Below are 69,787 nucleotides of genomic sequence, written 5' to 3'. Positions count from 1 at the left end.
AGCCCGGCCAAGACCCTTTTAAAGACAAGACAACGCCAGCACTAGGGATTAGTTGCTCAAGGGAGGTTTATTGACAGTAAAGAGCTGCTAACAGACAGCGGTGGGGCACTCGGGTGAGCCCTCACTTTTGCACACGACCTCTCTCCAGATGGATGGGGAGTTCGGCTGCCGGTGGCTCAGAAAGAGAAAGGGACAGAAGGCAGTAGGACAGGCATTCTTCATAGGCTTGCTCACTTCCCAGACGGAGTTCACACCTCATCTTCTCCGAGGTTTTCTTTTTTTTTCTCCTTTGCTTATGTTCTTTGTTAATTGCTTTGAGATTTCTCTTCCAGGGAGTGGAGCCTGGTGGTAAGGATTTTGCTGCGCTGGTCCACCTCCTCTAGAACTTTCTTAACCACAATGGCTTTGGCTGAATCTGAAAATGCCAAGTTAAAAGAGGACTTTAGACAGCCAGAAGGAAACGAATAAGAAGTTACATAAAGGAATATGATCCCCCCTCCCCCCGGCCCCCGGAATGTAGACCGGAGTAGGTAGAAAGCACAGGCACGACTCAGTTTTGGTGACTTTTGACCACTGGGTTAGGCCAAATCACGGTGACATTTGACTTTAAAATTAGCCGGGCGGTGGTGGCGCACGCCTTTAATCCCAGCACTCGGGAGGCAGAGGCAGGCGGATCTCTGTGAGTTCGAGACCAGCCTGGTCTACAAGAGCTAGTTCCAGGACAGGCTCCAAAACCACAGAGAAACCCTGTCTCGAAAAAACCAAAAAAAAAAAAAAAAAAAAAAAAAAGCACCCGGGTCTAAAGTGAGACACCTAGCATGCAATGATATCAGCTCTAAGTCCTACGGCAGCCCCAAAGCAATGATCTGGGCACTGGACATAAGGTAGGCTGACATAACAAAGGCATTTTAGCTTCGTTACCTTTGATTTGATTGCCGGCATTTCCAGATCCATAATCTTTAGACTTGTAACTGGCAGACTTACAAGCCCTGTGAAAACATCACAAGAGAGGGACATGGAGAGATCCCTTCTGTTTTAGGCCCGGTATGAGAACTTCTTTTGCTCTTTGGAGAACGCATTCGGTGAGTGACAGCGGAAACCACTGTCCTTTGACATTACCCATGGTAACAGAGACAGTCGCGTTTGTTCATGGCACAGTTTCAGCTCCGATCTAATTAAGTGCCTTTCGGGATGGCCACCCCCAGCATCAGGGGAGCTAGGCTCTATGACTGCAGGGGACTCAGTGTCAAAGGATGGAATTGTATTTACAGAGAACCTACACACGGTCTCCACTGTCTTGGATCTCAGGGTCATTTACCATACTGACTCTAGTGTAAATGGTGTTACAGGTAACGGTTGTTCTTTAAGGTTCAGGGCACAGGCAAGAGGGAGCCTGGGTGTGCCCAACACCAATGCAGTACTTTCTTTGTGCAGTTTTCCTGTGTGGATGTTGGAACCCACTGCCGTGGAAGAAGTGGACGTGGAGGGTGGGATGCGTATGGCTTTTCACACGTAAATACCTTCACCTACCCTTCATCTCCTCCTATGAGGAGGCAGTAGGTCTCGATCTCCTTCTCCAGGTGGGCCTTGACGTTCAGCAGCTGCTCGTATTCCAGCTTCTGGCCCTCGGTCTCCGTCCTGACCTGGTGCAGCTGCTCCTCCAGGGCACTGATCTGAGCCTGGATCTGAGCCAGTTGTGTGCAGTAGTTGCCCTCGGTCTCGGTGAGGGAGCACTCCAGCGAGTGTTTCTATCGGGAAGAATACAGAGTCATTGAAAAGGATGTACAAGACGAGCTCCTCAGCCAAGTGTGGGGGCGCACGCCTTTAATGCCAGCAGTCGGGAGGCAGAGGCAGTTAGTAGATCCCCCGGAGTTCCAGGCTAACCTAGCCTACAAAGTGAGTCCCAGGACAGGCAGAGCCACACATGAAATCCTATCTCAAAAAAACAAAACCAATCAAAACAAAACAAAAAAAATCAAAAAACAAAACGAAAGCCTATGTGAACATCTTTTCTGCAGCAAATGGGGTTTTTAAGCCAGTGGGTGGAAATTTAAAACAAACTTAGGGAGTAATAACACACTCCTTCCATATATACCGTGGCTAGGAGAGACTGAAGTTCAATTTCCAGGGTTTGGAGCGTGCGCTTCATTTCAGTCAGCTCGTTCCTGGCTGAGGTGGTGGCGCCCACATCCTCGGTGATCTGCTGCTGCAGCGAAGCGCTCTGAAACGGCAACCAAGAGGGACAGACAGATCTTAGCTTGGCAACAGCACTGAAACGCATAGGGACTATAGGGACGGGGTCAGGCGAGAGTTACCTTTTCCTGGAACCAGGCCTCGGCGTCCCTGCGGTTCTGCTCAGCCAGGGCCTCGTACTCGGCTCTCATGTTGTTCAGCAGGATGGTGAGATCCACACCCGGGGCCGCGTTCATCTCCACGTTCACGTTGCCTCCCGCTGCGCACTGCAGAGCCTGCATTTCCTGGAGGCAGAGAGGTGTTGAGCTGAAGTACAGTGGAACTTTCAGGGAGTCTAGAAGCTTACTTAGCTTGGGAGAGTTCTCATCCGGGTGTCCACCCTTGCCTCTGCAGTGACCACCCTTCCACATTGTATAGCTCCCATCCACTTGGCTTACCTCTCAAGGCTGGTGAAGATAACCATCACCGAGTAGCCTGCTTCATTCGGGAAGAAATCTTAAAGGCTCCAGAGCCCTTTATTGTTGTGAGTCTAACCCTGCCCCCGGGGCTTCAGGGCTTCAGTTTAGCTCTGGTACCCAGAATAAGTCTTGGTTCCTTCACAAATCCAAGTCCTTAAACCCCTTAAACGAACTGTCCTCTGGTTCTTATTTGGATTGTTTAAATATGCACCCTTTTGTCTGTCTTCTTCAAGCGGTAAGAGATCACCTTGAATGCTTTCTCAACTCAACTACTCCCTGAACACAGCCTGAGCAGAGTCAAATGGTTTAGTTTAGATAATTAATGATATAAACAGATAAATAAATGTGTACACTCACGCATGTGTGTGTGTGTGCAGGCAAGGAAGGATCCAGCTGTTAAGTTTACACAATGGTTACATGCTCTTTTGGATGTTGGAGTCACACATATCCCTGTGTGATTTCTGGTTCTGGCAAGTTGTAGCTATGTTAATTTGGGGAAATTGTGATTAATCTGAAAACTGAAAGTAATTAAAAAAAATCCTTCTCTGGGTGGTGTTGAGACCAGAGGAAGGATTGATAATAACACTGTGGCTTTGCAATATTGTTTGACATGTGAGTGCTGGTTCTCATGATTCCTGTCATCGTGACAGCAGGAATCTGGGCTGCTGTCAAAGACGACACAGTCTTCTGTCTGAACGGGGTGCTATTGGCTAAATCCATTCTAAGTACATGGACAGCAGGTGTCTCTGCCAAGCCCATACAAACTAAAACAGCACAGGCCCGCTGTCTGCTGCCAAGACCTTCCTCCTCTCTCCTGGGTCAGGGCAGCTTTCTTTCCTCCAGAAAGCCAATCCCCGGTTGGTCCTTAGACCAGCTCCTTCCTGCTGTGAATTCACTGGTACCATCTCTGTCTCTGCAGGTGACTTTAAAGACTGCAGAGCTGAGTGAAAACTCCCCCAGCTTTAAAAAAAAAAAGATTAAAAACAAAGGAAAAACTTGTGGATCTGTGGGCCCACCCTTAAGCAGAGTATTTTTAAAACGCCAATTGCTCCTGACTTATGAACAGTTTTTTGAGTAACTGCCGTGGATTATAACCACACGTGAACTCACTGTGCCAAACAAATGCTGTAATGCCAGCAGTTTGGTTTACAAGCTAGCCTTGCGACTAACCAAGTAGCATGCTAGCTCCCGATTTAAGCATTTGTCTTAACTGTGGATATCTTCTACCATTTAAAAAAATACCAAAATAATTTAAAGGCACCCCACCGCCTTTTATTAGAACAGAAAATATGGAATGTAAAAACAGTGGCTTCGTGATCAAGTGAGCACTTCAGGAAACTACGCGCTGGTTCATGTCTATCATGGTGTCTAGTAAGAATATATTTGAAGTGTTAAATGGGAGCTGTATACCACACACCTCCCCTCAATGCTTAGGGATCATTGCGGAAGAGGGGGTGGAAAGATCGGAAGACTCGGAGGTGGCGCACAGTGCCAAGGAAACCGTGATTTCTGGACATAATAGCGCAGCTGCATGTACAAATTCATGGCGGTTGTGCCAGCATCCCCCGGACTCGCACAGGCTCAAGCCAGACAAAATCCAAGGCAGGAATGGGGGAGTTGGGCACAAAATCCTCCATCTAGCAGAGCCACAATTGGCATTTGATAGCTGCTGGGAGTGGAGGAGTCAGTTTTGTCTAACTGTGACCCCTGGGAATGACCTCACTCCAGGGCAGGCCCCATTTCCAAGAGTAGTTAAGCCATGCAAACTAAACTCCATGTGGATAGGGGCGAAGAAAGTTCAAAGTTGGGTGGGTAGGGAGGTGAGGGGTGGAGAGGATGACTATGGGAGGGGTTGGGAGAGGAAGGGTGATCATGATCAATATCTATTGCTTGAAAGTCTCAAAGAAAGAACTTCGCAAATATTATTAAAAAGCCTCTTAATATTAAGACCATATTCCGTCTGTCAGAAGTTGATGTGCGCTACTGTTACACAGAAATTAAGATCCAGTTTTCTTAGAATAGCTTTCAAAGCACATTCATTTCGTCTAATTAGATATAATTGCCTAAGTAGACCACTTAACAGCTATAATGACAGTCAGCCACTGATCTTAGAAGCGGTCTGGAAAGCAGGGTTCTTCCGCCCAGCCATGGGAAAGTGGGCATAAGAATAAGAATGACTACATACAGGCCACTCAACACCTGGGAAGAAAAGCCGGCTTCCTGTGGGTTTGACAAAGAGCCTTCGGACCAATTGCCTGCCTGTGAGGGCCAGTGGGGGCGTTATCTGCTGCGGGCCGTGTGGAGAAGCAGAGCAGAGCCCGCCCGCCCACGCGCCCGCGCGCACTCACGCACGCACGCACGCACGCACGCCCTTACCTCTTTGTGGTTCTTCTTGAGGTAAGTGAGCTCCTCACTCAGGGTTTCGTACTGAATCTCCAGGTCGGTTCTGCACAGCGTTATTTCATCCAGAACTCTGCGCAGCCCGTTGACATCAGCCTCCACGCTCTGGTGGAGAGCCAGCTCATTTTCGTACCTTCAAAAGTGGCAGTGATGTTTTCCAGTTTGTCACCCGGTTGGGGACGGTCACCAATCATGGGCATACTCCAAACTCGGGACCTCTGAAGTGGCAAATTTGGCCACTATTGCGACATTTTTGAAGTTTATTGTACACATGCCTTTTTTTTTTTTCTTTTTAACGTGTGAGAGGTGTTTGACAAAAAAAGAAGTAGGTTATCGGGCACTAGTTTTATAAACAATCACTAAAACTAGCCAAGGTATAGAAAAGCGATAGCATTCACTTTTTTCTTTTCTAAAAGAATTTAAGATGTGTCTTGGTCACACCCACCCTGCCCTGAACTCCCTACGCACACTCCCCTTGGGTAACCCCCAGCATGGCCCCTTCCATTTCCAGGTTCTTTTTTTTTTTTTTGTACCCTAGCGTCCAATCAGCGCTGCCTGCTGGGATGCTGACTGATCTTATTGGCTTGGCTTTGTTCAGGTAACCATAGCTTCACTGAGGACAGGAATAAGTGTTTTAATGTCGGAATGAGAGTGGCTAGTCTTTGATGGCGTGATTAAAAAGAAGTTTGAATTAAGGCTGCACGAATTCCCTTCACTCTGGGACAACTTACTTGAGTCTGAAGTCATCAGCTGTCAGCCGGGCATTGTCAATCTGCAGAACAGCATTGGCGTTGCTGGTGGTCGAAGTGATGATCTGGAAACCAGGAGTGTGACGTTTTAAAAGGCCATTTATTGCAATAGTTAAAAAGGCAAAGGGTTATTATTATTATTATTATTATTATTATTATTATTATTATTGTGTTAGAAAATGCCAGTGATAAAAATTAAGTAGGTAGTGCACACCTCTAACCCCAGTACTGGGGAGGCAGAGGCAGGCGGAGCTCTGTAAGTTTAAGGCTAGCCTGGTCTACAGAGAGAATTCCAGAATAGCCAGGGCTACATAGAGAAACCTTGTCTTGAAAGACCAAAATAAAATAAACAAAAAAATATGAATCTATCATCAAAGGCATTTTAAACATGAGGTTAAACATTCGAATCTACTTCCTGACTATTTCCTGACTATTACTTGGTAAAGTAATATGTCACTAGAATAATCACAAGTAAAGATGTAACAGGTCTTTTTCAGTAAAGAGAAATTCAGATAGTAAACTACATAACGTGACTGCAAAAATATAATTTCTTACCTGGTTTTTAAGGTCATCAATGATCGGGAAGTATCTGCTATAGTCATGATCGAGACCCCGACAGGAGCCTGGTCCAAATTTTTCGTACCAGCTCTTGATCTTCTGCTCCAGGTCGGCGTTGGCCTCTTGCAGTGCTTGTACATTCTCCAGGTAGGAGGCCAGGCGGTCGTTGAGGTTCTGCATGGTCACCTTCTCATTGCCAGAGAGAAGGCCCCCCTCATTCACGGTGAAGCCAGCACAGGAGTTGGCCACCCCTGTGTTTCCTCCTGTAGAACTGCTCCCAAAGGCGCAGGAGAAGCCACTTCCAATGCCTCCTATGCCACAAGCGTTCCCAGCCCCAAAGCTGGTTCCCCTGAGTGATCCTGCGCTGGGACGGGCATAGGACCTCCTGGATCCACTGGAGAGACGAAGAGACATGATCCTCAGGCAAGTGGGTCACAGAGCTGTGTTCTTCAAAGTCAGAATGGAGTGCCTTCTGACCCTGATGGCTTGGTTTGCCTTTTTATAGACAATTTCTCAAGGGTGTTCTACGAAATTCTGCCTACATAGAGTAAAGCTTGGCTTGCCACCCTCAGCAAGTTAGCATAATTGGGTGATTTTTTCTAATTAGTAACTAACTTTGCCGGACTCGTCTCTGTAGAAGGACAGTTGCCCCTAGGTTGGTGCTTATCTGAGGAATGGATCCGGGTGGAGTAATGTCAGACTCATTATTACAATTTAAAATTACCAGTGAGTCATATAGTTCTCTTCTAGCCTGAGTAGATAACGCTTGGGGCTCCATCACAGAACAGGAATCTGGCATCTGGGGTTCTGGGTTATCTCACCAAGGCAGCTTTTGATGTGTCTGAGACTCCACTTCGTCGTTCCAATCCTTCCTACATTGCTTGAGCAGTGGCCACGATTCCTCTCCTTGCCCCTTCAACCATGAAGCAGTGGTTCGTTCATTTGTTCCAAAAGTCCTCTTGTCACGATGTCTGATGGGAAATTAGCAGCCATTCTGCTGACACGTGCAACATGCTTTGTTGACTCTTCTGAGTGAGCACGGTTGTCTCCTCCGCTCATCCACTTTGGTAATTAGGGACACACCTCTAATTGCTGTTATGTTTTGTGGGAGCTTGGAAGGACATCAGTTAATTTCCTGACCCCAGAAAATTTGAATCCAACTTAGAAGGAACAGTTTCATCTTTACGTGATTTATTTAGCTCAGGTAAAAGCCATGGGATGGTAACTATTCATTGGGTGTGGGTTTATATATATCAGTTGAAAACCCCAAATATGAAAAGCCCACATGTAAATGAAATTTGAAGGACATATACCTATGTGCATGTATAGGATACGATGTTTCGTTACGCGCACGCGGTGGAATGACTGAGTCTAGCTAATTAACATATCCCTCCTCTCACATATTTTGGTAGTGAGACACTTAGAATACACTCAGCAATTTTCAAGCAAAGCATGCGCTGGTATTAACGTCGTCACCTAATTGTGTAATGTCTCTCCTGAACTTATGTCTCCCAACTGGAATTTTATGCCCCTGACTAACATTTCCCCCCTGTCCTTCCATGCGATTATTGAGGCTGAATATCTCTTCAAAGACCCACTGACAGTTTCTTTAAAGGAATGTCTTTTAAATCAGGCTGTTTTCTTGTATTTAGTCCAGTTCTTTATATACTTCGAATACTAACAATCTTATTAGAGACTGGGTTCGCAACGTCTCCTCACAGTGTGCTGGTCAGTTCTTTACTCTGATTTATTAATTTATTTATTTTGTTCTGAGGAAGCTTTTTAGGATTTTATAGTTCCATGTTTCTAATGTTTCATTTGATGACTGTATTTAGGTTTTATTTTCTTTTCTTCCTCCCATTTCTCCCCACCCTCTTGTTTAGTATTTGCCATATTTCCAGAGGACTTAAATTTTGTTTCCAGTACCCACATCAGGCAACTCACAACCACCTACAACTCCAGCTTCAGGGGATCTGATGCCCTCTTTTGGCCTCCATGGGAATTCACACACACATATGTGGAACACACAATACAGATACACACACACACACACGTATATACATACACACACATACACGCACACACATATAATTAAAAATGAAATATATCTTTAAAAGTTTATCCAGACATGTTAGGAAGTTTTTCCTTATGTTTTTCTCTAGTAACCCTAATTTTCAGGCCATATTTTTAGCAGTTAAATCCATTTCATGTTGGTTTTTGTATATAGGTAAGGTGAGGCCCCAAAGTCTTCATTTTCTCTCCAGTTCCCCCACATTATCAACTGAAGACACTGCCCAGTGTGTAGTTTGGGGATTTTAAAAGAATAAATTGATTGTAAATGTGTGGGTTTATTTCTGGTCTCTCTTCTTCCACCATGTTGTGGTGGTACATGATATTTTAAATTACTGACATTGGTATGAGTTTTGAGATCAAGTGGATTGATGCCTTCAATGTTGTTCTCTCTTCTAACCGTTCAAGACACTCTGTGGTTCCACATGAACTTTAAGACTGTTTTTTTCTAACTCTGTGAAAAGGTGTACTTAGTTTTAATAGAGGTTTTATTGACTTTGTATATAAACATTTTAATCATTTCAATTCTTATCCATGAACATGAGATACATTTACACTTAATGTTCTTTTTGATTTCTTCTGTAATGTTTAAAAATGCATTTATTTATTATTTTGGGAATTTTATATAATGTATTTTGATATTTAACCCCACAACCTCACGTCACACCCTACCTTTCCAATTTTGTATTCTCTTAAAAAAATAACCACTTGGCTACAATTTACGCTGCTCATATACTCCCAGGAGCATGTCTATGAAGAGATTGCCTATCGTTTAACCTACCAGGAACCACACCCTCAAAAGAAGATGAACTCTCTCTCCCTGGAAGCCGCCAAGGGTCTGCAGCCCCTCCGGACTCCCGCCTCCCCCTCCCCGAACTCCCGCCCTCCCCCCAAGCTGCCAAGGGTCTGTAATGATCCTTTACTTCCTGTACTACACTTTTCCCTTAGGTATTTTTGTTCTGTGGTAGATGGATTGCTTTGTTCTGTGATGCTTTGTGATTCCCGAGATAGAAATGCCGCTGATTCTCACTTGTGGATATTGTTTTCTATGACTTTACTGAATTCATGTATTAGTTCCCACAGGTTTTGATAAGGTATTATAGGACTGCATGTGTGTGTACATGCCAGAGGCCAGCTTCTTCTATTGTTCCTACCTGTATCTTTAAAAATTTTGTTATTGTGTATACATGTGCTTTTGATGTATTTATATGTGCATATTCCACAGGATGTGTATGGAGTCAGGGGCAACTTTGGAGCGTTGCTTCTCTCCTCCTACCTTTATTTGGATTCTAAGGATTGAGCTCGGGTCCTCAGTCTGGCGTGGCAAGTGCTTTAACCACTGAGCTGTCTTGCCACCCACCTCTAATTTAGTTTTTGAGATAGGATCACTCACTGAACCTGGAGTTCCCCATTTTATCTAGACTGACTGTTCATCAGGTCCTTAGGATTCTCCCGTCTCTCTACCCCAGCCCTGGGATGGCAGACTAGTTGCCAAGTCTTCCTTGTACCTGGGAGCTGGGAGTCTAAACTTTGGTCCTCATGTTTGCACAGCAAGCAATTCACCCCCAGAGCCATCCCTAACCCTATGGAGGATTTAAAAGAGAATAGCAGTAATGGGCGTATGTAAGGGCTTAGTGATTAAGAACATGTACTTCTCAATTACCACATTCACAATGAGTGTTTCACAGGGTTCACAGCTAAGTAAGATGACTGATTATCATCGTTGCTATTATTGTTATTATTTATTATTATTATTTTGTCCCAGAAGCCTGCATAACATTTCCCAGTGCTGAGAGCTAGTCAGGAGGGAGGACACATTCTGAGCAATCATTACTGTGACTACTCCATACATAGAGCCAATGTGTGTGTTGTCTTTAGCCATAGGTCTGTTAGGAAAAATTTTAAGACAAGCCACACAAAAGAACTCCAATCACAGCAGATTAAACCATGTTAAATGCCCGTGTTTAATAGATGGCACACTCCTGGGTGGCCGGGAGGGCATGGCGAGGGAAAGATAGAGGGAGCACACACTCAAACCCAAAACCATGTATTTCTCATATACACATGGGTGTGGAGCCACCCACTGGAGAATGATCTACCTAATAGGGGTCACATCCCCCAAAGAAAACTGACTCTCCTACTCCTTCCTGGAAGCCATCAACTGTCAGTAGCGCCTCAGCTAGGGGTGGGGCTTATGAGTCCCTTACTGTTTTATTTGTGTTTGTTGATTGGCCCGATGTTGTGTTCATCTTGTGTGGGCAACCACAGCGGCCAAGAGCTCATGAGTGCTGTGACCCCATCATGTCCACAAGACGTGGTTTCAATCTGGTCCTCCATGGCTTTGGCTCTTAGAGTCTTTTCCCCTTTTTGGAGATGTTTCCTGACCTTCGAGGGAGGGAGTGTGCTATAGATATTCCATTTATGACTGAGGACTGTGTGGCCCGAGCGTTTATTCTCTGCCCTTTGATGAGTTGTGGGTTTCTTTGCTAATGGTTGTCTACCGCACAGGGTCAGGCATGGTTTTGTACTCAGAGGATGCCAGTAAGATTTAGAAGCCCTGTCCTGCTTGAGTGGGGGCAGTTCTAGGCTTGCTTAGTTATCACCATGGGGTTGGGGGAAAAGATACACATATTACAAAGTGGAAAAAGAGCTAGCTAGGTTCACATTTGAGAACGTTCCTGGATCAGAAGAGTGAACAGACCCTAATGATGAAAGGATGGATTAACTTCTGCACCCCTAGAAGGCCAAATAGGTCACTGCACAGTTAACTGGGATTTGGGATCCGAGGTTAGGGCTGATGTCCTTCCTGCTTTTGGCGTTTATTGAGGTAAATGTGACCATGAGGTGAAGGACAGCGTTTCCTTAGTTCACCCTTGGCCTAGTCGTGTGGGAAGCAGCGGTGGAAATTATAAAAAGGCAGATATATAAAAATAATTTGTTCCAGGAGGTGGTGGTGCATGCCTTTTATTCCAGCATTCAGGGAGGCAGAAGCAGGCGGATCTCTGTGAGTTCAAGGCCAGCCTTATCTACAGAGTGAGTTCCAGGACAGAGCTACACAGGGAAACCTTGTCTCTGTGAAAAACAAACAAATAACCAACAACAGACAAACCAACAAACAAAATTTGCAATAGAACTCTTCATGAGATGGCTAAAGATTCACAGAATAAAAACAAAAACTACCAAGATTGTCTCATTTCCTGGAAAGGCTTACAACAGTATTGGGGCAGGTTTGACAGATAGGAACATTATGGTGACATGGAAGGAAAGGCTTAGAGTATGACCTGCCTTTTCTCCTGAGAAAGGTCAGAAACTTCAGAAATCCCCGTTGAAGCCCAAATGGCCCGAGAGACAGCATGACTTTCCCCAAAGACACCTTGTCTAGCTGAACTGTACGTACTTAGAACCTCCAACCCCTTCTCACACCTCAATCTAAACAACAGCCCCATCGATCCATCTTCTACCCTTCCTTACAGAAGGAAATTCTTCTAACTTTTAACCGTGTTAGCTGTGCCCTTCGAGCAATGTTAAAGAAACAAGAGGGGCGTTTCTTGTTACCTGTGGAGAGATAACTTGAGAAGCAGCAAACTCCTACACATACCTGTGATAGAGACGCCTATGTGTTTGCCTGACGGTGATGGCACATGCCTTTAATCCCAGCACTTTGGAGGGGAGGCAGAGGCAGGCAGATCTCCGTGAGTTCGAGGCCAGCCTGGTCAATAAAGTTCCAGAGCTGTTAGCACAGAGAAACCCTGTCTTAAAAACCAAAAAAAAAAAAAAAAAAAAAAAAAAGCCCAAGCCCATGCTAGGGTACACCTCATTCTTCTCTGAACACCTCTCTTTGGACCCGAGTTTCAGATCCAAGTTAAAAATGTCTTTTAGTAAACCCCAACTCTGCTTCATATTGGCTTCATAATGGCTTTCCATAGATTTCTTTTCTCTGTCCAAGAAGGGTCCCGGCACCTCCGTCTGTATTACCTATGACAGTGTGAGAAGTGGGGAAAGGAAACCCGAGTCTAGTCCTCTGAGGAGTTTTAAGAACAGGCACAGATCATTTTCTTATGCTACTTGACCACTGGAATTTTGCAGAGACAGCCTTTTGTTTTAAGAACAATCTTTCAGTCACTACAGGGCTTTGGAAGGCACCCGCTGCTCCATGGTAATGTTGCTGATTTTAGAAGATTTTTCTTCTACCGAGTGCACTCTCAGGGAAAGGAGGCTGCCGAGTTGATCTAGCTCCTCAGCCACCGTTCTGACAAACGTCTCTTCTGTTGAGTCTACAATGAAATCAGGGAAAGGTCAGTGCTAATCTTAATAGGGGAAAGGCACTTAGTCATGGCAGGTCTGTTTTTAAAAACTGGTTTTTGTAAGTTTGAAGACAATTGAGATACAACGCTATGTTTAAAGTCAGCGTTTAACAAGATCCATATTGATTGGTTGAACTCTCTTCTCTTTCTTGCTCTCTCTCCTTTTCTGTCTGTCTCTCTGTCTCTGTCTCTATTTCTCTCCCTCTTTCTGCAATGGGTACTTGAAAGCACAAAGGAAGTATGCATTAAAACAGTCTATTAAAACATCAGGTCTGGAACAATCAGTGCCCTCCCCTCCCTCCCTCTCTTCTTCCATTCCTCCCTCCCTCCCTCTCCCCACTCTTCCCCTTTTAGAACTAGAGGTTGAATTCAGAGACTCAAAGCATATAGGTCAGGGCTCCATTTCTCACCTGTATGCCCAGCCCTCATTTCACACTTTATTTTGAGACAGCATTCCATTAAATTGCTCAAACCGGCTTCTACCTTACTCTGTGACCCAGACAAGGGTAGAATTTACAGACCTCCTACTGCAGCCTTCCAGCTACTTGGGACTGTAGGTCTGCTTGGCCAGGCCTGGCGATTGCCTTCTTTAAATACCAGCTTGTCTTAGCTTAGCAACTTAAAAGAAGCTCTTTTATTATGTAGTAAAACTGAAAAATAATGCATTCTAGGCACTAAAGATATTGGCGGGCTTATTCTTTATGATAGCGATTTTATAATTTCATTGTATCTATTCTACAGGGATATAAGATATGAACATTAAGGATTGTCAGGTGGGTATGGTGGTACAGATCTGTAATCCTTGAATGTGACAGGCAAAGGGAAAAATAAAAAAAGCAAAACAAAACAAACAAAAAACTATGCGTTCCAGGCCAGTTTGAGCTACAAAGCAAAACTTTAGGTAAAAATAAATAGACAAATAAGAGATAGATAGATAGATAGATAGATAGATGATAGATAGATAGATAGATAGATAGATAGATAGATAGATAGAGCGAGCCACAAAAACCTCACTGGGTAATTCACTAGATCTAAACTGAAAAGCAAATTTAGTTAACAAAGAAGAAGCTCATTTGATAACACTGAGAGGGTTCTGTAGATTCACCTAGGGCTGGGGGGATGGCTCTGTGAGAGATGCTCTTGCTGTATGAGTCCAATCCCTAGCAGGCAGGTACAAAAGCCAGGGTGGTGTGCAAGCTTGCCATCCCAGTGGGGGAGGCAGAGACAGGGGCACTCACTGGCCGGCCATCCTGACCAAACTGACAAGTTCCAGACGATCAAGAGACACTGTTTCAAAGGGCAAGGTGGAGAGTAGGCACACACACACACACACACACACACACACACACACACACACTCACACTCACACGCGTACCCAGACAGAATTAAACTGAAATCCTGTCCATACCATTGACTTCATTCGCAGGCTTGCCGTCCTTTGCTTTGTAGCATGTGGACTCACTTCTTCTGTGAAGAGAAGAGTAGATTATTGTCTTTTTCTTCCAATGATTGTGAATTGGAGATAACGTTTTTTTAAAATTAAAAGTAATTTATTGCTTGCTGCCAGCAAACAGAGTCTATTTGAAACTATGCGGCTACCAAGAAGCTGCGCTTGGCTCCCATTATATATGTGCATGTGTGTGTTATCCACATATATGCAGGTGCCTGTGGAGGCCAGAAGAGGGCATTAGATCCCCTGGATCTGGAGTTACAGGAGATTGTGAGCTATTTGACGTAGGTGCTGGGAATCAAACTCGCTTTTAACTGCTGAGTCATAGCTCCAGCCCTAGAAACAATAATTTTGGAGTTCTAGTTTCAGTAAGTTTTAAATTATTCTTTTTTAAAGGGACATTAATAAGCTGTTTGCAACTTCAGCATCGTGAAAAGAAATTAAATGGCTGCTTATGGCCAGACATCCTCTTTTCCATCCAAAAACAGGGGCAGCACTCAGCAGTTCAGTGCCTGCTTGTAGAAGGAGCTGGACCAGGGACTGTAGAAAACAGAGATCTAGTCAGGCGTGGTGGTGCATGCCTTTAACTCCAGCATTTGGGAGGCAGAGGCAGAAGGAGCTCTGTGAGTTTGAGGCCAGCCTGGTCTACAGAGCTAGAACCAGGAAAACCAGGGATCTGTTACACAGAGAAACCCTGTCTTGAAAAACCAAAAACCAAACTAAAACAAACAAAAAAAAAAAGAAAAAGAAAAAAAGAAAATAGACATCTAAAAACAGAGTAGTAGTATTTAATGTTAGAAAGACAACAATTTCATGTAAAAAGTTTTTTTTTTTCAAGACAGCATTTCTTTGTGTACCTCTACCTGTCCTGTGACACACTTTTTAGACCAGGCTGGCCTCAAACTCAGATATCTGCCTGCCTCTGCCTCCCAAGGGCTGAGATTAAAGATGTGCGCCACCACTGCCCGGCAAAAAAGTTATGTTTTTAACATTGCCTAAAAGGTACTGTAAGTTAAGTGAAGACTGAATGGCTTCCGAACACTGAAGAGGAAGCTGTCACTGCTATGCTACCAACGCCTGCTGGGTTGCCTTGCCCAGCCCTGATGTTTGGTGGACATCTCTGAGAGGCCTGCTCTTCTCTGAAGGGAAATGGAGGAGGAGGAAGAAGAGGAGGAGGAGTGGATCTTTGGGAGATGGAAGTTACCAGGGTACTGGGAGCAGTGGAAAGGGAGGGGAAACTGAGGTTGGGATATACTAAACACAAAAGCCAACATCAACAACAACAACAAAAACAAAGACTAGTCTGAAAAGGCCCCCTCACCCCCACCTCAGAGACTGCAAAGAAGGCAGCTTATCCAGGGTGAAATGGGCAGCCATGTAGTAGCAGCCGCTGATACCACGTAGGTTTTGAGAGTCAGCCTCTCTCAAGGCATTTTAGCTTCACGGTGAGGTGCTGCCGCCGAGAACAGCGGTTTCGCTGTATTTCCAGCTTTACCAGAGAGGTAACTGTGCTTCAAAGGGGTTTAACCATGTGTTCAGATTCACCCAGGATGTGATCCACATCCAGGATGCGATTCTGGGGCTTTTGGGGTCTTGGCTAACAAACTCTGATTTCTCTCTGTGCCATCTCAGGAGGTAATATGCTCACCACCATACCACCAATGCAGTGAAATCTTCTTAATCATTCTGAACTAGGACAGAATGTGTGTGTGTGTGTGTGTGTGGTCACTAGTGAAGTAACACAACAGACTGAGTTATGAAAAAATGTATTTAAACACAAGCATAAAAAAAGCCAATTTTTCCTTGGACCAGACTACTGGGATGACCAAGGATTTTATATTTAATTGTTCTCAATATACTTATGCATGCAAATGGCTTCCATACTTAGATTGTTGATTTCTAGGCTATGTGTGTGGCCCATACCTGTAATCCTAGTACTCAGGAGGCTGAGGCAGGAAGATCACAGAGTTCAGGGTCTGGACTACGTAATGAGACTCTGTCTCTAAAAGTCACCATCAACAACAACCACAACACTCAAGCCAAAGAACCCCGTAAGTTCTAATTTCAAATTTCTGTCTGCTTTTGTTTCATCGAATGCAATATTGCACACACACACACACACACGATTTTAAGAAGTTATGGGGTGCAATATGCTCTATATCATAAAATAAGCAGAACATAAAGGTGTAATATATGCTATACATTTGTATTAAGCACATAATATACTTAGACAATACGTGACTTGTACAATAATTGCATGAAAACGCTTACTTTGCACTTGGTTGTTCTGCACGTCAGCACTCACCGTTCCTCTCCATCTAGTAAGTTGCAGTACATGCCAATCTCCTTCTCTAAACACGTTTTGATGCCCAGCAGCTGCTCATGCTCCAGCTTCTGCCCCTCTGTCTCGGTTCGGATCTGCTGCAGCTGCTCCTCCCGCCCCCTAATCTGCTCCTGGATTTGCTGGAGTTGAGCGTAGTAATTCCCTTCGGTCTCAGCCAAGGAATTCTCGTAGGACTGTTTCTGAAAGAACAGCAGAGGGATGTACTGGAGAGGGCGACATGTCTGCATGTGTACGAGGTGCACGTGTTTTCAACCGAAAGTCAAAGCTGGCGGGATTCGTGGAGAAAAGAACGTTGTCATTTGGGATTGGTGTGTCAGAAGTAATGTTTGTGGATGCAATTCCTGTCACTTAATATAGTATAGTCATTTAATTATGGGATTCATATTACTTAATATAGCATATTCTAGTCATTTATATGCATTACATTTAATGTTTTGAACATTCGTCTTAGAGGGGCTGGAGAAATGGCTCCGCAGTTAAGAATACTTGTTGCTCTTGTGGAGGACCTGGGTTCCCAGCACCTTCATGGTGGCTCTCAACCATCTGTAACTCCAGCTCCAGGGGATCTGACATCGTCTTCTGAGCCCACAGGCACCAGGCACAATCACAATATGCATACATACATGCAGGCAAAGCTCTCATAGACACCAAACAAAATATTAAAAATATCCACTGTACATATGCATTTACTTACCTATGCACATACGATGTTAGGTTTTGGATGTGGTTTGAGTATGTCCCCTCAAGAATTTATGTATCCGAGACTTGGTCCCAGTATGGTGATATTAAGCTATGTGTGGACCTTTAAAAGGTGGGGCTAGCGGGGGAGGTGGTGGTGGTGGTGGTGGTAGTGGTGAATCACTAAGGGCTCTACTCTTGGAGTAAGTTGATTTGGTTCTAGTCAGACACTAGTTAGTTCTCAGGAGAGAGTTATTTTAAAAATAGTTCTAGCTTCGTGTCTTATGCTCAAACTTTTGTAATGATGCCACTCACCATGATGTGATGTAGCCAAGGAGGGCCTTGCCACAGTTGGGGTCATGCTACCTAGATTTGCAGCTTCCAAAATTGTAAGTAAACAAACCTACCCCTCCTTTTTTTTTTTTTTTTAAAACAAAATACCCTGCTTGGGGTGTTTTGCTGAGGCAGTAGAAAGCCGGGAGACGGACAGCCCCCGTTCCCTTCCTACGTACTATCGCTGAGATGGACTGGAGTTCTATTTCCAGAGTCTGCAGGTTGCGTTTCAGCTCCATCAGCTCGTTTCTGGCCGCCGTGGCTGCTCCTGCATCATCTGAAATCTGTCGCTGCAGCGTCGCGCTCTGAAGAGGAATGGACACAAGGGTTAGTAACCCGCTCTACTGTTTACCCAAAGGGCCCCTTCCTTATCCCGGCTGCGGATATACCTTCTCTTTAAAGCAGGCCTCCGCATCTTTGCGGTTCTGCTCAGCCAGATCTTCGTATTCAGCCCTCATGTTGTTCAACATGGCGGTTAGATCCACGCCGGGCGCCGCGTTCATCTCCACATTGATGGTCCCCCCTGATGCGTTTTGCAGGACTCCCATTTCCTGGAAAGAGGTAATCATTAATACCCAGGGGGAGGATTTTGATTGACAGCCACACCCTGGTATGGAACGGATAGTGGGCGTGGAGAAGGAAGCGGTGTGGGAGGCTGTTCTGCAGGCTTCCTTACCTCCTCGTGGTTCTTTTGGAGGCATGTCAGCTCCTCGCTCAGAGCTTCACACTGGATTTCCAAGTCGGTCGTAGAAAGCGTCAGCTCGTCCAACACTCTGCGTAGACCGTTGGTGTCGGCCTCAACACTCTGGTGTAGAGCGAGCTCATTTTCATACCTTGAAGGGTGTGAAGGTGTTTTAGGATTGTGATGACCAGTGGGTATAACGTGTAAAGACACTTGGTATGCTGAGGGGTAGGTATTCTGATTCTGTGTGTATTTCTGAGGCTTTGTGCCAAGTCAAACTATTAAGATAGTTTGAGATACCTATTAGTTTATAAGTACAATTATTTTTGTGTGAATGTGTTTGCACATGCGTGTGCATATGGAGGTCAGAGGTCAATATCGGTGTCTTCCTTAATAACTTGCCACCTTCTTTTGTGAGACAGGATCTCTCAGTAAATCTGGAGCTCACCAGTTTGTCCAGACTGATTGACCGTCAAGCCCCTCCTGTCTCCACTGTACGAACACTGGAGTTACACATGCATGTTGCTATTCCCTTCTTTTTATGTGGCTGCTGGGGGTGTGAACTTAGGTTTTTGTGACAAACCCTTTATCCACATCCCAGCCCCTAAAAATACATTATTTTAGAGGTGTTACTTCTTTACAGTTAATCTTGGTTCTCCAATAACATATCAGAATAAACTAGTGTCAGATTTAAAAAAAATAAGATAGATCTTTTTTTACAAGGATGTATTAAATTCTACTTCTTTGTTGATCTAGAATGGCATCATTAAAATAGTTCTTTTTGGGAGGTTAGAGGGATGGTTGTTGTAATAAGAGCGGCGGGGCTGCATCCCCGGCACCCGGCCTCCCGCACGGCTAGCTTTACCCGAAATAATTACATGGAAACTGTATTTTTTTAAACACTGTCTGGCCCATTAGTTTTAGCCTCTTAACCCATTTTTAATAATCTATGTAGCACCACGAGGTGTGCTTACCAGGAAAGATCTTGCGTCTGTCTGGAGTTGGAGAACCATGGCGACTCCCTGACTCAGCTTCTTTCTCCCAGCATTCTGTTCTGTTTTCTCTGCCTACCTAATTTTATGTCCTATTAAAGGGCCAAGGCAGTCTCTTTATTTAACCAATAAAATTAACACAAAACAGAAGACTCTCCCCCCATCAAGTGGCTCAGTGGTTGAGAGCACTGACTGCTTTTCCAGAGGATCCACATCTGGTTCCCAGCACCCACATGCCGGCTAACAACTGTCTGTAACTCTGATTTTAGTGGATCCGATGTTCCCTTCTGGCCTCCAAAGGTACCAGGTACACAAGTCATGCACAGACATACATGCAAAGCACCCATATACATAAAATAAAACACATAAAAAACAGGCTTTCAAAGCAAAAGATACACTCTCTAGTGCGACTGTAGTCCTTTAGCCACTATTAATAACAATCTCCACTTTCACCTACTTCATCTTGAAGTCATCAGCTGTGAGCCTGGCATTGTCATTTTGAAGAATAAGGTTGGCATTACAGGAGGTCATGGAAGCAATCTGAATGGGACAGATCAAAGGACATTCCAACATCAGTGTGAATCTGTCTCAGCTATCTTTATTGGCGTCTTTCTTGGGACACTCAAAGTGGTAGAGCTCGTACCTAGTGTATTAGACAACACCACCAACAAAAACCATGAATAAAATTCAGATAATAAGGAGATCCACAGATAATTTCATTGTTACTCATTGAAAAGTATGAATTAAACAGCAAAAACAAAAAAATTAATGCAGCATCCTTGTGGCTCTGCATACTAGGCGAACACTCTGCTACTGAACTGGGATACTGGCTGTATCCCCAGCTCTCGTTTTAGTTTTGATTTTGAGATAGGATCTCATTAAATTACCCAGGCTAGCTTCATACTTGTGATCCTTCTGCTTCGTCCTCTAGGGTGGCTGGGATTTCAGGACCTTATCTCCAGGCCTGGTTCAATTATATTGGCGTTGAAGCTATTTCTCTTTGACTATCTGATTCTACATTTTTGAAAAATTATTAAATACCATACTTAACTCCGGGAACAAAGAGTGGGCAAATTCCACACCCCATACAATTGGTAAGTACATTTGAAATGAATGAAAGAATTGAGCTTGATTATGATGAGAGCCACAGGCATGCTGGGAAAAACTCTACTATTATATCGACTATATTTCTAGCGTTTTCTTTTAAATTGAGATAGAGTCTCTAAGTTCCCAGGCCAGCCTCAGCCTTGTGATCCTCTGTCGCAGCCTCCTCAGTAGCTATGATTAGTGATGTGTGCCACCACACCCCACTGCTAAATACTTTTTAGGTTTCCTTTGCTTTTAGTTGTGTCTGCCCCATGCCTACAGCTACAGTACGGGACTCAGCCGTTCTTACCTGTCTTTTCAGATCCTCGATGACTGAGAAATACTTGCTGTAGTCATAGTCGAGTCGACGACCACTGCCAGGCCCAAATTTCTCATACCAGTCCTCGATCTTCTTCTCCAGGTCAGTGTTGGCCTCCTCCAGGGCGCTCACGTGGTTCAGGTAGGAGGCCAGGCGGTCGTTGAGGTTCTGCATGGTCACCTTCTCATTCCCAGAGAAAAGCCCAGACTCGTTGTTAAGGAAACCAGCGCTGTTCGCCCTTCCTGACACCTCGTTGCCATTGCCAAAGCTTCCTCCAGAAGAGATGCCCCCAAGGGTGCAGGAAAAACTGCTCTCTGCTCCAGGCCCAACGCACACATTCCCAGCCACAAAGCCTGCCCCTCCCCTGGACAGCCTGACAGACCCAGCTCGAGAACAGACCCTGGAACCCCCAGAAAATCGAAAAGACATGGCGACAGGACAACCCAGCGACCTTCTTCCCCAGAGAGGTGCAAAGTCAAAGTCTATCTTCCACGGGGTGACAAGCCCACTGGCTTTTATAGGATTCAATCTTAGCTATGCTGATCTGTAATAAAACATTAGTCGTATCCTAATTGCTATTTTTCATAATTGGGTGATTTTTAATAGTGTTCAGTAGGTGGCAAGGAGCCCCAAGGATATTTTTTTATATATGAAGAAGGTGCCAGGGACGGTGATCCTAATTCATAGGCTCGCAGTCTTAGTAAGACTAAATCATAGCCCGTGGATCACAGGGAGAAAGCCATCATTTATGCTACCAAGATGAGAGTTTACATCTTTTTGACCCCTGGAAAAGAGCAGAGACCCTGCTTCCCACCAAGAACAAAGAAAGATTTGCTCCCTGTGGGGTAGAAACCCACCAAAGTATCTCAGTTGACTTGACTGGGCATTCTCCTTCCTATGGAGACGGAAGCTCTCCATATTTAGCGATCTCTTGCCAATAAGAATTCTTGACTTGTTCTATTTTTGCACATGGACGTATATGCATATTCACGGGTGTCTGCGCCTGCCGATGCAAGTGTGTGTGCATGTGTGTGCTCACAGGCGGGGCGGCCATAGGACAACCTCAGCTGCTGTTCTACCATTTACCTGGCTTGCTTTTTGAGTTGGGGGCGTCTTATTGGTTTGTAACTTGTGGTGTAGGCTAGGCTTGCTGGCCAGGAAGCCCCAGGATCTGCATGTCAGGACGGTAAGCGGAAATCCAAGACCCTGTTTTTTTTTTGCACGGTTCATTGGGATCGAACTCATGTCGTCATACTTGCACGACAAACACTTTATTTACTGAGCTGTCTTTCCAGCCCCCTGTGCTTGTTTGTAATAAGCTGAAAATGAGTACCAAGCTCTATAGTAACTTTCGGAATGGGTCTCATGTAGCCAAGGCTTTCGAACTGCAGTTTTCCTCTCTCAGCCATCTGAGTGCTGGTATGCAGACACATGCCGCTGAACCTGGCGAGAGTTTATTTGGTCTAGGAGCAGAACATCAATTCACTGGCTACTGAGACTCCAGATTGTTTGCTTTTTATCCTTAAAAAATACATTTTGAGATAGATTCTCACTATATAGCCTGGGTCGGCCTGGAGCTCAACATATAGAACAAACTGTCCTTGAACTTGTCTTATCCACTGCTGCCCCTGGCTCCCCAAATGCTGAGATTTCAGGCATGCACCACCCCACCCCATCATAGTTCTCTAGTTTTCATCTATGTATTTGAAACATTGTGACTCCGAGACTAGAGTTTCACTTTGATCAGTGGGAAATGAAATACATGAGAGAGGGCGCTGTTTCCGTCACTCCCTAGGACATCCACAATGTGGTACCCAGGCGACTGGTTGTCCTGGGGAACAGATGCAGTCTTCTTTTCCACGGAGCCTGTCTCTTCCTGCTTCGCTTCTCTAGGAACAGATGAATAGAATCACATCCGACAGTGCCAGTCAAAGGCTTCAATGAGCAACTCCAATAATGGATGGCTAGAAGACAGTCTGAAGGGCACTGACACTTTGTAAATGTTAATTATTTGTATTATTATAATAAGGTGGACACACCAGACAGGGCCAGGTTGCTGCCACTTACCATGGGTACAAACCGATTGGTGGACTGCTAACAGGTTTCGTTCTGAAAACATGAATTCTTTCCCCAGTGAGAGTTTTCAGTGTTGTAGATACTGAATTTTGAGAAATAGCATATGTTTGTCACTACAGCACAAGAGCTGTTCAGTGGACTATGATGTCTGCATTTGGAAAGCATAAATATTTAAAAATAATCAACACAAAACTATAATTAAGACCATACCAGTGTTCTATAAGATTTCTAAATTATATCCAGAGAATTATTAGTGATTTTGCTATGGCTTGGCCAAATTTTTACATTTTTGCCAGTGTTTCCCACACATGAAAGAACCAAGCAGTGTGTTGGCACAATAATAGTTTGTAAGACTGGATTTTTTTAAAAAAGATAAGAGTGTTAATGAGACTGCAAAGTATTATTAAGCCAATCTATTTATCTCCAGGTAGCTTATAAATACTCATTAACTTATCTCTGGTAGAATACGTTAAGCATATATTATTAGAACCATTTTGGAGATGAGCTGGCTCTGGAAATAACATGTCCACACAGATCACAGACTTCTCCGTCAAAGCAGGCTGTACGATGCTTAACTTCCGGAAACACAGTTGGTGTTTACACATAGGATATTTCTTTACGTCTCTTCACAGATTTCCTGTAAACTAAAGTTTTTTTTTTAAGTTTATTTTTTGTGTGTATATATGAATGTTTTGTATGCATGTATGTCTGTGCACCACTTGCTTGCCTGGTTCTGGTGGAGGTCAGAAGAGGGTGTTGGGTCCCCTGGAAATGGAGATACAGATGATTGTGATCCACCCTGTGGGTGCTGGGAATTGAACCTAGGTCCTTTAGAGCCAGGGCTCTAAACTGCTGAACCATCTCCCTAGCCCTCTGAACTAAAACTTTAAGAGTATAAATATACTTTAGTGTTTTCTGGAAGTAGAAGATGACTTGAGCAAATTCCCCAGGTCGCTTCTATCAGTGTCTTTGCTTCTTCAGGTTATAGGCTCATGGTCAGAAAGCCGCGTGCAATGGTATCTTTCTTCATTTCTCAAGAACCTACTAGGTACTAAAGTGTCACGTTCTTTGTATGTTGGTTGGCATCCAAAGAAATTGAACTGAATTGAACTTTTAACTTTTATGATGTTTTAACATCTCACTTCAGCCTGAAGCTTTTCATTGTTGTCTTACTTGATGCCAAGCCTGAGGACCTGAGTTCGATTCCAGGACCCACATGATAGAAGGAGAGGACTTACAGAAGCAAACTGTCCTCTGACTTCACATGTGTGCATGGCATGCTGTGTCTACATGCTCATGTCTACACATACACAAAATAAATAGAAAACAATGTAAGAACTGGAAAGATGGGTATTTTACATCTCTCTTGGGTATTTTGGAAAAGCATTTTATTCAAAAAACTTCTTATGTATGTATGTATATATCTCTCTCCAGAGAGAGAGAGAGAGAGAGAGAGAGAGAGAGAGAGAGAGAGAGAGAGAGAGAGAGAGAGAGAGTCTCATGCAGTATGCATGTGAAGGTCACAGGATAACTTCCAGGTGTCAGTTTTCTCCTCCCACCATGTGTGTAGAGCCTGGGGATCCGATTCAAACCTTCCCACTGCCACCTCGCTTGCCGGGAAAACACTTTCTTGGATATGGTCAAGGTTTATTTTGTCACTAGAGTCCTTGTGTTTCTTCTGAGAATCAGATTGCGGTGTGTTCATGCCTCGCCGAATGGCTTCTTTGCAGAAGAGATCATGACTAGAGCTAGCACCCCTTTTCACGAGCGGGAGGGTGGGGCCACAGAGCTCCTGGTCCTCAGCAACGGGGCATTAGGTTGTGGCTAAGCACAGACGGTGAGTCAGTCTGTCTGAACTCCAGCGCCTCCAGTTATTAGTTGTGTGATTCTGAGAAAATGACTCCGCTGCTCTCTGACTCAGTTTCCTTACTCGTAAAACGATGATGACCATGGCATCCACCTTATAGCGTGGTTGTGGGGACCAAGTGGTTTCTAGACTATATCCTCCTATCCTTTCCCTGGTTCCAGTAGAAAGAGTTTATTCCCTTAGTTCGGATGGTTTGATGATCAGACATCCAAAACACCGAAGGAAATCTGAGCTAACTATTGAGTCATCCAAAATAGGCTAAAAAAGAATTTTTGAGAGTTTTTTTAAAATGATTTTTTGTTTTTGGTATGAATGCTCCATCTGCATGAATCCCTGCATGCCAGAAGAGGTCATCAGGGCATTAGATCCCATTACAGATGGTTGTGAGCCACCATGTGGTTGCTGGGAATTGAAATCAGTACCTCCGGAAGAGCAGTCAGTGTTCTTAACCACTGAGTCAGCTCTCCAGCCCTGAGAGTTGTTTTTAATTCATGACAAAATTCAGAGGAAGGTGCAAAGGTTTCCCACAGACTCCCTGCCATCATGTATCCCCTCCCCGCTTGCTTATCAGTTCCCACTGGTCCATGTGAGCAGCCCTCTCTGGAACAGTGCCTATGTTCCACAGTTCACTGACTGACACACCATACTCACGAGAGTCCATGGTTCACGTTAGAGTTCACTCTTGGTGAACCCTGTTGGCTGGACAATTGTATGTTGACCCATGCCTGCCTTCATGGTAGCATATAGACTACTTTCCTTGTTCTATGAATCCCTTGACTCCCCATTTATCCTCCTCTCTTAGTCCTTGGCGACCACTGATCAACATTACTGTTTCCACAGGATGTCAGAGAATTGGCCTCCTACATGATGTAGTCTTTCTAGATTGGCTTCTTTCACTTAGTAATACACATCAAAGTTTTCTCTCTGTCTCTTCATGGCATGCTAGCTCTGGCTAATGCCCCGTTGTATGGATCTGTCATTATTTATTCGGTTCTCTGGAGGAGGAGCAAGTGCTCTTAACCACAGAGCCATCTCTCTAGCCCCTCCTGTGCAGGTTTTTGTGTGGCGATGTTGTCACCTCCTTTGGATAGAGGAGTAAGGATCCATTGGTTTCCAGCAATTGCTGGATCGACTGGTCAGAGAGTGTTATGAAGTGTTTAGCTTTGTAAGAAAGAGCCCAATGAACTGTCTTCCACAGTGGCTAAGTATTTCTGACTGTAGAACAAGAGATCCTCTCCATTCCAGTTTTGATATAAGAGTAGAGGATGTAAAAATCAGTTTTTCAGAAAATGAAGTGAGTGTGTCTGTCTTAGGCTTACCTGGGTATGTTGTCTTAGTTGCATTTTTGAGGCTAGGTCTCATGTAGCCCAGGCTGCCTTCTGTCTGTAGCTAAGAATGACCTCAGGCTTCTGGTCCTCCTCCATGTACCTCCCAGAGTGCAGATACAGGGATGTGCCACCACACCCAGGGTTTATGTGGTCCTGGGATAGAAACGAACACTTTGCGCATGTTTGGTTAGCACTCTCCAGACTAAACTACACGTCAGCTTCTATTTTCAATTAATTAATGAACTTTAATTTTTCTTTATTCTTGAGCATTTCTTACAGGAAGATAATGAAATATGATCCTATATTCCCCTTCCAATTAATTGAATGAGAAAGGTTTCCTGCAGTCTGGGGCATTTGAACTCTTGATCTCCAGTTGATGGCAGTGGTTTGGGGAGGTTTAAAAGGTATGGCCTTGCTGGAGGAGGTATGTCTCTGGGGCCAGAATTAGAGAGCTTAGAACTGACCACATTCAGTTCACTGTCTCTGCTTTATGCTTGTGGTTCAAGATGTAAGCTGTCAGTAGTCTGTTCCAGCCACCATGCCTGCCTGCTAGCTTTACCCTGATGCCATGGACTCTGACCCTCTAAGCCAAAAGAAATTCTTTCTTCTCTAAGTTGCCTTAGTCATGGTATTATATCACAGTGACAGAAATGTAACTGATATGTCTCCAATATATGCCCCTTTCAACTTCATAGTTTTTTCTTTTATAACCCACTAAGTCCAGTTAGTGTTGCCCAGTGCATGGGTGTGGGGCCATCCATGGAAACCCACCAGTGGTCATATTTTCCATAAAGAATTCTTTTCTTCTCCCCAGCAGCTATCCACTACCAGTAGCTCCTTGATAAGGGTGGTCCCTGAAGAATTGTCTACTCCATCTCTACCGGGATGTAGTCTACTTGATCTTGTGAAGGTAGCCACATCTACCTCCATAACTCACAGCTGTGAGTTCACAAACACAGTAGCCATTTCAAGTCCAGATGGCAGCATTCCACAGCACTCCTCTGTAGGTGGAATTTTCTGGCCCACCAGCCAGTTCCCCAATAACCACACAGAGACTTATTCTTATAAATGCTTGGCCAATAGCTTAGACTTACTACTAACCAGCTCTTTCATATCAACCCACATTTTTATCTATGTTCTATCACATGGCTCAGTACCTTTCCTCAGTATGGCATATTCATCTTGCTTCTCCTAGTGACTTCACCCTTCTTCATCCCAGAGCTCTCTCCCTGTCCTGAACATCCCGCCTAACCTCTTCCTGCCTAGTTAGTGACCATTTAGCTCTTTATTAAACCAATGAGATCAACATGTATCCAGTGTACAAAGATCATTCCACGGCACCCTTCCCCATCCTCCAGATCTTATATTCTTTCCACCTACTTTTCCACCACATTCCCTGAGCTGTGGACTCTCACTCCCCTATCAGCCATCAGTAGCCATCAATTATTTCCTTAGTAGGAGTGAGACTTTACGAATTCCGTCGCCACTGATGCTGGAAATTAGATTGGCTTGGTATCGTGTGGGTCTTGTGCAGTCAAAACTGCCATGAGCATTACAGCCCGGTCATGTCCAGAAAACACTGGTTTTTAGCACTCTTCCACTTCCTCTGGCTCTTGCAATCTTTACCCTCCCCCTCATGCAATCTCTCTCTCTTCTCTTAAAAAATCTACATGTATCATCTTTCCTTAGGATGTTTTTGACTCTTCTATTTTCTATTTTCACTTCCATGAGTCTACTATATATACTGAAGATCATTTATTTGTATTTTATATGTATGAGTGTTTTGCCAGCTTATTTATATGTTTACTCTATGTGTACAGTGCCCAAGGAGACCCAGATGGGGGTGTTGGATCCCCTGAAACTGGAGTTACAGGGCATTATGAGTCTCCATCTGGGTGCTGGGAAGTGAACCTGGGTCATCTCTCCAGCTCCAAGAACTGGTTTTTATTTTTAATTTTTTAGTAGCTGTTGAGTGCCTAGCAATCAACTTATATACACCCAGTATGTGTGGAAGGTTGGGAGATTAAAATTTCGTAGACACACGAAAAGACTACAACCATTACATATTCAACCAGTTCCTAACTTGCAAAAAGCATGGAATAAACAGAGGAAATTAAAGGCAGAGCTTAGCTTCCATGGGAGGGTGTACTTCAAATGCAGTGAAGAACCAGAACCAGGCAGGATAGCTTGCAACAGGAAGACATTTATTGAAACACCACCAGAGAGAAAGCCAAAGAAATGTCACTAGTCTAAAAGGTTTGTCTTCATTCACTGGGAGAAAAGCAGAAACGTAAGAGGGCCCTATTTTGGAAAACCGCTTAGATTTGGTATTTTAAAGTAGGGCTCTTCATTTTAGGCAGTGGAGTTCAAGAAGGCATCCTTTCTTTGCTCATTCTTGTTAACTTTGGTAGATTTTTCTTCCAGGGTATGAATTCTGGAGGAGAGAACCTTGCCACGGGGATCTAATTCTTCAACAACAGTTTTAACGATGGCGGTTTTAGATGGCTCTGAAAGGACACAGACAAACCATGAAAAATTTAATTCACAGATGGGGAATAATTCAGCATTTGAAAAATATAGACTATTCTGGGTGGTGGTGGTCCCAGCACTCAGGAAGCCAAGGCAGGTGGAGCTCTGAGTTCGAGGCCAGCTTAGTGTACATAGAAAGTTCCAGAATAGCCAGTGCTACACACACACACACACACACACACACACACACACACACACACACACACACACAAAACCCTGCCTCAAAAAACCAAACCAAAACAAAAGAAACATATATAACAAAAAAGACAGAAAATAAGAGAAAGGTAGACTTCAGAGCTGGCTCAACCTGTGAAGTGCTTGCTTTGTAATGATGAGGACCTGAGCTCCATCCCCAGAACCCACATAAAACAAGTCACGTGTAATCCTAGGTCTGGGGAGGTGGAGACAGGAGGATCCTTGGGTGCCACTGACTGGCCAGCCTCATCTACTTGGCAAGCTTTAGGTCCATAAGAGACCCTGTCTCAAACAAAGAGGTGGGCCTTGGATGAGGAGCTCTGCTTGAGTTTGTCCTCTGGTCTCTACCTACAGGTGCACCTGCACACATGCACACAAGAGGAAGAGAGGGTCCAGGGATGGAGGAGGAAGAGGAGGAGGAGGAGGAGGAGGAGGAGGAGGGAAAGAAACAAAGAAAGGAGAGAAGAAACCACTGAAGGTTTTGTAGAGCTTTTAATTTACCCTTTATCTGATTTCCGGGTCCTCCTGGGCCTTTTGACTTAACACAAGAGCTGTAAAAAAAAAAAAAGATTTTTGCATTATTTACATCTCTGTGTTGTGCTAAAGCAACTGAGAAGCAGAGATTAACAAGAGAATCTGCTGAAATAATACCAGGGACTGTGTATCCATTCCCCCATGATCTGGACTGCAGAGACCTGCCGCAGCTTCAAGTGACTTTAAGGAACCTTAAAGAGAGGCCTTAGAGGCACAGTGCCTACCCCTCGTCTCCGTCAATGAGGCGGCAGTAGGTCTCGATCTCCTTCTCCAGGTGGGCCTTGACGTTCAGAAGCTGCTCGTATTCCAGCTTCTGGCCCTCGGTCTCGGTCCTGACCTGGTGCAGCTGCTCCTCCAGGGCGCTGATCTGAGCCTGGATCTGAGCCAGTTGTGTGCAGTAGTTGCCCTCGGTCTCGGTGAGGGAGCACTCCAGAGAGTGTTTCTGTGGTTTGGAAAGACGGTATTAGACGACATCACTGTCCCGACTCAGAAGAAGCCTCTTAGAAGAGAGTCATCCTTCCACAAGGCAATCACTCCTCCCCAGGGCCATGGAGACGGCTGTCGGGGAAGTGCTTGCCGTGTAAGCATGTGAACCTGGGAGCCGTCCCCAACACCTACACAAAAAGTCAGGTACGGCTGTGTGCTTGTAGTCCCAGGGCTGGGGAAATGGAGACAGGATGTCTATGACTTGATGATCAGCCAGCCTGGCTGAACCTGTGACCCCAGGCTGAGACAGGTGAGAGACCCTGTCTCCAAAAACATGGTGGAGAGCTCCGGAGGAAGGGCACCTGAGGTTGACCTCTGGCCTTCATACACATGAGCACACACTCACACCCAATGGGCACCATACACACGAACATACACTGCACATATACACCAACAGCCATTTTCATCTAGAAGATTCCATTTGTTCATTATTCATGGTGCACGCCATACTAGTCTGTCTGATAATCATATAGATGGTGGCAAATGGTCCTTGTCAATCCAAAAAGGTGAAACTGTTTCTCTCTAGGGTTCAGCCAAAAGATCCCTGCCCTATACACTGATGCACTTACGGGGTGTAGCAGCTTCCAGTTTTCTCAGTAACAAAGGACCCCCCTACATTTTGCTTCCTCATCATCAGTCCTGCCAATCATTGCTTTTCTAGAGTCAGTTATATAAACAGTGTATATAAGGGATGATCTAAAGAAAAGCACCAGCCTCTTAAACTGCTGACAAATGGAGATGGCAGTATCTCAGGATTCTCTCTCTCTCTCTCTCTCTCTCTCTCTCTCTCTCTCCTTTTCTTTCTTTCTGAGGCAGGATCTCTCTATATAGCCCTGGCAATCCTGGAACAAGTTATTTGGAACAGATTGGCCTTGAACTCACAGAGATCCAACTTTTTCTGCTTCCCCAATGCTGGGATCAAAGGTGTGCACCACCCTGCCTGGCTAGGTGACAGTATTTACTGACCATTTTGAAGCCAGGTATTTTCCTATGAGGCCCGTTTTTAACACATTTACATACAGCGCATGCGTTCTTTTGTGGGTCAGGGCTGGCCGTCTCCTGGCCATAGGAGGAAAGGTACAGACTCTGGTCTGGCAAGTGGGAGAGAAAGTCCCATTCTTTGTCTCCATTTGTGCTGCTCTGGGAGTCACCGCCCCTCTTTGAATCTGATTCTTCTTCTGGAGATACTGACGTGAGCTGTGAAGACGGCCTGCCTACGCCTCAGGGGGCATTGCAGGCTAAGCTGTGGGTGAGCGACTGGGCAAACCCTTAATGAAAAGGGTGATTATTACTGTCATTAGGCGCGTTTCGCTTTAGACTCAACCTTCACACCTCTACTTTGCTTCTTATTTATGCCACTTAAAAGGAATTTAAGTGCTTTTAATTAACTGACTGACAGGAAGGCCGGGTGGGGAAACCGGGGAAGATATTTCTGCTCTGCAGAGATTTTTTGGATACAGGTAAAATGAATTTCTTCCGGAGCACGTCAAAATAATTGTATTTGCAGCTTCCCAGGGCTTACTGACAGCTAGGCATGACTTTCAAGCATATGTCAACAAGTAATCAGAGGCTAAAATCCCAAGTGAGTAACACTACAAGGATGAAAATTCTTAGGAGGTTTTTTTTTTTTTTCAACTTCCAAAGCAAAGCTGCCTCGTCCTTCATACTTACCATGGCCAAGAGGGACTGCAGCTCTATCTCCAGGGTTTGGAGGGTCCGTTTCATCTCAGTAAGTTCGTTCCGGGCTGAGGTGGTGGCTCCAGCATCGTCTGAAATCTGTTGTTGCAGGGTGGCGCTCTGCGAAGGCAGGAGCTGGTGTCAGGGTGGGGACAGCGGCATCCACACCTGGTGCCGGGTGTGTGCCCACGAGCCTGCCTTTACCTTTTCCTGGAACCAGGCCTCGGCATCCCTGCGGTTCTGCTCAGCCAGAGCCTCATACTCGGCTCGCATGTTGTTCAGCAGGACGGTGAGATCCACACCCGGGGCCGCGTTCATCTCCACGTTCACGTTGCCTCCCGCTGCGCACTGCAGAGCCTGCATTTCCTGGAACGGTTTGTTCAGCCACATCAGGCTCTGACTGGTTGGGAGGGAGCCAAGTGGACAGGATCCACTTCTGTCTGAGGTTTGTTGCTTTTTCTCGTTTGAGACAGTCTTACTCTGGAGCCCAGGAGGCCCTTGGACTCTCAGCAATCCTCTTGCCTGAGATCTGGGATGGTAGCTGTGAGCTACCATCCTGGACTGGTTTGTTTCGTTTGAGAAGGAGTAATAGAAACATTCCAAAGGCATAGGGGGAAATTAAAACCGTCTTGATATGAAGCTATTTCGGGAAGGAGGCAGGCTATGAAGACAGGGAAGGTTGAGAGCCTACCTCCTCGTGGTTCTTCTTGAGGTACGCCAGCTCCTCCGTGAGTGTTTCCAGCTGGACCTCGAGGTCAGTTCTGCACAGGGTCAGCTCATCCAGGACCCTTCGCAGGCCGTTGATGTCGGCCTCCACACTCTGGTGAAGCGCCAGTTCACTTTCGTACCTTAGAGATGTGTTGGAAGGGTTCATTGTCTCCCACCAGATTTGAGACTCCCCGCTTTCTGGGTCATCCTAAAACTTAACCTAGCACAGCAAGCTTCAGCGAGACTACCTTCAGCGAGACGCACTTCTAGGAAGCTAGATAATGGGGGTAGTCAAAGTTCTCTTCCCTTCTGACCGTGACAATCATTTGTGTTAGCTCTGAATTCTCTAAGTTAATCGGGTGAGTTAACTAATGCTCTAAAATGAACAAAGGGACAAACGACAGAGGAGCGAAGACTCCCAACGACACGCCAGGAAGAGAGGGAAGTCCCGGGATCACTGCTGGCCTGTTTTCATTCGGCTCAACTCACTTCATTCTGAAGTCATCCGCCGTCAGTCTTGCGTTGTCGTTTTGCAGGACGATGTTGGCGTTGTTTGCGGTCGCGGAGATGATCTGATGAAGGGGGAGGTGGGTGAGAGTCAGGACATAATAAAACAGGCACATTTCCTTGCACTCCAGGAGCATCTGGAGATCACAGGAATGCTTCTCACACCTAGAGCTGATGATCAGGTGTTGTGAACACGGGAACTCGAGATATAGTCAGTTTTACTTTATATTTCAATTTCTACTTCACCTTTAAAAAATTTCCTCTTATGGGCCGGAGAGATGGCTCAGAGGTTAAGAGCATTGCCTGCTCTTCCAAAGGTCCTGAGTTCAATTCCTAGCAAACACATGGTGGCTCACAACCATCTGTAATGGGGTCTGGTGCCCTCTTCTGGCCTTCAGGCATGCAGACAGAATATTGTATACATAATAAATAAATAAATATTAAAAAAATTTCCTCTTATATTTATAAATATATAGTTGGAGACACCGGGCAGGTTTTTTTAAAAATATATATATATATTTTCATTTTACTAAAAAGATTCTTGCATGCCTGATTTCAGATGGGTGGGTCATGATCAAAGATTGTAATTATAATATAAATTGTTATTGTTGTTTTTTTTAAAATTCACTTGTTCTATGTGCATGGGTGTCCTGACTGTGTGTATATTTGTGCACCATGTGTATGCCTGGTGCCCTCAGAGACTGGGAGAAGGCTTCAGATCCTCTGGAACTAGAGTTAGGTTGTGAGCCACTATGTAGATGCTGGGAATTTAACCCCTGGTCTTCTGGAAGAGAAGCAGTCAGTGTTCTTAACTGCTGAGCCCTCTCCCCAGCCCAGAAATTATTTGGAATATTGACAATGAAGTTCTAGAAGCTGTGCTCCATGTCCTGCTGTGACCTCTTCTATTTTTCCTTGTCTATATGTCCCATGTCCCTGTACTTCTTACCTGGGATCTGAGGTCATCAATGATCGGGAAGTATCTACTGTAGTCATGATCGAGACCACGGCATGAACCAGGTCCAAATTTTTCATACCAGTCCTTGATCTTCTGCTCCAGGTCGGCGTTGGCCTCCTCTAGCGCTTGTACATTCTCCAGGTAGGAGGCCAGGCGGTCGTTGAGGTTCTGCATGGTCACCTTCTCATTGCCTGACAGGAGGCCATGCTCGTTCGTCGTAAAGGCCCCACAAGACGCACTGCCCATACCGAGCCCTCCGGCTGAGGAACTGCCTCCAAAGGCGCAGGAGAAACCACTTCCGATGCCTGGCACGCCGCACGCATTTCCAGCCCCCAAAGCTGCTCCGGTGCCGGAGAGCCTCACGGAGCCCAGCCGTCTGGATGCGGAGGAGAAGCGAACGGACATCGTGCTTACGCTGGAGTGTTGCTCCGAGGGTGAATGTCCTACTGGGTGAGGACTGCTTTATATATGCAACGTTAGGGTGTCTCTAGGGGAAACTCTGCCTCTCCTAGCAAAACGGTGTTTGCTAGCTCATTGAGAATTACCCGTAAGTGGGTGACATTTTGCCCTAATGAATGTCTTCACGCTGCCGTGGCCACTTCCGTAGGTGGATGGTTATCTTGATGTTTGTTGTCTTTGGGAGGGAGCAGGGTGGAGTATTATCAAAGTTATTATAGTGATGCCTTTGAATTTAAGGTGAGCAACCCTTCCTGCCTCCTAGGCTCCAGGAGTATACAATTCCTTAAAGAATTCCAAAGCAATGTGGCAAATACAATCCTCTTTCCCTTGCCCAGCAACACCTGCATGTTTCTGGCAAGCAATTCACCATCTGCATTGTTCTCTATCAGAGACGTTGAAAATAATTTCAAGACCAAGAGCCTTGGATTCTGGAGGAAGGAAGCTGAATAAAGGGCCTTTTTTTGAAACAGAAAGTTTTCCCTTGATCTTTTATCCTTGCTGAATTACCATTTAATCTGAACAGGTTTTTGCCCGAGTCATGTTTCTAGGCAGCTCATAAGGGGAAGTCTATTAGTCTCCATGGCCCCTAATTTATTTCCTTCCTTCCTTCTTTCTTTCTCTTCCTATTACATTTTTTATTGATTTTTATTGAGCTCTACATTTTTCTCTGCTCCCCTCCCCACCTCTCCCCTCCCCTTCAACCCTCTCCCAAGGTCCCCATGCTCCCAATTTACTCAGGAGATCTTGTGTTTTTCTACTACCCATGTAGATTAGATCCATGTATGTCTCTCTTAGGGACCTCATTGTTGTCTAGGTTCTCTGGGATTGGGATTTGTGTCCCCTAATCTCTTTAGCTGTAAATGAAGGACCCAGTTCCCTTTTTCTGTCTGTAGGTTTCTAGTATTTTTATGCATCTTCCTCTCCTTAGAATATTTCTGTACTTGCTTCCTCTACTTTTCACCTCCTATTCCTTCCTGAATTTTGGTTCTATTATTTTAGAGACTTCAGGTTTATCATGAATCACTGCACACCTCCAATTCAGCCTTCCCGTTCCCTTCCCCTGACTTCTCTTCCCTTCCCTTTGTTTCCCTTCCCTTCCCACTTCCTTTTCTTCCCTTCCCTTCCCTTCCCCTCCTCCTTCTTTCTCTCCCCTCCCCTTCCCTCTTCCTTCTTTCCTCTTCCCTTCTTCCTTCTGACAGGGTCTCACTATGTTGCCCAGGCTCACTTTGAACTTGTGATCCTTCTGCCTCAGCCTCTGGAGTACTGGGTCACAGTGCCTGCTCAACCATTGTTCCTTACGTTTATCTTCAGACTGAGTTTTAGGCAGTTGCTGTCTGAGGACCCCTCCACATCTGGATGCTCCCTTTCTCGTCTGTTTGTGCCTTGTCCTTCCCACATTTTGCCACTGTGTGACTCACAGTTTTGGGCTTGCCCTGTAAGATTTCTCCTGCTGTCATCTTGCTGGCTTGCCATCCTGCTTCACGATGCCCCCTGCCCCTCTCATTGCTTTTGTTCATGTTGCTCTTTTCTTCAATTTTTTCTTGTTTTTTTTAATTTAAAATTTTGCATTTTTAATTTTAATTTTTTTTTTAAATTTAAAATCTTGCCTTTGCCAGGAACAACTGGCATCATTTTCAGTTGTGAATATTTGAAACAAATAATCTAAGAACATAAGATTTCATAGCCTAGTAGGTAAGTTTGCAGAGAAGAAAGCCAGAAAATTTGAATCAAGAAGTAATGTGCAGGGGCTGGAGAGGTGGCTCAGCAGTTAAGAGCACTCACTACTCTTCCAGTTCAATTCCCAGCACCGGCACTAGCAACTCACAACAACCTGTAACTCCAGTTCCAGACGCTCTGGTGCCCTCTTCTGGCCTCCATGGTCACCTACACTAACATGCTCAAACACATACACATCATTAAAAATAAAAGACATCCGTAAAAAAGAAATAATGTTCATATGGAAAACTACTGCTTCACAGGTAGTTAAAATAAAATTAAAAAGAAATGTTATTAAATAACATTTTAATAACCTACTGCAGTACGTAAAATGATGATGTGATATCATTTCCTGCAGTTGTAAGTTTATGCTGTTATATGTACAGTGTCATTATTCCTATTATATATTATAAGTAGAAGATGTTTTTAAAAGATACATTTTAGGGTTTTTTTTTTGTAGTGTTTGAACCTGTCCAGCACTCTCTGTAGATCAGGCTGGCCTCGAACTCACAGAAATCTGCCTGCCTCTCCCTTCCAAGTGCTAGGATTAAAGGTGTGCGCCACCCCCGCCCAGCTAAATTTTAGTATTTTTGACTGAATGTTTCCCTACTTTTGAACAAGGGACCCACCACCTTCATGTTCCATTGAGTTCTGGAAATTGTGCAGCCAGCTATAATTGTTCTGTTTTCTGAGGAAGCTGAAGGATCCTATAACAAGACCTCGAGATGCATAGATCTGCAAACCCCTCATAAAGGAAGCCTGTCCTACAATGGTCCCGGCCACAGATATCATCTCTAAATATTGAGGCTTCCCCTTGAAAATAAACAGAATCTAAAAATCACCTTATACTACAGTCAATCCAGCCTGACGGGCAGGCTCGAAGTTACAAATAAGAAATGATAACTCAGGAGCAAGTATGATAAAAGGAAAACAAAGAGAACTTTCAAAACAAACCACTTACAGTTATTAACTTTCAGAAGAAACAAAATACTGCACATTCTGCACAGCAGAAAAAAATATCTTGAATTTTGTAGGAAAATGGATGGAGCTAGAAAACATAATTTTGAGGGAGGTAACCCAGACACAGAAAGACAATTAGCACATGTACTCACTCACAGGTGGTTTTTAAACATAAAAGCAAAGAAAACCAGCCTACAAACCTCAATCCCAGAGAATTTAGACAACAATGAAGACACTAAGAGAGACTTACATAGATCTAATCTACACGGGAAGTAGAAAGTAGAAAAAGACAAGATCTCCTGAGTAAACTGAGAGCATGGGGACTTTGGGGGAGGTCTGAAGGGGGATGAAAGAGACAGGGAGGGGAGCAGAGAAAAATGTAGTACTCAATTAAAATAAAAAAGAAGAATTTATCAAACTGAACAGCGAACACAGGAAAATCTTTTAATTAAAACGTGTGTGAGGGTTTGGGGTGAGGGGATGCCATTCCTCATTACTTCTCCAGCTTATTTTTTTGAGCCAAGTGTTTTACTGAACCCGGAGGTCGCTGTTTCAGGTCCTCTGACTGCCAGCAAGTCAGCATCTACCTGTCTCTGCCTTCCCAGTGCAGGGGTGACAGGCATGCACTGCTGTACTGGGCCACAGGCGCTGCTGAGGTGTGTGTGGGTGACTGGGAGGCGTGCACTGTGTGCTGGAGTGACGGGCACTCGCTGCATCCCCTGAGGGGTCTCTCTAGTCCTGGAAAGACTATTGGAGTTCAGAACAAACTTGCAGGCCTGCGGCTGTAGCTCAGTTGGAAGTGTGCTTGCCCAGCATGTGTGAGCCCAGAGCTAGTCCTAGGACCACATAACCTGGATGTGGCAGGACATGCCTGCAGTCCTAGCACTCAGAAGGTAGAGGTTGGAAGACCAGAAATTCAATGTCATCTTTGGTTTCATAGGGACCCTGAGGGTGGGCTACATATGATCTAGTCTCCCAAAACTAAACTGAAACAATAACAATAAACAAAGAAATGAACAATTTTCCTCAAAATAAAAATTTTTAAGAAGCCTTTTAAGAAAAAAAAATACACCTTTTAAGAACATGAGCTGGCCAGGCATTGGTGGTACCCACCTTTAATTCCAGCACTTGTGAGGCAGAGGCAGACAGATCTCTTTGAGTTCAAGGCCAGTTTGATTTACAGAGCGAGTTCCAGGACAGCCAAGGCTACACAGAGAAACCCTGTCTCCAAAAACCAAAAAGAAAAAAAAAACCCAAAAAACAAACAAACAAGAACATAGGCTCAAGTTGGAGGCCAACCTGTCTAAGTCAATCAATCGAATCAATAAAACACAGGCCTGATTTAATAAGAAGGGGTCAGTGGTTCTCAACCTGTGGGTTGCAATCCCTTGGGATCCAATTACCTTTCACGGGTGTCACCTAAGACCATCCTGCCAATCAGATGTTTATATTATAGTTCATAACAGTAGCAGAATTATAGTTATGAAGTAGCAACAAAATAATTTTATGGTTGGGGGTCACCTTAACATGAGGAACTGTATTAAAGGGTCACAGCATAAAGAAGGTTGAAAACCACTGAACGGGGTACTCTGAGAGTGAAGCTGTTAGTCGATATGGATCCTCTGAGTAGTCCCAGCTAGCCTGGAACTTTGAGGCATACCCAGGCCCCAGACTCACAGAGATCCACCTATCCCTGCCTCCTGAGAGCTAGGAGAAAAGGTGCATGCCACCACTCCCGGCCTGATAAGAAAGATTTTTATTGCTCATGAGTGAAGAGAGCACTCAGGAAACCAGGTTAATACTCCCATGGTCTGAAAAAGTCTAGTACAGTGAGTTAATTTAAAATCTAAATCAATAGGGCCAGGGAGTTGGTTGGATCTTTGGGCCTGAGTTTGGGCCCGGCACCCATGTGAAGATGCCAGGGGCGGCCACATGTCCTTGTAACTTCAGTGACAGGGAGACAAAGAAAGGTGGATCCCTATGCTGGCCAGACAGCCGGCCCATGAGAGACTGTGTCAAAAATATGTTGGGTAGTGTTCCTAAAGAACACACGTGTGTACCTGCACATGTATGAACATGCATGCACACGGACAAAACAAACTAAGTTAGTGATACTCTGTACTACCCAAGGGAAGTCGTTTCAGTGCAGGTCTTGCAATATATCCCTAAAGTTATGTTTCAACCAAACTAAACAAACAAATGAAGAAACAAGGGCGTATGACCAAGAGTCAACCTTAACTACAGCCTGTGGAACACAAAAGACCAACAGCCGTGAGATTACAAGGAAGTGATGCAACACACACACGTGGCTTTAATATATAGGAACGAAGATGCTGGAAGTGTTGTCAATGGACAAGGGACTATCAGAAAAGATGAGACCACTCCACAGGCATGAATTCACTCCTGGGGGTGCAAATCCTCATGCCTGGCTCTGTAGATCCAGTCAGGAGCCTGTGGCTGGGGAGGTCACAGGCCCTAGGGCAGAACCTACTACTGTTGTTTTGCTAAATGGCCAGCTGTCAAACCGCCTTCTAAATACTTCCATTTCCGCCCATAGATCAGTGTTGCTCTCAGCCTTCATCAGGGCTCACGCATGCAAGGTGTGACATGCAGAGAGTCACAGTTGGTCAAAGTGTGAATAGTCCCTGATGGCGGGTGGGAGCTCAGCTTCGAATACGACATCTCTATCATCGGCGCCTTTGAGGCTGAGGGGACATCCTGGGAGAGGGGGCGGAAAGTCCACGTAAGCCAGATGACAGGGAGAAGTGCTGGGAGACTGTCCTCCATACACGACAGGGTCACTGTACCCATAAAGTCACAGCGGTCCTGGTTACTCCCACTAGAGTAGAACAAGCCGGGGCCAATCAGCATTTCGCCGTGGATGCAGCTCATCCCTCCCTAAGGATGGCTTCTGAAGTGGGGTGGTGACACTTAATTCAGGAGTGCAGCCGTGCTCCAGGAAATAACCCTTCTCCCAGGCTCATGAATGCAACCTAGATTAAACTCAGTGGGAGACACACACACACACACACACACACACACACACACACACACACTCACACACACTCACACACACACACACACACACACTCACACACACACACACACACTCACACACACTCACACACACACACACACACTCACACACACACACACACACTCACACACACACACACACTCACACACACTCACACACACACTCACACACACTCACACACACACACACACTCACACACACTCACACACACACTCACACACACTCACACACACACACACACACTCACACACTCACACACACACACACTCACACACACACACACACACTCACACACACTCACACACACACACACACTCACACACACACACACTCACACACACACACACACTCACACACACTCACACACACACACTCACACACACACACACACACACTCACACACACTCACACACACACACACACTCACACACACTCACACACACACACACACACTCACACACACACACACACACTCACACACACTCACACACACACACACACACACACACACACACACACACACACACACACACACGAGACATCAAAGGTGGAGGGACACCTGCTGGGAAAGAGAAAGCTCTGAGTGCCAGTGGGCTGTCAGAAGATGATGGAGGGCAGAAATAATCAAAATTTATTAGATACATGTATGAAATTTCACTTTCCCCATGTTCAAGCCCCAAACTTCTAAACTAACAATTATAAGCCCTGGTTTTATTTTCCCCCAGCTCCATCTAGACAGAGTCTCACTGTATAGCCCCTGGTATTTGCTTTGAAGACCAGGCTGACTTCAAACTTACAGAGATCTACCCACTTCTGCCTCCCGAGTTCTGGGTTTAAAGATATATGCCACCATTCCTGGTCCATCCCATCTTTTGATATATGAACTTTGGCAGGTACAATCTGCTGCCCTTTGGCTCTTTTAGGATCAACTAACTTGTAAAATTTCAATGACTTTGTGTAACAAACGGATTCACAGAGTAAAACCAGATTTTTAAAAATTATCTTAAAAATGTGAGGGGGCTGAGGAGATGGGCTCGGTGGATAAAAATCCCTGCCATCCAAATGTGAAGACCCAAGTTCAAATCCTATGTAAAAGGCAGACTTACAGAGCAAGTGTCTGGAATCCCAGCATCTGTATTAGGACTCGGGATGTGAGGTAGGAGAATCCCGCCAGCTCTTGGGCCAGCATCTGGGTGTGCGAAGTAGCCCAAGAACAAAGAGATCCTTACTCAAACAAGGTGGAGCTGAAGGGCTGACCCTCAGGGTTGTCCTCTGACCTCTACACATGTGACCGCGGCATCTGCATTCTCTCCCTTACATATGTGTGCAGAGGAGAGGGTGCCTGAACTGGCCTTGTCCCATAGCCACACTGATGACTGTCTTGCATATCACCATAGAACCTTCGTCCGGCGATGGATGGAGATAGAGACAGAGACCCACATTCAGGCTAACCTGAAACTCATAGCAATCCCCCGGCCTCAAAACAGGGAGAACAGGCATGAACCATTACATCTGGCTTTCAGCACTTAGTTGTTACAAAGGAAACCACAGCTGTCCATGATGTATGGGAGCCCTTTGCAGTATGTATGCACTGAGCTCCCAAGGTCCAGATAAAGAGCAGAAGGAGGGAGAACATGAGCAAGGAAGTCAGGACCGCGAGGGGTGAGTCCACCCACGGAGACGGTGTAACTGATCTAATGGGAGCTCACCAAGGCCAGCTGGACTGGGACTGAACAAGCATGTGATCATACCAGAATCTCTGAATGTGGCTGACAATGGGGGCTGACTGAGAAGCCAATGATAATGGCACTGGGATTTGATCTTACTGCATGTATTGGCTTTTTGGGAGCCTAGTCTGTTTGGATGCACATCTTCCTAGACCTGGATGGAGGGGGGAGGGCCTTGGACTTCCCACACGGCAGAGCACCCTGACTTCTCTTAGGACTGGAGAGGGAGGGGGAGGAGAGGTGGGGGCAATGGGAGGGAAATGGGAGGAGGGGAGGAGGTAGAAATTTCTAATAAATAAATAAATAAATAAATAAAGAGAAAACGGAGTAAATGAGCAAAGGAAGCAAAGTGAGGTCAAAGCTCACAAAATGTCAATACTTATGCATAAGAAAATGTGGAAAGGGACAGAATTCCCGTATAAAACGAAACATTTTGTGCCTGCAAACAGATTAAGAATCACCTGCCACCTCAAAATCACCTAAAATGCATTTAAAGGGATAGAAGAAAAAAATTTAGAAACGCTTAGGAATGAGTTGCTAGAAATAAGACATAGCTGCAGGAAATGTGGAGGTTAGAGAAAACCAGTGTCCAGAGGAAAATTATGTTCTGCAGCCACACAATCTTGAAGTATCACTGAATATGATTTGGGAGCACACTAAAGATAATAAAATGCCCCATGGAAGCTACTCACAGGAAGCCGGTGGTAATTCACTTCCTGCAAAGGGCTCCCATACATCATGGACAGCTGTGGTTTCCTTTGTAACAACTAAGTGCTGAAAGCCAGATGTAATGGTTCATGCCTGTTCTCCCTGTTTTGAGGCAGGGGGATTGCTATGAGTTTCAGGTTAGCCTAGGTTATATAATGAGCTGCAGGCAGACCTGGGGTACAGAATGTGATCTTGTGTTAGCAATAACAAAAACAGTAACAAATCACAAAACAAAAACGTGTGTGTGTGAAGCTGGTCAGTGATGGCGCACGCCTTTAATTCCAGCACTCGGGAGGCAGAGGCACGCGGATCTCTGTGAGTTCAAGGCCAGCTTGGTCTACAAAAGCTAGCTCCAGGATAGGCTCCAAAGCTACAGAGAAACCCTGTCTCGAGAAACCAAACCAAACCAAACCAAACCAAACCAAACCAAACCAAACCAAACCAAAAAAACGTGTCTATGTGAGTGCGTGCACACACACACCAATCAACAAACTAACTGTCCAAGCAAAGTGCTTCAATTCCTTCTCCTTCAGATAGCTGCTGACTCATCTTTGAAGTATTCAAACCCACTACAGTAGAGAGAAGTGGGGGCTTTTCAGAGACTGGAGGAGAGCATGTATCTATCAGAACTTCAGAGCCCAGGTACCCTAACTTCCGCTGAGCACAGAAAATCTCAGAACTGAATGGCATAGTTATTTTCTAGGAAGAAGTCTGAGCACGGTATGTTTCCTTCCACTCTGTGAACTCAACAGAACTTAAAGGAAGTTCACCCCGGGGTTAATTTTATATCCAGTGCGCTGTGAATAGACACCCGGGGGATTCTGGGTTATTTCTTCAGCTAAAGGTGCAGCGTTTAGTTAGAGTTTTGCTCTCCTTTGAGTCTTTCTGTGCCGGCAGGTACTCTCACTGTAAAGTGCCTTCCTGTACCCCTGAGCCGTCCTGGGCATTCTTATACAAAGGGGATCCCCACGCAGACAGTGTTTGCAAAGATCATTGGTCTCTGAGCGCTCCCGCAAGGCAGGAGTTGTTCCGCAGGCTCCAGATACAAAGACTCTGTTAGAGGAGTCCTGCGCTTGGTCCAGTGCTCTCTGTGGCTAACCTGAAATTCTCAGTAATTGTGTCTCTAAATCTGTGCTCTGTAAAGTGAGTTCTGATTAACTGTGGGGCATGCAGGAGTGCAGGGGAGTGTGCAAGCTGTCTGTAATGGTTTATACTGCCTCCGTAGCACGGAGCATAAGCACTGCCTTCGTGCACTGCAACCTGGTTAACAGTGCAAGGGAGTCCATCCGTACCCAAAGTGGGGAAATGTTTGGTCTGCAGCTTCCAAGATGGGACAAGCTGGGTCTCTGGCAATCCCAGGGAGCCAGGTTTTCCATGCAAACCAGAACTTGCTTCAAAAGTCATGGCTGTTCCAAGAATTATGAATGACTGGAGGATCTGGTCTTTATAAACGTTTTTGAAGTCTATAGCTAGGTGTGGTGATACTTGACTTTAATCTCAACACTGGAGAAACAAAAGCAGGGACATCGCTGTGAGTTTGAGGTCAGTCTGAACTACATAGTGGGTTCCAGGATAACCAAGGCTGCATCTAAAACAAAACTAGACTAAAAAAATAAAAACAAAAATCCAAGCAAAACCAAACAACAACAACAACAATAAAGTGAAATAAAAATAATTGAGTGTTGCGGGAGGTCCTCCCACTCCTCCAGCCTATCGCCGCTGAGATACCAGCCCCTTGGGGCGTGGTCTCTCTCCCTTTAAAAAAGCGGCCACTTCCCTCTCCTCTCTCTCTTCACTTCCTGCTCCGCCGGTGACTTGACTTCCTTCCTGGTTACGCAGAGGGCTGAAAGTGATCTGTAAGTTTTTCCCCTTTAAATAAATATCACCCTATTAATCATAATCCCAAATTGGCATTGTTTGTGACTTACGCCTTCAATTGAGTTTGTTTTGTGTTTCCAATGTTTGGTAAGAGCTGTGTGTGTGTGTGTGTGTGTGTGTGTGTAGCTACAAAATAAGAGATTATATAATTTTGGTGTTTTGATTTAAAACTGGGGTTGCAGGGCATAAAACAAGTGGCAAATGTACGAAATAACCTAAACTTTATTTTTCTCTTTACTTAAAATGATATTAAATAGCAAAAGGCCATAAAACAAAAGCCAAAACACTAAAAAAAAAAACCCCTCCTCAGAACAAAATCATAAACTATCCAGGCTAAATCAAGAACATAGTTGAAGATCTGGGCATGGTGATGCGCGCCTTTAATCCCAGCACAGGCAGACACAGGCGGATCCCTGAGTCTGAGGCCAGCCTGGTCTACAGAGTGAGTTCCAGGACAGCAAGGACTACACAGGGAAACCCTGTCTCGAAAAACAAAACAGACAAAACAACAGCAACAGCGAAGAGCACAACGGAGGAAGAACGGAAAGAGCATCATTTTCCAGACCCTTTGATGCCATGGCGTTTGGATATGGGGACTTTGTATTTTCACTTTTGTTTCAGAGTCTCTCAAGTTATGTAGCTGCGTTTTTAGAAGTCAGCTCCTCAGACTTCTAGAGCTTGCTTCGTGTGAAGCATTTGGGCAGACATTTTGTAAGTGTTTCAGTATTTTTTTTTTCCACTTCTTTAAACTTCAGTGGAGCTACTGGATTGTTGGGTGGGATGGAGCTCCTCAGTGAAGTCAGGAAGATCCTGAGAAATAAAGGAACAGTTTTCCTAAGGCGGAACCATCAGAGTGACCTTGGAGATGACACAGTTTTAATTCTCAGCACAGGTCTCTGTGCAGAGAGGGATTAAAAGCTGGCATGCTGTGATTTTGTACAGTCCCGAAGTAAGAATGGTGTTTACATTTCGTGTGCATGGGTGTTCCATCTGCATGCATGTTTGAGTACCACATAGATGCCTGGTGCCTGAGGAGCCCAAAGAGGGAGTTAGATCCCTTGGAACTGGAGTTATAGATAATTGTGAGCCATGTGTGAGTGCTGGGAATTGAATCCCAGTCCTCTGGAAGAGCAGCCGATGCTCTGATTGCTGAGCCATCTCTTTAGTTTCTGGCTTATACGTTTTAAACAGTTGAAAACATGGAAAGAATAACTTTTCATGAAACGTTAAATTATTTGCAATTTGAAAATTTCAGTGCCTCTAAATAAAGTTTTATTCAAAGTAGCTGTGCCCTTCAATCTATGGTTGTTTCCCTAAACAGCGACTAAAAAGCTGAACGGTTACAATAGACCTACGGTTTGCAATGCCTAAATTATTTCTGTCTGTGCCTTCAAGAGAAAAACCTTCTATAATTTGTCCTAGAAAAGTCATGAACACATCCTTCGTTGAGGTAAATGTTTTCAAAGATTATTTTTCCAGTAAGACTGGGAATGGTACCCTATTTTGTGGGTAGTCTTGAGATAGGTTGACAAAAATATCAGACACGCGCCATCTCGTGGTGGAGTGTGTCAGTTGCAGGAGAATTTCTGTCCGTTCCCAGATAATTTACTTGTGCAGATGTGGTGGGATTTAAAAGTTATGCTTAGCGAATATTTAATATTTAAATGCCACGTGATCATATTGGTATTTATTGAAAATTAGAGTGAAATTCAGAGGAAACGTTTTCCAAAATGATCTTCAACTTAATATTAACCACCAGCAAATGGAAGTGTGTCCCCATCAACTATTTTCTTTATTTGGAACAGAAACACCCAATATCATGCGAAAGTCACCAAGAAAAGAGGCATTTTGTCGAAGGTCACTTTATCTGTGATAGTAGAAAGCGTTTCCATTCTCCCTGAGATTTAGACTGGCGTAGCTGCGCTGGCTCCGCCCCGTTATTCTGCCCCCTAGCGTGGGAGCTAGAAGGGAACCCTCTGTTCAGCCTTGCCGTTGCTCATCTTAGACATCTTCTCCTCGATGGAGTGGATCCTCGAGGACAGCACCTTCCCACGCTGATCTATTTCTTCAACCACCGCCTTTACCAGTGTGGTTTTGGACAAATCTAGAGAAGAAAACACAGGTGAATGCATGAGTCCTTCCTAAAAGATTATGGGAGGGGAGCCCACTGTTAGGCTTTTCGCATGCATCACATGCCTTGGGGAGGGAGTATTACACGTTTATAGTAAGGTTTTTTGGGTGTCTGGGGAACATTTCCAGTAGTTAAAACCACTTAACTGTAGACTTGGCTACCACGTGTGAGTGTTGTTGATGGGAACGGAGTTTCCGCTACAGAAATGAAACGAGGTTTTTGTTACCTTTGGATGAAGTCCCCGAGCTTCCAGATTCAAAGCCCTTTGAGCCAGAGCAGGAACTGGAAGCAAGAAAAGTTTATTATTTTAATATTGGTATTTATGATCACTTTGGAAACTTTTCATTGAAATACTGTCTTAGCAGATCTCAGTTTTTACTATTGAAGAAAATATTATGATTTTGTGTGCAGGAGCGGGAAGTGATTACAAGTTATTTATTTCCATTTGATATTTTTCTTTTGGGTGGTGGTGGTGATGGTGTGTGTGTATGTATCAATATGTGTGTATGTATGTGAGTGTGAATGTTTCTGTGTGTGAATATGTGTATATATGTGAGTGTGTATGTGTCTGTGCGTGAATATGTCTGTGTGTGAATATGTGTATGTGTGTTTATGTGTGAGTGTTTATGTGTATGAGTGTGTATGTGTGTGTGTAGGTGTGAATGTGTTTGTGAGTGTGTGTGTGTGGGTTGGCATCAGGAATCTTCCTTTACTGCTCTCAGCCTCAGTTTTAAAGAGAGCCTTATTTATTTTTATTTGATGGGTATGAGTGTTTTACCTGAATGCATGCGTATGCACCGCATGCACGAAGTACCCTTAGAGACTAGGAAAGGGCTTCAGTTTCCCAAGAACTGGCGTTGCAGCCTGCTGTGAATCCTGCGGGTGCTGAGAACGGAACCCTGTCTTCTGTAAGAGCAGCAAGTGCTCTTAACCTCTCAGAAATCTCTCTAGCCCCTCCACACCACATTTCTTGAGGCAGGTTCTCTCACTGAACCTACAGCTCACATATCAGCTAGATTGGCTGGCCGGTGAGCACCCAGCATCCAGTCTGCAGCAGATCCGTCCAGTGAGCCCCCGCACCTGCATTCTCATTCTGACCCCAGGTATGGAGTGACAGGCTCGGACCACTATACTCGGTGTTTACACAGACGCTGGGAACCAAAGTCGGGTTCTCATACAACAAGCACTTTACCCCCTGAGCCAGTCTCCCTGTCCCTCCCCTCTGACTTTTTTTTTAAAGTCCAAGAAATAATTAAAGAATTAAGAAAGAAATATGCATTAGCTTGAGAAAGATACATATAAAATATGCACTGTTGTGGCAGCCACACATCCATATAGAATATGTCTACATGTGTCTACATACATACATATGTGTCCTGAAGCCATGATCAGGGGCTTTGGGAAGGGTCAGGGGTCAAGAGAATCTTGAAAACCCAGTGCTCGACATGGGCAATACTGAGGAATTGTGCAGGAATGATGGGAGTCATCCGAGGAGGATAAGGGGGTTCTCTTATGTACAAATATAGAGGAACTGATTCTAGAAGCAAGCAAAGACGCACGCTTGTACAGTGGGAGAGAAAAACAGCAGGCTAAGAGTGTGGAAGGCGGAGGGGTAGAGCACCTACTGTGGGGAACTTCCCAACGGTCTTACTTTTCGTCTCCGTCGATGAGGCGGCAGTAGGTCTCGATCTCCTTCTCCAGGTGGGCCTTGATGTCCATCAGCTGCTCGTGTTCCAGCTTCTGGCCCTCGGTCTCGGTCCTGACCTGGTGCAGCTGCTCCTCCAGGGCGCTGATCTGAGCCTGGATATGAGCCAGCTGAGAGCAGTAGTTGCCCTCGGTCTCCGCCAGGGAGCACTCCAGCGAGTGTTTCTGAAACATCAAAGATCATAGCAAGGGATGAAACCACCAGAGAACCTAGCCCTCAGTTTCTTAGCATCTGCGGGACCACCCCTCCCAGCCAGGCAAGTAGGGGCCGGTCACAATAAGACAGTGGAGCCTGGCATTAACCATGTGGTGAACAGGCACTGGATGGCCTGGCGTGGGATAAATGATTGCCCCGCCAAGATTGTACTTTAACATTTACTTAGGTGTGTGTGTGTGTGTGTGTGTGTGTGTGTGTGTGTGTGTGTGTAGTAGGGGGCAGGCATGTGTCACAACAAATGTGTGGCCGTCAGAGAATCACCTGCAGGGGTTGGTTCTTTCCTTCTACCATATGTGTCCCTGGGAACTAACTCTGAGTCTTGGCAGCAGGTACCCTTACCCACTGAGCCATCTTATCAGATCCCTGTACGGTATTTGACAGTTAATATTTTGATAACAATTTCTGTTAAGACCGACATGTATATAAAAGCACTTTAGGGAGGACGGAACAGTAAGAAATCCACAAGGGATGATTCGTATTTTAAAGTTGTTGTTTCGGGGTTGTCTGTTATTTTGAAGTCTTACTCTTTAATGCCCTGTTCTCATCATCCTATTCCCAGGCCTGCTGGGCTCTTGTTTTCTTTTCTGATCCATTCTGGATTTTCTGCCAGTCACCAAGTCCTCTTTTGAAAGAAGTTAAGACTGATTGAATCCTTTAACAGGGTGGGCTCTGCAGGCCAGCGCTCACAACACGCAGGTCACGATGTCCACACCACTCCTATGAGAACCCTACTTCCTCTTGCTTTCCACAGACTGTAATTTGTCCTGCCACATGATCCCTGCTGCAATTGCGATAATTTCCCCCTTCGGCTTATCATATGTAGATATCCGCCTGGGTAGTGATTACTTCGGTATCGCTCATCAGAATGTCCATCACCTCTGCCGCTCTCTCATTTTCCTTCCTCTCGTGTGGCGTGACTGCAGCTCTTACGTCACAGGAAATAAGGTCTCTGTGATAAGGAGATGCAAGGCTCTGCCTAGCATTTTTGAAAGCAGTTTGGCTCGGTGTTTACGTCATAGATGCATTTTACCTTGAAATGCTTTCTTTTTATCTTTCCATATGTGTATGTATGTGTGTGTATGTGTGTATGTGTGCGTGTGGTGGCCAGAGGACACTCTTGGGTGTCAAGTTCTTCAAGTGATATCTACTTATTTATTTAATCATTTTTAAAGGCGGCCTATGGCTCACTGATGCAGTTAGAAGGGCTGGTCAGTGAGCTCCAGGAATCTTCTTGTCTCTACATCCCAGCACTGAGATAACCAACTTACGCCTCCCTGCTTGGCTTTTTTGCATAAATTCTGAAGATCAAACTCACAGCCTTGTGTTTGCCTGGCAGGTGCTTTACCAACTGAACTATCTCCTAGCTCGTCATCCTATTTCTTTATCGCCATAGTAGCATGATAATTTTTAGGATGATTTTGTGTTTTGCCAAATATATGATGTACTGATTCACTCCTAAGATAACAAAGAAGGAGTTAGGTAGTAAGATATTCATCATAGCATCAATCTAATGAGCTCAGACCCTTAGGATACAGATGGACACTGGCTGCTGGATGTGGAGAGAGGTTGCTGGGCTCTCCAGGGGAAGAGTGGCCAGAATGGTGATGGAGAAGAAGAGGTGACAAAGACACCAGGGAGAGGGGTACCCACCATCCAGAACCTTAAAGCCTCACTTCCCTGCCTTGGGCATTCCTTTATAAGATGGCTAATACCCTGGGAAGTAGGAGGGGCAAGAGCTCTCTTAACTGCCTTCACTGGGAAGGCTGGGTGCTGATGAGAGAGAACCAGATGAACTTGGAAGTTTGCCTAACACAGGAAGCAAACATACGGATGTTTATATAGATAACTTCCAACCTATAATTGACTTGGTGTTTCACCTGTGGGAAACTGACCTTGCAATTTATTTTGACCGAAGAATCTCAAGTGTGGAAGCTAAGTTACCAGTATTACTCTGTAATTTGCTTATACTGCAGTTAAATGGATTTTGTGTGTGTGTGTGTGTGTGTGTGTGTGTGTGTGTGCGTGCTATTTCCTGACCCCAAAGCATTACTTCCAGAATAGTTGATCTGAGCCTTGACTCTAAGTGCTTCGTGATTTTGTTGTTTCTATGAGAAAATGATTATAATGGGTGGGCTGACCCTAGACTCTGAGCCCTGATGTCATTGCTGATATGTGAAAATGCTTCTGATTCTGGTGAAGGAATTTGAGAATTTATTTCCCACCCTGTTTTTCAGAAACACAGGGAGAATTCACCCCTGCTGCGGGACAAGATCGTGCAGGGTTCTGATGGTTTCAGAGAGGTGAGTCTACACAAGAAAGGTCTAGAGAGCCAGCTGTGCTGAGGGTGAGGGGAAGAGGGGCATGCTGGGTAAGTTGGGGCTCAGCTAGTGGTAAGAACAGATCTGTCTCAATACTGCTTAGTGAGAGAACACTGCATCTGTGCTTTTAAGGTTGCTAAATCAAAAATTTTTCTAGTGTACTGAGCCTTGGTTTCCTCGGTGACAGGCTCGCTGTTCTCAGTTGCTTAGTAGTTATTTCGTTTTGTCTATATGACACCCCATTGTCCTCAGGGATTTACAAGACCTCTTGTGAAGATGGGTAACCCATGGACCACATGCTCTCCACAGTTCTCAGAGTCAAGCCTTTTGGATACCGCCTAATCATAGTCCTGACCGAAAGCAGGGTTTTGAACTGGGTTGTTTCCATGGTAACCATTGAAGTCTTCCGGATGATGTTCCTCACCCCCCAGGTGCCTAAGAGGCTGAGTACCAGGCTCTGTGGGGTGTTTGCTGTGGGATGAGGACTTTTGTATGTAGAGTGAGAGGATCGAGAGTGCCCATGTTAGAGTTGCTGGGAACCTTTCTTAAAAAAAATATTTTATGTGTATGGGTGTTTTGCCTGCACATACGTGCACCCCATGGATGCTACATCTGCAGAGGACAGGATAGGGTATCAGATGCTTCGAGACTGGAGTTACAGTCAGTTGTTAGCTGCACTATGGATGTCCGGGTCTGAATTTGGGTCCCCTGGAAGAGTGGTAGAGCCATCTCTCCAGGCCCGTGGATCCTCTCTTAATACCCTTTTCTCAGTGTTAGGAGATGTTGGTGTGACCCATCCTGGCCTGTGTGGCCAGATAATGTTGGTTCTGTCCCTTACTTTTTTTTTTTTTAAACAGGAACAACACTACCCAGCATGCTCTGGGGGCTGAATGAACAATGCTCAGGGTGGAACCGGGCACCAGACTGGTTATTTTAACTAAACGAACCCTGGGCGCCATCCAGGAAGGAAATCGTCTGGGTGTCAAGAAGTCTGTGAGGAAGACAGCGCCTCTCTTTCTGTCTCCTGGGATGCTTTCCCTCCTGTCTTCCCTTTCTTGGTAAGCATTTGTTATGGGAGAGAAAAGAAGGGCTTCTCATAGGTTTTGGGGAATCAGAGGCGCAGGCGGCCTGGTGTCAGCACCTACCGTTGCTGAGAGTGACTGCAGCTCAATTTCCAGAGTCTGCAGGGAGCGCTTCAGCTCCGTCAGCTCCGACCTGGCCGAGGTGACTGCGTCCATGTCATTGGAGATCTGCTGTTGCAGCGTGGCACTCTGGAAGGCAGATTACACAGGGTCACACCGAGTCTGGCTTGCTAGGGTGGAAGAGAGCAGCGGGTCTGGCTCCCCTCACCTTTTCTTGGAACCCTGCCTCGGCGTCCCTGCGGTTCTGCTCAGCCAGGGCCTCGTACTCGGCTCGCATGTTGTTCAGCAGGACGGTGAGATCCACGCCCGGGGCTGCGTTCATCTCCACGTTCACGTTGCCTCCTGCTGCGCACTGCAGAACCTTCATTTCCTGGAGCGAAGCGCAAGTGACTGTCCTTATGCCACCCGAGGTTTTAGAAGTCCCAGAGTTTCCAGAGGAATGTGTAATTTGTGGGTCCTATCTAATCTGTGTTCACACCAGTCATCCATCTTTCCATCATCCTTCCTTCCATATTCCATCCATCATCTCTCCTCCCTCCCTCCCTCCCTCCCTCCCTCCCTCCCTCCCTCCCTCCCTCCCTCCCTCCCTCTCTTCTTTCCCTACCCTCCCACCCATCCTTGTTTTTATGAGACAGGGTCTTACTCTGTAGCTTAGTCTAAACTGAAACTTGCTCTGTAGACCAGGCTGGGCCTTGAATTTGGGGAGCATCTTGCCTCAGCCTCCCAACTGCTGGCATTATAAAGTTGAACCACCAGCCCAGTGGTGGTGGTGCCCACCTTTAATCCCAGAATTTGGGATGCAGAGACAGGCAGATCTCTGTGAGTTCAAGGCCAGTCTGGTCTACATAGCAAGTTCCAGGGCAGTCAAGTCTAAACTGAAAAACCCTGTCTCAAACGAACAAACAAAAAAGTTGAACCACCACACCGAACCCAAACACACACACACACACACACACACACACACACACACACACCACACACCACATGTTGCCCCCAAAAAGCTGCTACTAACTTATTTCTGTACTTTGAAGTTTTCTATGTAAGATTCCATATAAAGGAAAATCCTTGTTGCTGTGGAGTTTCAAAATCAAACTGCTTGCAGTTAGCGTACTCCTACCAGGGAGAGTGCAGGAAATGCCCAGGGTGCCCCTATGTGAGCAGCTTTCCCCCCCACCTTCAGTGCAGTCAAAGCTGCTGTGACTTTAGGGGGGGACCTGGATCCCACTGTGCTCCAGGCCCTTCTCTTGTGTTTGCCTTCTCTTCTCTTCCTTCTCTGGTTTTCATGTTTGGGGGGTCACTCTCCCGCCAACACTCCCCAGTGGCCTTACTCTTTCAGTGCTGTGCTGTGTGACTTCTCCTCTCTTTCTAACTCCCTTCCTCTAACGTTCTCGTGGGAGGCAAGCAGATTTCATGTGTGGCTTCCCTGAGCACGGATTAGTGCTGGGATCACAGCGACTTTCTTCCTTTTCGAGAGTTTTCACGGGCAGAGCTGGGATGGGACTTAGTGAGGCTTCTCCTACCTCTTCGTGGTTCTTCTTGAGATAGGTCATCTCCTCACTCAGGGATTCATACTGCAGCTCTTGGTCCGTCCTGCAGAGGGTCAGCTCGTCGAGGACACGGCGCAATCCGTTGATGTCCGCCTCTACATTTTGGTGAAGGGTGAGTTCATTTTCGTACCTGGGTGGGGAGAATTTAAATACAGTGGAAAGTAGCTCTTCAGGAACTCAACCCGATGTCAACGGGAAATCTGAAACCAAATCAGGAGTCTAAATCTTATAAAAAGCCACAGAAAAAGCCTTGTGTGGTAGCCCATGTCTGCAATCCAAGAACTCAGGAGGATGAGCAGGAAGATTGTGAGTTCTAGACCAGTGTGGGCTACACAGTGAGACTCTGTCATAAACCAAAACAGCTGGACACAGAGCAGGACCCTTCCCCCTGGTTCTGTGCAGGATGAGCAACTCCCCAGTCACACAGATCCCAGTGCCTAGCACAGTTTCGTGAAAGCGCCATTTTTGTAATTTTACCTAAGCTGACAATTTTATGGATTGAACAATGGCCACAGAACATTACTTGGTGCTTGGCATTCCTTTAGGCAGGCATGGAGATGCGTGGGCAGTTTATTCATGGATGTAATGAATATGTTACATTTTGACTCAAGTGTACTGTCATTTTGTGACAGAAATCCTTTGATGCCTTTACTCTTTTGGGTTGTAATTTATTTTACTCGAGATGAAAACGAAATTGTTTAACAACACAAACAGACAGGAACTTCGTTTGGGGCCATGGCTGCTATCTGTCACTTACTTTAGTCGGAAGTCGTCAGCAGCCAGTCTGGCATTATCAATTTGCAGAATTATATTAGCATTAGCAGCCGTGGAAGAGATAATCTAGAAGGAATTAAATGGGCATTAACAGAAATAACTTTGCTTTTGTTATTTATTATTTAAAAAATAATTAAGCCTTTGCATTAATTTTAAACTTATACAATTATCAAAATATTTAGAATTTAATTTTTAAAAAATAGCTATGTTTTAAATTTAATCTCATATAATGTCTTATTTTTAAAACAGAATAATTTATTATATATAAATGCATTTCAAAATACAGTGGAATTAACATTTTAGCTACACTGAAATTCATGAATCAAGGTTCCTAATTTTGAGTAATTATTTAATTAAAATTCAGTACAAATTAAAGGACAGTCATTACTCATTTTCCTTTGTGATTCTATATAGTTTTGCTGGAAGTTATTAAGTTTTAAAAATTCGACTAGTTCCAAGTCTGTGATTTTACCTTGCTTTTAAGGTCCTCGATGGTCAGATGATACTGGCTGTAGTCGTTATCGAGTCCACGGCAAGATCCGGGTCCATATTTCTCATGCCAGTTCTTGATCCGTCTCTCTAGCTCAGTGTTTGCCTCCTCCAGAGCCTTCACGTTATCCAGGTAAGAGGCCAAGCGGTTGTTAAGATTCTGCATGGTGACCTTCTCGTTCCCAGAGAGGAGACCCCCTTCGTTTCCAGTGAAGCCCACACCAGCAGCATTCCCCAGGGCACCAGCGGCATGGCTCCCACCGGGGCCACCGCTGAGTGTCCCTCCTAAGGCCCAAGAAAATCCACTCCCAGCAGCCGAACTGCCCCCCACACTGCCGCCTGCAAATCCTGCGCCTCCGCTGGGTGGCCTGAGGGATCCTGACTGTAGGCCAACGTGCCTGGATCCGCCAGAAAACCGGAGAGACATGGTGCCAGGGCAAACGTTCCCCTTGTCTGTGGGCAGCCGTGACTTCAAAGGAGAACAAAGCATCACCAGCCCGTGGGTTCTTGGGGCTTTTATACACAGATATGGGGGTTGTCTCCAGTTGAGTGGTGTCTGCCGAGAGAGAAACGGCATCATTTAGATTAGCATGAAATGATGTATAATTGGGCGATTTAAGAAATAATTAATGCCTAACGTCCCCCGGTGTTGCTTCAGGATATATGTTATCGTACATAAAGTACGGCTTGGTTCTATATTAAGTTCATTATTTTGACTTTTAATTTTGCGTGAGTAACCAACCTTCTCTTTCATCTAGAGACCCCATGAGCAGCCTGTCATTACCTGGCAAAGGGGCCAATAGAGCGTTGAAGGCTGAGATAGGGCCCTGTCTGCCTGGCTTGCCACACAGGTGCACGAAGGATTATTAAATACAGAAACAGGTATTTTAATCCCATGAGAACAAAAAAACCGTGTCATTTACATAAGTACATCCCTGGTAATTTCCCCTTCTTTCCATAGCTGTAACACCTATGTATTGTCTTGGCCAATGACACAGTATATGACCATTCATGGCTACTGTGTCTAGTGTGTTATGTTAGACCCAGAAATGGAAGATGTGGAGTTAAATAAATGTGGAAATGAAAAGATATTTTTATAGTCTTTAGGGGATTGCTAGTGCCAGACAGGGGCTGGGTCTTGTTCAGCTTTGTGTGCTGGACCCAAGGGTTTGGGATGAATCTTAAGTAAAAAGCAGAGAGAAATAACAAGTTGATTCTGAGAGTAGAGGAAGTGGTCTACCCGCAGGGAGGAACCCTGTCATTGGTGACCCTGTACCAAGTGGTCAGCCCTGAAATCATGTACATGTAAGCCCCACTGAGCAGACACGGCGGGTTGTATTTTATGTATGTGTGCATATGTCTGTAACAATAACAGTTAAAGAAGAGGAGGCCACGAACTTGAGAGGGAGTGGGGGTGAGGGGTGGGGGGCGTGGGGAGAGTTGGAGGAAAGAAAGGGAGTGGAGGGAAATGATACCATTATATTGTAATTAAAAAGCAGCAAAAGAACCAGGTTGAAATGAGTTGATGAGGCAGACTGAAGGGTTGAAGGACGGTCCTGGTGAGGAAGGTGAAGATGGTAGAGATGGCGGCGTGTGGAGTAGGGAGGAACTGAGAGGAAGTCATGATTGATTGAGAGTAAAGGAAGAACTGGGATTGTTTTTTTCTCCTGACGGGCTCTTACTATGGACCAGGTTTGGAATTTGCTATGTAGCTCAGGTTCGCCTTTAATTAGCCTTCCTCCCACCTCAGCTGGCCAAATACTGCAAAACCAAGTGCGCAGTGGCTGGGCCTGCCTCTGAGAACTGATTTCAGATGCTGGGAGTCATAATGTGAACTGAGAGAGGACTGTGGTGGGAACACCAAGATTAATCTTGGACTGGTTGAATTTGAGAAGTTGCTGGGATATCTCAGTTAAAGGTGGCTGCTGATAGGAAAGAAAAAAATCAATGTTTAGAGTAAGCTCATGGCTCTGGGCAAATGCCTAGCCAGCAAGGTGTAAATAAATGGTTTTTTTATTTCAGTCAACATTCTACTGTGTATTTGGAAGTAATTCTGTACGGGAGCAGACAGAATGATGTAGGTTTGGGGGAATCTAAAGATGGGAGCAAGAAGGACAGTGCTCAGGAAATCCACAAGACTGGGTGACTGACGACATAATCACATAGAAGAAATGGTGGGGGCTGGAGAGATGGCTCAGAGGTTAAGAGCTCTGGCTGCTCTTCCAGAGGTCCTGAGTTCAATTCCCAGCAACCACATAGTGGCTCACAACCATCTGTACTGAGATCTGGTGCCCTCTTCTGGGGTGCAGGTATGCACACAGGCAGAACACTGTATACATAATAAATAAATAAATTTAAAAAAAAAGAAGAAATGGTGTCAGAGGGACAGGTAGGACGAGGAAAGCATTTGAGTCACTGGCTGTCTTTATATCATGGAGGAGGCGAGAGTGACCGTGATGTGGACAGAGTCGAGAGATGGCTGGTTAAAGCTGCTTTGTTAATCTGTTTTCTGCTGCCTTGACGAGACACCTGAAGCTGACTATATACATTTTATAAAGAAAAGAGGTCAATTTCACTGACCGTTTTGGAAGCTAAGAGTCCAGGACAGGGCAACACCATCTTTTCAGTTTCTGGTGAGGGTCCCTTTATCCCATCACAGCGTGGTTGAGGTGTAGGAAGGGAAACAGCCATGTGAAGAAGGATGAGTACTTGTGGGTGGCCTGGCTTTAAAATGACCCTTTCTGGAGAACACTCCTCCATTGCTGGTGGGAGGGCAAACTTGAAATCAGTCTGGCGGTTTCTCAGAAAATTGGGAATCCATCTACCTCAAGACCACTCTCGGGCATATACCCAAAGGATGGCCACTCATACCACAAGGACATTTGCTCAGCTGTGTTCATAGCATTATTCATAATAGCAAGAATCTGAATACAACCTGGATGCCTCTCAATCGAAAAATTGATAAAGAAAATGTGGTACGTTTAGACAATGGAGTATTACTCAGTGGTAAAAAAATTATGACATTTTGAAATTTGCATGCAAATGGATGCAGCAATAACAACAACAACAACAACAACAACAACAACAACAACAACAACAAACCATCCTGAGTGTGGTAACCCAGACCCAGAAAGACAAGCATGCTATGTACTCATTCATAAGTGGATATTAGACGTGAAGTGAAGGATAACCAGCCTATAGTCCATGACCCCAGAGAAGCTGGGGAACAAGGAGAACACTAAGAACCATATATATGGAGCCCTCTGGGAAGGGGAAGTAGACAAGATCTGCTAAGAAAATTGGGAGCGTGGGGGGTAGGGAGAAGGGAGGGCAGAATGGGGAGAGGGGAGAAACGGAGGGAGGAGGAGAGCATGAGGGAACAGATGGTCGAGATGGGGGAAAGAAAGGGAGAGCAAGGAAAGAGATGTTTGTATTGAGGGAGCCATTATGGGGTTAGCGAGAAACCTGGCAGCAGAGGAATTCCCAGGAATCCACAAGGATGGCCCCAGCGAAGACTCTAAGCAGTAGAGGAGAAGGTGCCTGAACTGGCCTTGCCCTGTAGTCAGACTGATGACTACTTTAATTGTCATCATGGAACCTTCATCCAGCAACTGATGGAAGCAGATACAGAGATCCACAGCTAAGCACTGGGCTGAGCTTCTGGGGACCAGTCTAAGAGAGGGAGGAGCAATAAGATGAGCAAAGGGGTCACGACCATGATGCAGATACCCTCAGAAAGAGCTGACCTGAGCTAGTGGGAGCTCACTGAACCTGCCTAGGACCAAACTAGACCCTTTGCATGTGAGTGACAGTTGTGTGGACTGGGCAGTCCGTGGGGCCACTGGCAGTGGGACCAGGGTTCTTCCTTAGTGCTCGAATTGGCTTTTTGAAGCCCATTCTTTTTGGAGGGATAACTTGCTTAGACTAAATGTAGTGGGGAGGGCCTTGGTGCTGCCTCAAAGCGATGTGCTAGATTTCGTTGACTCCCCATGGGAAGCCTTACCCTCCCTGAGGAGTGAATGGGGCATGGGGTGGGGGAAAGTGGAGGGAGCAGGAGGAGGGGAGAGAGTGGGAACTGGGATAGGTATGTAAAGTGTGAAAAGATTGGCATTAATTAGTTAATTAAAAAATGGCTCTTTCTCAAGAGCTGGCTGGGTCCCACAAGCAAAACTACACAAATCCTCTTTGAGGCAGGGTTCCTAATGAACAGTGAACTGACCATCTTCCGTTGAGTCCAACCACCGAGAGGTCCAAATCCCTTAAAACCACCACCCCGGTGACCAAGTCTCCAGCACATAAGCTTTAGGAGACTTACACAAACCACGTTCAAACTCCAGCAATTGGAGAGTGGAGACCAATGTTCAGAAGTTTAAAGCAGGCAGAAGCACAGATGTCGTCCAAATCCAGAGACCAGCCTTGGGGACTGGATACGATATCATTGGAACGAGAAGTCAGGAGGATATTAGGGCCCTAAGTTGTAGGAGGGAGGCTGCTTGTTCATCCTGGCTTCCCGGCTAGCTTAGATGGAGTTAAAAAATAGATAGATAGTTATAGTTTTCCTTAGTTAAAATAAAAGATAAAGTAAATAAAATACTATAACTAATTCTTGCTTGATACCTGTTATATGTAATTTTACTATATTAAAGTTAAAACCTTCCTTTTTATTTAAACAGAAAAGGGGAGGTGATGTGGGAGTCCCCTCTGTGTGTTGCTTGTATTGGTTAATGAATAAAGAAACTGCCTTGGCCTGATAGAGCAGAACTTAGGTAGGCAGAGAAGACAGAACTGAATTCTGGGAGGAGGAAAGCAGAGCAGAGAGACACTGTGGATCCTCCTGAGACAGACCCTGAGAATTTTACCCGGTAAGCCACTGCCATGTGGTGATACACAGGTTAATAAAAATGAGTTAAATTAATATAAGAGCCAATAAGAAACTAGAGCTAATGGTCCAGGCAGTAATTTAATTAATACAGTTTCTGTGGGGTTATTTCGGGGTTAAGCTAGCCGGTGGGATGAACAAGTGGCTATACTTGGCTACTGCCTTCTATACTAAGTCATCAAATACTAGACCAGAGACTCCTGGACATGAAATGTCTTGTGATGCCTGGAGGTGGGAGGTTAAGAATGAGGGGCTCAGGCCCGGCGGTGGTGGGGCACACCTTTAATCCCAGCACTCGGGAGGCAGAGACAGGCAGATCTCTGAGGTCAGCCTTGTCTACATAATGAGTTCTACGACAGACTCCAAAACTACAGAGAAACCCTGTCTCAAAAAACAAAACAAAAAAGAAATGGATTCTCCTTTAAATCTTTCCTTTCTTTTCCTTTTTTTATCCAGAGAGACTTGCAGAAAAAATTCAAATGAATCGTCAAAATGTGGTTTAAAAGTTCCCGTCTCCTCTGTTTAGGTACCCGAGGGTGTGCTGAACATCGTGCTTGGCAAGGGCAACACTGCAATACATGGCAGCTGTTATCACTGGTGGTGGTGCTGTGTGTGTGTGTGTGCATGTGTGCGAGTGTGTGAGAGTGTGCAAGTCTGTGAGTGTGCATGTGTCCGTGTGTGCAAGTGTGTGTGAGCGTGTGTGAGTCTGTGAGTGTGTGTGTGTGTGTAAGGGCTGAAAAAGTGAGGCTGAAACTGAAGGAGATATTCGCAAACAGCCTTCCCTGAGGCAGTGGCTCAGAAGGGTGAGACGAAGAGGATTGAACAGAGGGACTGTGGGGACTTTGCTTCAGGTTCAGGTGAAGGTGAAGAAGGTGGTATGGAACTGTGTCATCTCTAGGCTAGTCAGAGATGTCGCCAAGATAAGCCTGGTGCCGTGGTGAGCTGGTGCTGCGGCCAACATTGGCATGATCTTTAAATGCATGACCTGAGCAAAGCTGCAGGATATTTTTTAAAGTTATGAAGAGCCCTAGATAGCTCTTAATTCAGTTCCTTATCAGCAGGGTAGGCAAATAAGACCCAGAATGCCAAGCATTTTACTCAGGATTAGCAGGCACATGCCAAGGGGAACGTTGTTCATTGAAGGTGACCTGAGAGTCTCACACTGAGATCTACTTATTCTTTGAGAATCTGATAAATGAATGCAATGCCATTTTGATCACACTCACGCCCCTCCTCAACTCCTCCCGGACCTGCACCCAAACATCCTCTTCCCAACCAGAGGGTCCAGTTGCCAGTGCTCATATCACAACATTGTGGAGCATGGACAAGCTAGCAGGGGGCCACACCCTTGAAGAAAAATGACTTGAGGACACCGTTTCCCTTCTGAATAATTACTCTTTATGCATGCTGATTTGCATACTGACTTTGCATATTCTCACCCACAGTCTAAGATGTTTGTGCACTGTGAAGTCACAATGCACTTTCCTTGTTCTCTTGATTGAAGTGTTGAAATGGAAACACCACGGTAGCACATTAGCATATATTAAGAATTTAAAGTATCTCCGGTGCTTGATTATTCCATAAATGGCTTCCTTATTATTACTATTAGTTGCTGCTAATTATTTCTTAAAATAATTATCATTAAAATTGAGCAACAAGCAGACGACTAATTGGTATAATATGGCTGCATTTTCATACGTAAATAAAATATTTCTAAGAGAACATTTCACGGCAAAGTACGGGAGAAAACGACAATGCATTTAACACAAGTAGATTTCAAATGTCATCATATTAAAGGTATGTAATATGTCAGTTTAATTTAGTCATTTAACAAATATGCCAATTCCAAGACATTATATTATATAAAATAAATATGTGTAAACATTATTTCTCAATTAATAATACAAATGGTACACACACAAATAAAAGCCTCTTAAGAAGTGTATATTTGAATAAATGTTAGATTTCCACGTTGGTGGCCACCCTTGCCCCTGCTCACTATTTCCACCAGGGGGCAGTGCTGGTCTTCAAATGGATGTCGCTTCTTGGGCACGTGTAGGGCAGTCTTGGCCTTCATAAAACCAGATTACTTTGTATTGACGGTGCGCTGTATAGATTCCAAAGGAGTTTCTTGTACACCATCTCAAGGACGCTGGAAATCAAAGTTAGGAAGGGAAAGATCCTTTTGTGTAGTCTAGTTTTTTTTAAAAAATTAATTAATTAATTATTATTTTTTGGTTATTGTTTTCTCCTACTTGACCAAAACTAATTTCGTCTGAGAAGAGGCATCCTAAATTGAGAAAATGCCTCCATCAGATTAGCCTCTAGGCAAGCCTGTGGGGGCATTTTCTTTATTTACGATTGATGTGGGAGGGCCCAGCCCACTGTGGGTGGTGCTACCCTTGGACAGGTCTGAGTCTGAGCTTGAGAGTCAGCCAGTAAGCTGCACTCTTCCACGGTTTGGGCTTCATTTCTGGTTCCTGCCCCGTTTGAGTTCCTGCCTTGGCTTCTTTCACTGATGGACCGTGGTTGGGAGGTATATGATGAAATAAACGCCTTCTTCCTTCAAGTTGCTTTTGGTCACAGTGTTTTTCTTACAGTAGTCCTGGGTTTGGTTTCCAGTACCCACCTTACAGCTCATAGCATCTGTAACTCCAGTTCCAGTGTATAAAACGCCCTCTTCTGGTCGATACAGGTACTGCAAGAGTGAGGCAAAACACCCATACACACAACATAAAACTAAATAAGCCTTAAAATAAGAAATATTTAGCAAACACCTATTATATACCAGGCTCTATGCTAGAAGCAGGTACTACAGAAAGAAAAACAGATATATTCTCAATTCTTAAGGACTTTTTTTGGTGGGGGGGGTGATGAGTTTGTCCTAAGTAAATAATCATAAAATAGAAATTGTGTTAAAAGTTAGAGAAAGAAACAATCTACAACTACTGAGGAAGACTTAGTTTCAGCTGGGGTACTCTTAAAGAAATGACATTAAGGAAATACAAGAAAGATGAAAAATTTTCTAGATAGGGATATGAAGAGACATTCTTAGAATATAATTATGAATAAAATATTTATATTTAACCCTAGGAGATGTTAGTTATTAGTTATTTTATTATTAGTTATTAGTCAATCAATAGGATAAGTTACCGGAGACTGGATTCTTTCTAATGAAAGGATTAGTTTTAGCTAATAGTTCTGTAGATTCAAGACCAGAGCATTGTCCTCTGCTTTCATAAGGACCTCATGAAGATGGCATCATGAAGGGAGTGTCAGAAAAGGGAGATGTCAGGACCACTCTCTTTAAAAAAATAATTTATTTAACTTTACTTTATGTGCATTGGTGTGAAGGTTTCAGATCCCCAGGAACTGAAGTAACAGACAGCCGAGAGCTGCCGTATGGGTGCTGGGAATTGAACTCAGGTCCTCTGGAAGAGCAGCCAGTGCTCTTGACCGCTGAGCGGTCTCTCCGGGTCACTCCTCCACAGCAGTACTCTCAGACTGCTAACCCAGGTCTCCTGAGCACTCCATCGGTTCCGTCCAAAGGTGGTGTCCACAAGGATCTAACCAACTCCCAGTAGGAGTCCCACTACTTCTGAGCACTGCCGTCCAGTGATCAACTTTCCAACACGTGCACCTTTGGGGAACACACTCAAACCACAACCAAACCATTGCTGGAAGGAAGAGTGTGGTGCCTTCCAGGAACTGGAGGACGTATGGATGGTGGTGTGCCAGGAGGCGCCTGAGAAAAGGGTGTATTGGGCTGGGGGTGGGGGGGGACTTGAAATTTGATTCTGAGCGTGAAAGCTAACCATTGGGAAATTTAAGCAGGGGGCTTGTTTGTTGTTGTTGTTGTTGTTTTGTTGCTGATGTGTGGAGGGTGACTGATGACAGAATGAGAATCAGTGTGAGAAATCAGTAGAAAGATAGCCACAGTAATTTGGGGGAGACGTTAGGGTACCCAAGTCAGGGCTGAGCTTGATGGCATTGTGATAACTGTAAAGACGGTTTAAACAGCACCTGACAGTGACTAGCTGTGGTAACGGTAGGGGTAAGTGGAAGAGAGAGAAACCAAGAATTATTCTTGCAGTAGGAAATAGAATGGACCCTCATCGAAGTCCCCACTGTAATTGTCAGGGGTTATGAATATATTCCCTTACACAATGAGATGGGCTCTCCAGATCTGATTGAATTAAGGATAACCAATCATGATTCCGAGAGAGTTTTCTTAGAGCAGCCATAGAGTGGAGCTTGGGTGCTGTACATTTTAAACACATCCCTGGCTGGTCTAGCTTCCACATTCTTTCTAATTAGCTGTGTGCTGCCATCCCCAGGATTGGTCCAAGAGAGTCAGGTTTTCTAAAGACCTTCTCCGAGATGCCATTTGGAGTGCTTTGGTACCTTGTCCATGATCTTTGGTCCCTAATGGTCACATCTTCCGTGGTATATATGACAGGAAGTGACTAAGTCGTAATATTTTTTTTTCTTTTTACTTTCAAGATCTAGCATGTGTGTGAGATACTTTGCACAACTGTGCTTGCTGAATGTGAGGATGCATCTTAGCCACTGAATTAAATTCTTGGGCACTCTAAGCTCTCTTCTGGGTAGGTTAAGTCTGGAAGAAATTCAGAACAAATGACTAGCTGAGGTGCCTATTACCATATCCAAGTGGACACTCCCAGCACTGCAAGTACGCTTCCCTCTCTCCAGCTTCTCTTTCCTATGTAACTCAGCCAGTTTGGTCATATACTCTCTTGGTCGTTTTTGGCTTTTGGTCTCTTTGTTTGTGTGCTTCTCCTGGTTCTCTCCCCTCCCCAGTCCCCTCCCTTGCTCCTATTTCTTCTATTCTTCTCTCACTCTTCCCCTTTCTCTTTCTTCTCATGGTCCTGTCTACTCTGTTGGCTGTGCCCAGTCTGGACTCTTCCAGATGTCTCTGGCCGTGTTTTCCCCATACCTACAAGGAAAACCTTCTCGACCACACCTAGGAGCAGCCATGTCCTCTTTTTCATTCAGCAGGCTCCTGGGATTGGTTGTGAAAAGATTGTTTCTGCTGTCTCTGTCCTCCATCTTCTTTATGCTGGGAGGGTTCTCTGCACTAACGCTTACAGTTACTTACCTCCTTAATGGGGCTGGTCACCTCACCCTTTACCTTTCCAGTGCCAGAGGAACAAGGAGACCGAGGGTCCAGGGCTTTGGTTGTTTGGCATTGGATGGTTTTCTCCACATTCACATTTGGTCGCATCCTCCCTAAGTCTGGTCTCATCTCTCAAGCTTCTCCAGTTATCTGCTAGGACGGGGGCTGTTGTTACTAGAGGAATGGGAAGGACTGAAGGCGGAGAGCTAACCAAGCTTCTAACACATGGAAGGCACTGGGTACTTTTTGCCCTTTTGGCTCAACTGAATCATTTCCATTTTGTTTATGAAGTGTTTAAAACAAACATATACTAATTGTACAAAAGGTCTGGTCTCGTTTTTATTGTCATACAGTGGCAGTGAATATTTTTTGATTCTTAGTCTCCAGCATTTCTGGCTTCATTTTGGGAGGTACTACATTTACTTATTTGGATATGACTCACTAATTTTGTTGCTCAACAAGTACTTACTGGGCTTTAACAATTGGTGTTGAAAACCGTGCTAGGGTGGGGTTTACAGTGATACATAACACAGACTCAGTCCTCTCCTCATTAGTATTATAATCTAGTTTAGATTTACACTGGGATACAATTTAGTAACCCAAAGGTTTATCGAAGTACATAGATTGACAAAGGAATCTCCAAGTCATAGACTGAGAAAGTGTTTCTTATAGAGACTCTTGGTGTGAAATGAAAGCCTGGTTCTCAATGTCTGAGGAGGGGCACTTCCCAGTAGGGCACATTCTAAAGTGTGTAATATACCAGGGGAGGGGTTATTTAGTAGAGTCCCACTGAAATAGCAAAGGATCAGGACTCAGATCTTGAGAAACACTGGCATTCAAGCCCAGAAAGATGCTGAAGTTGCTACTCAATGGGCATGGGCAACCCAGAAGCCACACCGTGACTTTCGCCTTTAGCACTTCCAAGTAGAGTATCAAGTAATGTCAGCTGGTATAAGATTCGGTGTGAGAGGGACCTTTGCAGCGCCCCATAACAAGTCGGGCCCAAAGCGCCACCGGTGACAAAGTAGGCCACATGCAGAGAGCTTGAGTATGAAGTTTTATTAAAAGGGAAAGACGGACAGAGAAACAGAGAGAGGGAAGAGAGAGAGAGAGAGAGAGAGAGAGAGAGAGAGAGAGAGAGAGAGAGAGAGAGAGAGAGAGAGAGAGAGAGAAGGAGGAGAGAGGGGAGAGGAGAGGTCTGAGAGGGCTTGCTAAGGTGGGAGAGAGATCAGCAGTGGGTGGAGCTTGTCTCTTAAAGGGGCCTTTGCACTGCATACAGTGGAACTGCTTGCCTTAAGCCAAGGGGCGACTGTGCCCAAGGGGCAGGGCCAAGGTGTGCCTGGATAGAAACATTCCTCACTTTTTTTTGTTTAAAAGATGAGGAGTTTGGCAAGGCAGGTTAAGGGGATGAGGGCATCAAGTTTTCAAGACTGCTTCCTACCGATTTGGGATGGGGAGAGGGGAGGCTGAGACAGCTGGGGTGCTGCCTCGTCCTGGGGTAGCCGGTTGCTTCACTGCTGCCCAGGCTCTGTGGAACTGTCCGGTATCTCTTGGACCTGGCGAGGTGTTGGCAGAGCAGAGGACAAGGCTAAGTTTAGGATTTTTTTTAAGGTGCTGGCTATTGAAGGGGAGGGTGTCAGGACCAGGGAAAGGTGGGAGACTTGGCCTGCTTAGGGTTCGGTAATTGAGGGAGGAGTGCACCTGACCTGTTCAAGGTGAACCCTCCAAGTTGGCTCCCTGTAATTTACAAGAATAAAACTACATGCACAAGCTCTTTCTCTCTACATGGCGTACTTTGTTGCCCACTGCGGTTTGGACCTGACTGGGATGCCGCAAAGGTCCCTCTTGCACCGAATCTTACAGTTGGTATCTTAGGGTTACTATTGCTATGATGAAACACCATGACCAAAAGCAACTTGAGGAGAAGAAGGTTTATTTGGCTTAGGCTTCCTCTGTTCATCATTGAAGGAAATCAAGGTAGGAACCAGGATGCAGAGGCCATGGAGGAGTGCTGCTTACTGACTTGCTCCTCACGTCTTGCTCAACTTGTTTTCTTATGGAACCCAGGGCCACTAGTCCAGGGTGGCCCCACCAGCCCAACATTGGGTTGGGCCATTCTCCATCAGTCATTAATTTAAAAAATGTGTACAGGTCTGCCTATAATCTAAACTTTAGGGTGGCAGTTTTTCAGTTGACATTTCCCTCCTCTCAGATGACTCTAGCTTGTGTCAAGTTGACACAAAACTAGCCAGCATGGTTGTGGTCTAATTAGTTGTACACTGCAAGGACAAGGTCTTTTGTGTCGTTTACAAAAGAATTGGGGAGAGCAGGAGACTTAGAGATGTCTGTTTGGACACACTGGCATCACCTGGCACACAAAATAACTTCATTGGCTGTATAGCAATTTTGATTGTGTATCTTTAGAAGGTATACCTTTGGGGGAAAGATGAACTTTTCACCCACATTACTCATATTTGTCTGAGCACACCCACACAATTAAATAAAAATTCTGACAAATTTAGATCATTTGCATCAGTAAGAAAGTTTATTGAAATTCATTAGTAAATGAGAAATTCATTAGTAAATGAGAAAGTTGTCTTCTTTTTTTTCTCCATAAAAGGACACTTTCTGATAAATGAAAAGAAGAAACACAGAAACCACAAAACACCTTTTAAACCCTTTCAAGGAGCAAACCTATTTCCATAGACCATTAAGACAGAAGTGTTTTCTTGGACATTTTCCCACACATCTGTGCAGTGGCCTGTGCAAAGAGACTCTTCTTTATGCAGCTTAATAGAAGTGTTTCTTGGTTTCTGATTCAATCATAGACGAAAGGACTCTACCATCAGGTGTCACCTCCTCAATAATCGTCTTGATCACTCTGGTTTTGTTAGTATCTGTGAATAGAAAAAAAATTAGAATTTAGGGGAAACGATTTGTAGAGATCCTAACAAGCTAACAAGCTTAGATTACAGAAGATAATGCACATCTTTTCCGAGTTGTTCTAAAAAGAAATTCCACGCTGCAGAAAGCTTTTTTTTTTTCCCAAAATTGACGTCGTCTATTAAAAACACAAATGAAAATCTAAATGGAGATTTTCATTGTTTTAAAATCAGCTCTTGAGTTGAAAGAGCAACAAAACCATTGGAGAAAGTTAGAACTAATTCAGATTACCCCAGCTAGTTTCTGCTGACCTTGGTCCTTTAGACGATTGGTCGCCACCGGACCCGGAAGAAGAAGACTTGAATCCTCCGCTTCCGCTCTGGCCGCCGCTGGAACTTCCGCCGCCGTAGCCACCGCCGGAACTGCCGCCGTGACCACCGCCGCTGGAACTTCCGCCGCCGTAGCCGCCACCGGAACTGCCTCCGTGGCTGCCGCCGCCGCTGGAACTTCCGCCGCCGTAACTTCCGCCGTGGCTGCCGCCGCCACCGGAGCTGCCGCCGCCGTAACTTCCGCCGTGGCTGCCGCCGCCGCGCCCGCCGCCGTAGGATCCGCCTCCGGAACTAGAGGGGGGGGGGTGAGGGTCAGATGCGGTCGCTTTTAGCATGGAAGCGTCAGGTTGCGCTCCAGACTCAAGTTTTGAGAAAATACCAGCCAGTCAAGCTTGTCTGTTAATACTCAAACACTTGTCCATCCACAGATGTTCATACACAGCCCTGATTCCTGAAGACATCCCTGTCCCCTTCCCGCCTCCTTTGCCCCGCCCGCTGGCGTTTCCTTGGGTTTGGGCAGGCTTGGCTATGGAGAACCCTGAACGAGAGCAATCGAGAGACTTCGCAGGTTTCCGTTATACCTTCCCTCTCCTTCGAGCAGGCTGCGGTAGGTTTGGATCTCGTTCTCCAGTCTGGTCTTAATGTCTAGGAGTTGTTGGTACTCGGAGTTCTGGCACTCGGTTTCAGCCCGAATCTGCTGCAGCTGTTCCTCCAGGGCGGAGATCTGGCCTTGGATCTGGGAGAGCTGCACGCAGTAGCGACCTTCTGTTTCTGCCAGGGAGGCTTCCAGCGATTGTTTCTGAGAAGAAGGTTTTAGTAAGTGCAGTGAAACATGGAAATTCTTCAGCAAGACGTCGCCACAGAAGAGAAGTGGCTTAAAGGCAGCCCTGCAGTTTGAGCACGATGCTAACAGTTTTCCCCGACCCTGCAAAGCTGTGATTTCGGTTCCACTTTTTACTCCCCCACCCCCCCATTTTTAGCATGAAACATTGCAGGATAAAATGAAAGCCATTTTACAAGATTTAGCATACCAGGGCCAGTTGGGACTGCAGCTCGATCTCGAGACCCTGCACAGTGCGCCTCAATTCAGTAATTTCACTCTTATGGCTGGACATTTGTTCAATGTTGCTGTCAATTTCTGTGGTGAGTTCCTTGCTCTAAAAGATTAAAAACGGGAAAAGATGAGAACATCCAGGCATGATCACAAGATCTCCAGGAGCTTTGCCGAGAAGGGCAGTTACTTACCTTCTCATTGAACCAGGCTTCTACATCCTTGCGATTCTTTTCTGCAAGCTGTTCGTATTGGCTTCTCATGTTGTCCAGCATTTGAGTCAGGTCAACTCCTGGAGCCGCATTCATTTCCACGTTCACGTCACCAGTGGTCACGTTTTGAAGGTCTCTCATTTCCTGTTTGAGGAATAGTTAGATTTAATGAGTGCGCCATGACCAAGATGACACCCCCCCCCCCTTTTAAGAGAGAAATGTAATTTTATGTCACCTCTTCATGGTTCTTCTTCAGGTAAGCCAGCTCTTCAGTCACACTCTCAATCTGCATCTCTAGGTCAGCCTTGCTAAGGGTCAGCTCATCCAGGACCCTGCGGAGGCCGTTGATGTCGGCTTCCACGCTCTGGCGCAGGGCTACTTCATTCTCATATCTGAAACAAGCAGGATACAAACCCTGGCTATACAGATCAATGGAGGAATACCTGGACGAAGACTTGACTATAAATACAGATTTGATTTCATATCCCGGCATCATTTGTAATACACTAATTCATGTAGGAATAGCAATAGTTTGATACAAAGAGTTAACTGTTACTTTAAGACACATCTTCCTTTAAAAGTTACCCCAAAGATGTTACAGTCAAAACTTAAACAGCTCAGAGCTATTTTGCTCTGGATGAGTTCAGGAAAATAGAAATGCTATTGTGGGCCTCCAAAGTCATTGTTGGAAACACCTGCTTTCTTTGTACCACATCCACTCAACTTACTTCAGCCTGAAGTCGTCAGCTGCCAGCCTGGCATTGTCGATCTGCAGCAGGACATTGGCATTTTCAGTAGTCAGGGTGAGGATCTGCAGGGAGAGACAAGAGATGGGTTGATGACTTTTAGGTTAGCATAGGCATTTTGCATTTTTATATAGTTCTCTTCCAGAATTTTGAAGGGAGGTTAGGTTAAGCATAGAATAGTACAAACTTGCCCATACAATATTATTTTCAGTACTTTTATAGCCATGATTCCTTTCTGAACACTGGCTGGGACTATATGGGTATA

At 45.1% G+C, this 69,787-nt stretch overlaps 5 protein-coding genes across 5 annotated transcripts in view; all 5 read right to left on the bottom strand.

The window, feature by feature from the left end:
- Positions 1-214: 214 nt before the first annotated feature.
- On the bottom strand, positions 215-6,772 carry Krt25 (keratin 25). The gene is made up of 8 exons (XM_075990783.1): positions 6,356-6,772; positions 5,783-5,865; positions 5,028-5,184; positions 2,316-2,477; positions 2,096-2,221; positions 1,531-1,748; positions 922-989; positions 215-415 (listed from the first exon to the last, which is right to left on the bottom strand). The coding sequence occupies exons 1-8, from the start codon at positions 6,770-6,772 to the stop codon at positions 306-308; spliced, it is 1,341 nt and encodes a 446-aa protein (XP_075846898.1). The 3' UTR covers positions 215-305.
- A 5,240-nt stretch (positions 6,773-12,012) lies between these two features.
- On the bottom strand, positions 12,013-21,045 carry Krt26 (keratin 26). Its single transcript, XM_075942227.1, has 8 exons — positions 20,608-21,045; positions 19,669-19,751; positions 18,214-18,370; positions 17,927-18,088; positions 17,717-17,842; positions 16,488-16,705; positions 14,141-14,199; positions 12,013-12,702 (listed from the first exon to the last, which is right to left on the bottom strand). Exons 1-8 carry the CDS (start codon positions 21,043-21,045, stop codon positions 12,551-12,553), a joined length of 1,395 nt encoding a protein of 464 aa, XP_075798342.1. The 3' UTR covers positions 12,013-12,550.
- A 7,025-nt stretch (positions 21,046-28,070) lies between these two features.
- Positions 28,071-33,883, bottom strand: Krt27 (keratin 27). The gene is made up of 8 exons (XM_075942228.1): positions 33,470-33,883; positions 32,506-32,588; positions 32,000-32,156; positions 31,513-31,674; positions 31,303-31,428; positions 29,370-29,587; positions 29,113-29,162; positions 28,071-28,394 (listed from the first exon to the last, which is right to left on the bottom strand). The coding sequence occupies exons 1-8, from the start codon at positions 33,881-33,883 to the stop codon at positions 28,240-28,242; spliced, it is 1,365 nt and encodes a 454-aa protein (XP_075798343.1). The 3' UTR covers positions 28,071-28,239.
- Positions 33,884-45,924: 12,041 nt separating this feature from the next.
- On the bottom strand, positions 45,925-54,775 carry Krt28 (keratin 28). The gene is made up of 8 exons (XM_075990780.1): positions 54,269-54,775; positions 53,780-53,862; positions 52,996-53,152; positions 51,684-51,845; positions 51,479-51,604; positions 47,746-47,963; positions 46,321-46,376; positions 45,925-46,067 (listed from the first exon to the last, which is right to left on the bottom strand). Exons 1-8 carry the CDS (start codon positions 54,773-54,775, stop codon positions 45,925-45,927), a joined length of 1,452 nt encoding a protein of 483 aa, XP_075846895.1.
- A 12,043-nt stretch (positions 54,776-66,818) lies between these two features.
- Positions 66,819-69,787, bottom strand: part of Krt10 (keratin 10) — a 4,147-nt gene continuing 1,178 nt past the window's right edge. Inside the window, exons 2-8 of the mRNA XM_075990782.1 lie at positions 69,505-69,587; positions 69,012-69,168; positions 68,759-68,920; positions 68,545-68,670; positions 68,095-68,312; positions 67,476-67,804; positions 66,819-67,198 (exon numbers count right to left, since the gene is read on the bottom strand). Of these exons, the coding sequence (XP_075846897.1) occupies positions 67,092-67,198; positions 67,476-67,804; positions 68,095-68,312; positions 68,545-68,670; positions 68,759-68,920; positions 69,012-69,168; positions 69,505-69,587 (1,182 nt within the window). The 3' untranslated portion in view covers positions 66,819-67,091. The remainder of the gene's footprint in view (positions 67,199-67,475; positions 67,805-68,094; positions 68,313-68,544; positions 68,671-68,758; positions 68,921-69,011; positions 69,169-69,504; positions 69,588-69,787) is intronic.

The sequence above is a fragment of the Microtus pennsylvanicus genome, chromosome 11 (genome assembly GCF_037038515.1).
Source record: "Microtus pennsylvanicus isolate mMicPen1 chromosome 11, mMicPen1.hap1, whole genome shotgun sequence".
Taxonomy (NCBI): Eukaryota; Metazoa; Chordata; class Mammalia; order Rodentia; family Cricetidae; genus Microtus; species Microtus pennsylvanicus.
The sequence above is the reverse complement of the archived record's forward strand: the minus strand, read 5'-3'. Positions and strand labels throughout refer to the sequence as shown.

Coding starts and splice junctions, on each gene's coding strand:
- Krt28 (XM_075990780.1), bottom strand. CDS start 54,775: ATGCTTTGTTCTCCTTTGAAGTCACGGCTGCCCACAGACAAGGGGAAC. Junction 51,605..51,683: donor AGGCAGGGTTCCAAGAAAAG/GTGAGGGGAGCC, acceptor TCTGCCTTCCAG/AGTGCCACGCTGCAACAGCA. Junction 47,964..51,478: donor TGCAGTCACTCTCAGCAACG/GTAGGTGCTGAC, acceptor TTGATGTTTCAG/AAACACTCGCTGGAGTGCTC.
- Krt26 (XM_075942227.1), bottom strand. CDS start 21,045: ATGTCTTTTCGATTTTCTGGGGGTTCCAGGGTCTGTTCTCGAGCTGGG. Junction 18,089..18,213: donor TCCAAAAGAACCACGAGGAG/GTAAGGAAGCCT, acceptor ACCTCTTTCCAG/GAAATGGGAGTCCTGCAAAA. Junction 16,706..17,716: donor TCCAGTCCATCTCAGCGATA/GTACGTAGGAAG, acceptor CTGTTCTTTCAG/AAACAGTCCTACGAGAATTC.
- Krt25 (XM_075990783.1), bottom strand. CDS start 6,772: ATGTCTCTTCGTCTCTCCAGTGGATCCAGGAGGTCCTATGCCCGTCCC. Junction 5,866..6,355: donor TTGATGACCTTAAAAACCAG/GTAAGAAATTAT, acceptor CCTGGTTTCCAG/ATCATCACTTCGACCACCAG. Junction 416..921: donor TGCCGGCAATCAAATCAAAG/GTAACGAAGCTA, acceptor TGGCATTTTCAG/ATTCAGCCAAAGCCATTGTG.
- Krt27 (XM_075942228.1), bottom strand. CDS start 33,883: ATGTCCGTTCGCTTCTCCTCCGCATCCAGACGGCTGGGCTCCGTGAGG. Junction 32,589..33,469: donor TTGATGACCTCAGATCCCAG/GTAAGAAGTACA, acceptor CCCCTTCATCAG/ATCATCTCCGCGACCGCAAA. Junction 29,588..31,302: donor TGCAGTCCCTCTTGGCCATG/GTAAGTATGAAG, acceptor TCCAAACCACAG/AAACACTCTCTGGAGTGCTC.